General features: G+C 42.5%; 1 protein-coding gene across 1 annotated transcript; it reads left to right on the top strand.

Moving 5' to 3' along the window:
• The first annotated feature begins 12,483 nt into the window (after positions 1 to 12,483).
• LOC143774811 (extracellular calcium-sensing receptor-like) lies at positions 12,484 to 70,179 on the top strand. The gene is made up of 6 exons (XM_077262580.1): positions 12,484 to 12,641; positions 21,505 to 21,796; positions 35,390 to 36,214; positions 38,346 to 38,573; positions 38,709 to 38,832; positions 69,275 to 70,179. Exons 1-6 carry the CDS (start codon positions 12,484 to 12,486, stop codon positions 70,177 to 70,179), a joined length of 2,532 nt encoding a protein of 843 aa, XP_077118695.1.
• The last annotated feature ends 1,910 nt before the right edge of the window (positions 70,180 to 72,089 follow it).

The raw sequence follows: 72,089 nt of genomic DNA, 5'->3' as shown, positions 1-72,089 counted from the left end.
CCGACCTCGAAATATCATTCATTTTGCTATAAGCATAATAAACTCTTCCCGATTGTATTTGTGCTGTTCACACTACAACACAACTGCAACAGTGTGCAATTTTTTCTGCAAGCAATCCAGTTTGGCTGTTCATCAATACTGTCTGTGGTTGACCATTCATTCTTCACATTTCTGCCATTGTCCTAATTCTGGTACCAGTGTTGCCTCCCTTTCTATGAGCTGGACATTACATTGATACATCTTCCCATTTTCTGGGTATCCATATTTGGGTCCTGTCCTGCTCGGTCCTTATTCATATTGATGTCACTTTGACATATGGTAAAGTTATAATATTAGCGTTTTGTACCATCCCGGAGTTAGGTGCACCTTGGGTGTGGCCTCCCTTTCTTTGATCTGGACATTACATTGATACATCTTCCCATTTTCTGGGTATCCATATTTGGGTCCTGTCCTGCTTGGCCCTTATTCATATTGATGTCACTTTGACACATGGTAAAGTTATAATATTAGTGATTAGGACCATCTCAGAGTTAGGAATACCTTGATGCAGTGGGATGCTTTTATGTTTTTTTTAGATCAAAAACGGTGTTTACTGAGTACCCCATGTTATCTATATGCACTGTTACTTTTACTTATTTGTTACAGTAGTGTATTTGTTCATTTTGTTTTTGTGTTAGGTTTTGTCTGTCTACTGGCTGGTGTGAACATGCTCCTATTTTGCATGAATACCAAACTACAGTGTACTCCAATTAATTTGTTGAGTTTTGTCTCATGTCATGTAGTCCTCTTCCTCTGTGTAACCCCACTCATAAACAGTTTTCTAGCAATGTACAGTTTAAACAAACAGCTGGCAATGTGTGCTATGGAAGAAGTTACAGAGCTCCAAGGCCAATTTCCATTTTTTTGTTTTTTTCCTACCTTTTTTCCAAGAGCCATAACTGTTTTATTTTTCAGTTATTATAGCCATATGAGAACTTGAGTTTTGCAGGAAAAATTGTAATTTTGATTGACATCATCATTTTATTATGTGATACACTGGAAAGCAGGAAAATAATTCCAAATGCATTGAAAATGCAAATAAAACCCTCTAATTCCACAATTTGTTTTTTTTTATTTTTTTTAATTTACTATGTTTACTATAAAGTAAAACTGATCTGACAATATGATTCCCCAGGTCAGTGCGATTATGCAGATAAAAAACACGTTTAGTTTTTATTTTTTTAATTTACAAGTATCGTTTATACTCAAGTATAAGCCGAGATTTTTAGCCCATTTTTGGGGCTGAAAGTCCCCCTCTCGGCTTATATTCGAGTCATACCCAGAGGTTGGCAGGGGAGGGGGAGCGGGGGCTATCTAATTATAGTCACCTGCTCCTGGCGCGGTCCCTGCAGGTCCCTGGTTCTTCCCAGTGCGTCAGCTTCTTCCTGTACTGAGCGGTCACATGGTAACGCTCATTACAGTAATGAATATGTTGCTCCACCTCCCTTAGGGGTGGAGCCGCATATTTATTACTGTAATGAGAGGTAACGGTTACCGCTCAGTACAGGAAGAAGCTGCGGCGCCGGGGAAGCAGGGACTGCACAGTGCCAGCAGTAGGTGAGTATAACGGGGAGGGGAGCGCTGCACTGCGCGATATTCACCTGCTCCTCATTCCGGCACCGCTCCATCTTCAGCATCTTCTGCACTGATGCTCAGGTCAGAGGGCGCGATGACGTGCGCGCCCTCTGCCTGAACATCAGTGCAGAAGACGTTGAAGATGGAGCGGCGCCGGAATGAAGTCAGGTGAATATTGAAAGTGACAGGGGCCTGAGCAATGGAGAGGTGAGTATGTGATTTTTTTTTATCGCAGCAACAGCAAATGGGGCAGTTGTCTGTATGGAGGATCTTATGGGGCCATAACGTTTGTGCAGCACTATATGGGGCAGTTGCCTGTATGGAGGATCTTATGGGGCCATAACGTTTGTGCAGCACTATATGGGGCAAATATCTTTATGGAGCATCTTATGGGGCCATAATTAACATTTGTGGAGCATTATATGGGGCGAGTGTCTGTATGGAGCATCTTATGGGGCCATAATCAAGGTTTGTGCAGCATTATATTGGGCAAATGTGTCTATGGAGCATCTTATGGGGCCATTATTAACCTTTATGCAGGATTATATGGGGCATATTTTAATATGGAGCTTCTTATGGGGCCCATCATAAACTTTATGGAGCATTATATGGGGTTCCTGATTCAATATGGATATTCAAAAACACTTAACCTACTGATGTCTCAATTAATTTTAGTTTTATTGGTATCTATTTTTACTTTTGACATTTGCCGGTAGCTGCTGCATTTCCCACCCTAGGCTTATACTTGAGTCATTAAGTTTTCCAGGTTTTTTGTGGCAAAATTAGGGGGGTCGGCTTATACTCTGGTCGGCTTATACTCGAGTATATATGGTAAGTGGTAAGTGGTGAAAAACAATTAGTAAATTAAAAAAAATATATATATATTTGCCTATCTTCCAAGACCAATAATATTTAAAATTTTTCGGGATCTAGGGCTTTGTGTGAGCTTATTTTTAGCTCCCTGAGTGGACAAATTTACTAATACCATTTTTGAGGTATATACGATATTTTAATTTTATTGCAACTTTGGGGTGGCATAAAAAAGCGTATTTCTGGAGTTTTGATTAGTTTTATTCTTACACCGTTTACCAATCAGAATAATTTATTTTATATTTTGAAATACATGTCTTTTTACAAACGCAGCAATATCAAATATGTGTAGTTTCTATTTTTTTTAAATTGCTGTCATGGCACTCCATTGGTGCCTCATGATTATGTTTCAAGCATGTCACTGGGCTCATGGAATGACACGCTACCAACCAAGATTGACAGTAGAAATTATCAGGTTAACCCTGTGGGCTCTGCTCTGATCCACTCGCGGCTGTTGTAGGCAGATGATGGCTGAATAATTTAGCCATCATCTGCTGGGAAAGAAGTGGCTCAGCTTGCGAATCCACGTCAAAGCCAAGGACATGGCATATGAACTGTATGTCATATTTCAGGAAGGGGTTCATAGATGGTTCAGATGAAGACATATGTGAGCTAAAGTTCCTGCGGTAAAAAAGTGCTCATTGAATGATTCACTGGTAATTCAATTATTAATCTGCTGTGTACTGTGATACGCAAAGGCGGTAGAAGCTAGATGGCCCAACATGTTTAACAAAACCATAAACTCTAAAGAAAAAGCAGATGAACTTCTATGTTTGAAACAGACAACCTATTAATGATAGGAGCAGGTTATTCAACCTATTATGGAAGCAGTCAACACTGTTATGATGGAAGTTAATAGCATTTTTATGCTTGAATCAATAACCCCTTCCAAGAAAAACAAACAACCCGGTAAAGGATGAAACTGGTGACTCCTCTAAGGTGGAAGCAGTTAACCCCTTTGAGATGGAAATAGTCAGCCCATAAAGCTAAAAGCTCACAACCCCTCTGTGCTGGAAGTGGACTACTCCTTTAACTTGTAAGCTGTCAAATTCTATGATAGGACCATACAACCCATTTAACCCCTTTCTGACATCAGACATAATAATTTGAACAAGGATGGATTATTACATCATTTTAATCTCCTGCGCACACTGGTGGTGAGGGGGCGATCACTGCTGGGTGTCAACTAGTTCTGACAGCTGACACCCGGCACTAAGTGCCAGGAGTAGGCCTGGCACTTTAACCCCCAAAATGCTGTGATAGAATGTGATTGCAGCATTTCGGGAGCTGGCAGAGGGCTGAAAGCCCCTCTGCCTTTGGATCGGCTACCCTGCTGCATGATTTGGGGTCCCGATCGTTTCCATGGTGATCTGATGTCATCATGACGATATCTGGGTCACCAGAGCAAGGAAACTTGCTGACCATGCTCAGTGCAGAGCTGACAGTTTATACAGCATGGGGATGGTTATGTGAATGTTGTTGTAAAAATGAGAAATCGCTGGTCAACTTCTAACCCTTATAACTTCCTGTGCTGATGTAAAGTAGACATGTTGGAAATGTAATTTATTAACTATTTTGTGTGACATATCTCTATGATTTATGAACATGAAAATTCAATATTGGAAAACTGTGAAATTTTCAAAATTTTTGCCAAATTTCCATTTTTTTCACAAAGAAATGTAAGTCATAGCAAATAAATTTTACCACTATCATAAAGTACAATATGTCACAAAAAACATTCTCAGAATCACCAGGATCCCTTAAAGCGTTCCTGAGTTATTACCTCATAAATTGACAGTGGTCAGAATTGTAAAAATTGGCCTGGTAATTTACCACCTTCAGGGGTAAAGTGGTTAAGCAACTGTAGTCTATCATCAATATTTTAGATGCACATGTTGACAGCAGACTCCAACCAATTCTGATGTCATAATAATCCAATGGAAAGTCAATAGAAAGAAAATTATTTCAATTTATCTCACCGCACGAACACTGACAGAAAAAGCCAAAGACTGCCAAGTGCAGTGAATACTGCTGGCAGTTAATGAGCGGCCCAGGAAGCAGATGCGGCTGGGACACTGCAGGACGGGAGGACGTGTCGCTGGACAGGTAAGTATAATTCTAATGTTTATTATTAATTTTCAGCTTTTTTTTTTACAGCTCCCCCTCCCCGCCCCATATATGTAAAGTCCGAGTTCGGGGTTTGGACGCAAGTTTGTGTCATCTCCGGCCCCGAACTCGAACTTTACTAAAAACTTGGGCGAACCCGTCGATCCCGATCATTGGGGGGTTAGCCCATCACTAAAATTAAGATCTCAAAATTAACATACCATCTGTAAAACATTAGAATATTTTACTTTGTTATGATTAAGTAATAACATTTTGCCCTAGTTTGCTTTCCTTTATGTAAAAACCCTTCCCAGTGTACCAGTCAATAAACATTGTATTAGGCCTGGGGAAGACTTTTTTAAGGCTCTTTGCCTATTATTTTTTATTTTATACTGTCTTATGGATAACCTTAGACATTTCTTGGGGATATCAAAATGAGCTGTTCCAAATGCTCCAACACAATTCTACACTATCAAACTTCCCTGCTCCAAATTCTTACAATACATTACTATCGTACATTACATTCGTCATACATTACGTAACCTTTGCGTTACCCTAGTAACTTCACAGAGCTGAGTTCATGCGTGACTATACAACTGGGAGGTCACATCTGCAGAACCTTCTGAGTAATTTCTTTCTAAGAAGCCGAGCTCCGTGATCTCAGGTCTATAGAGAACCTGCCTTAAATACCCATAGGGGAGAAATCTCAATATGCAAAGGCTTGTACATATATAATGGCATAATGCATTCTTCTTCCAAGATGTTTTAGATTCTGGTACCGAGACACTTGCGAACAGCTATACGTGAGAAGGTGGAAATTAGAGTTAGGTCAAGGAAAAGTAAGAATTTCAAGTGAGTATTAAAAATATTATTGTAGTTTCTTAAATGTCATACCCCTATAATGCTAGTCAAAGGTGGGACAATTTAACACACTTGCCAGGTTTGCCAGATTCTAGATAGCACATACCAGTCATTGACTACCTATGCATCAACTTAAAGGCTGTACACATATGGTGGCCATCATCTCTTGAAGGAAAACAGAGAGAGGTGGAATCAGCTGCCGTCTTTGGGCATTTCCTTGACTGAAATAGCTTAGATTTATTATGTCTCATATTATGGACTAAAACTTTTAGCTCCCTGAAAAGATTATTGGGAGGTCCACCTACTACCTTCTCTCACTTTTAGCTCTAACAATTTCCAAACATCCTTATCATTCTTGACTCTTTTTCTTAACTCGCCATTTCTACTAACACAATCACTCTACAACATTGGAGACAAATCCCAGGGAAACCAAATAACGGGGTAGTATGTTCTGACAGTATGATAGAACATGAAAGAGCAAGGAATAAACTCATAATTTGAGCAAATCTGAGGCTCTTGGGTAGAGATCAGTTATGTCAGTCAGATATTACACCTACATAATATATATATACATACATATATATATATATATATATATATATATATATATATATATATATATATATATATATATATATAGTGGATAATATACAGTGCATACCAATCATAGGAAGCACATATTATATTTACATAGTGGATGTACAGCAAATATTACACATTTTTTATACTTTATTATGCACATATGTGCATTCTGTGCTGTATATACACTATATACCGGATGGGACATACAGAATACAGAGGCAGGGGATATAGAAATAGAGAATTAAGCCGGCATTTTAGGATGAACCTGGATAGTGAGGTGACATTGCAGGTCATAACTTACTAATAGATAACTAGAGAAAAATCCATAAAATACTGAATAAACATTACAAATAGGCGTACACCAGCTCAGCAGTAAAGAAAAGCCCATTAAGCCGTGTATGTTGAGGTCATCTTGACATTACTATGGCTGTTTTGTGCTAGAGTAGTTGAAAAGCGATACGTTCCTACTCCTAGGAGACCTCAGAGTGTTATACAAACTTTGTCAGGGCAGGTGAAGATATTGTGATCCGCAGTGAATTTATCAAATTTTTGGAAACATTCTGAAAAGCTTGAAAATCTAATTTGTAAAAGATTCCCTCATCTCTACCATGTACTAATGTCTTGATGGAGATGATGATTGCTTTTTTTCTAGTTCCTAGAAAATATGATAATTTTTTCACTATTGATACTTTGGTTTTAGTGGTTTTCATCTATAGGGGTGACGAATTAGCTACTACTACAGTTTATACAGTAAGAATAATAACTTAAAGATAACGAAGATTCTTATTGAAGTTCCAAACAGGAAGATTTGTCTTTCAAAACTAATTAAAATGGTGGTCGTTCTACTTTGAGTTCAAGAAAATCAAATGGGTAGACTTTTTCTGCTTAACAGTGATAACTCGATAGTAGAGATGTAAGCTTCGATCGGCTGAAGAACAAGTTTGAGTCAAATTTTGCTTTTAGTTCCAAGCAAATTCGAACAATCTTTGTGTGATTAAAAAGAAAAATAGCCAACATTATTTTACACTGTTGAAGACTCAGTGAACATGTTAATTGAGGCAAGTGCAACCATGAGGGTTTCCTCATATTGCTCTGCAACAATCAGACCACAGGGTATAGAGCGGCATATTGGGGTGATAAGACATAGGGGCAGGCCAAGGAACAACATTTTAGGGCTATTCTGTGTAGGGATTGAAGTGCCCAGAGCACAATCCATTTGTAGTGTATGACTTCAGTGCTGATGTACCTTTCCGAAAAGTGATGTGATAAATTGAAGTGTCATTCAGTGAAAATTAATCAAAGAGTCAAGTGTTACGGATCGAATTTCTTTAGCTGTACAGTATAGTCACTCAATGTGAGAATGAATTGATTGAGCTTTTTTTTTGCACAGAGCAAGCAAATATGATCAGTATAGTGATGAGCAAGCACTAAATTTCTCGGGTAAACAATTCCCTATAATGAGGTAGATGGAGGCACTCTGGACGCCATCTGACCTGTGATCCGGCGGTGTCCATCTTTTTAGGATCACATAAAAGTGCCGTCGGCCACAGTTTTGTGCACTTATGAAAAGAAGGACACCACCAAACAGAGATTAAACGGAGTCCAGAGCAACTCTGCTGCCTCATTATAGTGAATGGATCCTTCAGGGGTTTCATCGAAATCACGTCACTCAGAAATTTAAATGGAAATCCCAAAGTAAGTGGTCAGCGTAGAGCGCCGGATAATTGTGATCCCAAACATTATGTAAAATGTTCCCAATAAAAGCTTTTATTATTATTATTAGACATTTTTATAGCACCATTTATTCCATGGCGCTTTACATGTGAAAAGGGACAAATATAGACAAGTACAATAAGCATGAGCAAAACAAGGCACAAACAAGTGCAGAAGGAGAGAGGACCCTGCCCACGAGGGCTCTCAGTCTACAGAGGATGAGTGGGGAAACACTAGGAAAGGGTAGAGCTGGTTGTGTGGCAGTTCAGCAGACTGAGGATCACTGCAGGCTGTAGGCTTGTCGGAAGAAGTGGGTCTTCAGGTTCTTTTTGCAGATTTCCGTGGTAGGCGAGAGTCTGATATGTTGTGGTTGAGAGTTCCAGAGTATGGGGGATGTCTGGGAGAAATCTTGTATGCGGTTGTGGGAAGAAGAGATGAGAGAAGGAGATCTTGAGCGGATCGAAGGTTGCGTGTTGGTAAGTACTGGGAGACGAGGTCACAGATGTATGGAGGAGACAGGTTGTGGATGGCTTTGTATGTCATAGTTAGGGTTTTGAACTGGAGCCTCTGGACAATAGGAAGCCAGCTTCAACTCAATCCACAAAAAAAGCATGTCTCCACTCAGGTCTGTCATTTGTTTATGAAAAATAGGGGGCTTCCATGTTACCGGTAGTACAAAAGCTCTGGAAAAGCAAAATGGCTTCTCTCCAACCAAACGAAATTCAGTAAATTCTCCTCTCTCATATTCAAATGCTCCTCTCCTTTCTGAGCCCCCCAGTGTACCTAAACCACATATAGAGTCCACATGTTTGGCATTTCTGAAGCGATGAGAGCCTGCCTAACTTACGGGTGCATGTCTCCAGAAGCATGGGCTGAGCTTACCATACTGGTGACTGCAACATACTAGTCACTACAGTGTACTGGACAGTACAACGGCAGTCTGCAATTTTCACTCGACAAGATTCATTGCTGCTTGTTTCTAGAAAATACCCATGAAGTCAAAATCATCACTACAACTGTAGATAAATTCCCAAAGGAGTATAAATTCCAAAATGGGGTCACTTGGGGGGGATTCTGCTCTTCTAGCAGTTAGGGGCTCTGTAAAGGTAAATAGCACTCCATTCATCCCAAGTCTCTCCGTATGGCTAGGAAGTACTGTACAGCCACATATGGGATATTTCCACGTTGAGTAGAAATTGTGAGACAAATTTTGGTGACATTTTTACCCACTCCTTGTGTGAAAATGTAAAATCTGGGGCATGTCAAAGTTCAATTTTTTGCCATTTGTTTTAAAGACCTGAAGTCAGAAAAAAAGAAAAGAAGATTTTCTTGTGAAAGAATTAGAAATGTTTATCCATTGTGATTACTGCTATTTAACTTTTAAAATTTTATGAAAAATAAATACCTAAAAAAAAATATATATATATAATGATGATTAAAAGAATAGTTATGTCCTTAAAAGCAGATTTGATCTTGTGTGGTGTTTGCCTAGTGACAGGCATTGAAGGGTCAATTTATCGCATAAAGGGGGTGATCACCGCAGGAAATGGCTGAACAGAAAATCCTGGTGGATTTACTTCCGCAATACAAGAGTGATGTCGGGTATGAACATGAGACATGTTCTTATTTGCCATTATGTATTAATTTATAAGTTTACTATTACTATTATTGTCATCACATTCATGTGTTTCCATTTGTTTTTGTGTTTATATGAGTTTTATTCATTCTTATTTTTGTTTGGACATGATTGATCTTATAGACCAACAGGATATGACATATAATGCCATCCTACCAATAGTTTTGACTATAATTAAAGGCACACAGTGTGAAATACGTTTGCCATGCTAACATTTGGTTGTGATTTAAAGTAACATTTTTTAACTTTGTTCAATAGGCTTTAAGTTTTTAAGAAGAATTGTCACTCTGGGTAAGGGAGAAGCTAGGTGCACAACAATGGGAAGTAGGTGGAGGAGTCCAAACACTAGGAAAGGGCAGAGTGGAGACCACTAGGCAGATCTGACAATACCCTGAATTAGAGGCTGGGACTTCCCTGCTGAGTGGGATATACTGCAGTTACTGTTTTTTGATTTAGTTTCCCATTCGGGTCCGGCCGCTGGATCTGCTGCTTAGCACATACATTGGTCCTGGCATCTTGCTCAGGCTCCTGTTATATGTGTGGTTACTGCCAGCTCTCCATCTAAAATCTATGGTAACCAGTGGTATTCAGAAGCAGTCCCATTCTCTGAAATCTAAGTCCAGAATTCACCTTACTGAGCACGTCCGTGATTTGGCGCCGTGTCACTGGTGCTCGTATGCTTTCTGCACAAGTGATGTGGCAGCTCCAGATTGGCCCATGGGGAATGCTCTGTCCAACTGGGTGTGAGTGCTTGGGGTGGAGCCTGGTGCATAAAGGGCTTTCAGCGAAGCACGCCACAAAATATATTTGGCTTAAAGGCAACACAGCTCATCACCCTGAAAACACCATCCCCACTGTCAAACATGGTGGTGGCAGCATAATAGTTTGGGCCTGCTTTTCTTTAGCAGGGACAGGGAAGATGGTTAAAATTGATGGGAAGATGGATGGAGCCAAATACAGGACCATTCTTGAAGAAAACCTGTTGGAGTCTGCAAAAGACCTGAGACTGGGACGGAGATTTGTCTTCCAAAAAAACAATGATCCCAAACATAAAGCAAAATCTACAATGTAATGGTTCACAAATAAACATATCCAGGTGTTAGAATGGCCAAGTCAAAGTCCAGACCTCAATCCAATTGAGAATCTGTGGAAAGAGCTGAAAACTGCTGTTCATAAACGATCTCCATCAAACCTCACTGAGCTCGAGCTGTTTGCCAAAGAAGAATGGGCAAGAATTTCAGTTTCTCAATGTACAAAACAGATAGAGACATACCCCAAGCGACTTGCAGCTGTAATCGCAGCAAAAGGTGGCGCAACAAAGTATTAAGTTAAAGGAGCTGAATAATATTGCACGCCCCACTTTACAGTTTTTGAATTTCCACAAAAAATTAAAATAAATAACCATTAAATTTTGTTCAACTTTACAATTGTGTTCCACTTGTTGTTGATTCTTCACCAATAATGTATGTTTGTAGCATGATATGTGGGAAAAGGTTGAAATGTTCCAGGGAGCTGAATACTTTCACAAGGCACTGTAAATAGAGCTATCACCAGTGTCTTGCTGAAGCGGCTAAAGGTATTTAAACATCTAGCAAGGGTGTGTTAATCAGCAGCAGACAATGGAGGTCACCACTAGGTCCTAGAAGGAGAAGAATATAACTTAACAACAGAAATGCAAGATCTAGAAGGTGCCTGCAGAGCCAGGCGCAGTGACCTTCTACACCTGGAGCCAGAATGACTGTTTGTCACACCTGACATACCCTTGACAGTACCCTCCTTCTACGAGTGTCCTCTAGAAACTCAGGACCCAGTTTCTCAGGGTGAGAGGCATGGAACAAATGAACCAGCCTAGGGGCATTCTCCTCTGATGCAGAAAGCCACATCCTCTCTTCAGGACCATAACCCCTCCAGTGCACCAAGTGCTGCAGGGAACGATGTTGAAGATGAGAATCAACAATTAACTAAATCTGGAACTCTAATGATATCTTCCTACGGTCAGTAAATGCTGTGGGTTGGATAATGCGTACATCCGCAGCATCAAACTCACAGCTGCCAGATGTTACAGCATAGTGGATGGGATTTCAAGAAACCCCATCTCCACTATGTGTGCAGGGATGCCTCTGGTTTCCCTGCAGAGACGGACATGCGGCGCGTCTTTCCAGACTGAAGCATGCCAATTTATGTAGAGGAGACGCAGTGATGGTAAAACCGCATTATCTTTCTAGTCACGTGTATTGTAGTGCCACAGGGAAGCGAGTGGTACGAGTGGACCCTCTGGACCATGGAAAGACCAAACTCTGGGCGAGCTGACCTAATGGAGAACCGACGCCTTTATAGGGACCATCTGGGGCAAGCCCAGAGATCTCTAGACCACAGTAGCCGATACCGAGAGGGTCAGCTCGGATAGTGAAGGAGGAGTGGGACCAAGTGGGTCCATGGGAGGACATTGGACCCAATCGTACAGGAGCCAGGGAAACAAACCCAGGGGAACAGACGAGTCCAAGTGGGACACTGGACGAGGATGCGGGGACAGGACTTCAGGAGGGCTGAAGCGAGGAGGTAGCTGCAGAGAGAGAAAGGGTTAGTGGGGAGAGGTATGCACTGCCAAGGCAGCACACAGGAGTGCAGATGTACAGGGTGAAAACAGAGCAGTGCACGGAAGTAAGGGTACGCAAGTGCACAAAGCCTAAGGCCTAAGTCAGTTAGCCCATAGCTAAACAATAACCAGGCACCTCCGCCTAGAGGAGGTGTCCTGAAATACCCCCATGTCTTACCTGGATTGGTTGCTGGTGATTTCTGGGCTGGGACACCCAGAGGCATAAAATGCATAAGAGGTGTGCAGATGCCTTTTAAGGAACCCAGCGCACAATCGCAAATGCCAGGGAGCCATCGAGGAGGAGCATGGTGGGGCCGAGCAGGGACAGGTAAGGGACCGACGGGCAGCGGCAGGCACAGCAGCTGTAACACATATTAAGTACAGGAACACAGCTTACTACGCATGTGTACTAATTTAAATAATGTCTTACCTTGTTTCAGCCTGAAATACACCTACACTGCAGTTATCGCGATGAGCTGAGCTGATCATGAGAACTGCAGTGCACATGACCGCCGGGGACATCTCTGGTGATCATCTTCAAGCTCTGCTGCGTCTGGATGTCAGGCTGAATGGTGGCATAATTCCACTGTTCAGCCAAGGACATCCAGATGTAGCAGAGCAGGACTTGTTGTGGGACTCTATGTATATTTTCTCGGCGGACAGGTAAGGATATTGTTGCTTTTTTATTTTAATTCTCTTAAAGTAGATAAGGGCATTAGTGGAATAGGTGATGCAGTAAGTATGGTTTAATTAAGATCTATTAAAGAAGTCTGTATCAATATTTCACTTAAAGGAATTCTTGCTGTGTGTTTATTTGCCATATAACTATAAGATTAGTAATGGATAGGTGTCTTATAGACGCTTTTCCATTGCTAACCAAGCCAGGGGCTTGATGTCACCTGACAATACAAAGGTGACATCAACCCCACAAATATTACACCACTTGCCACCGCTACAGGACATGTGGGAAGAGCCGGACAAAGTGTCACAATTGACGCATCTTTGGATGCGCCAATTATGGGGCCGCTGCGGGCTACTATTTTTAGGCTGGTGAGGGCCAAAATCCATGGGCCTCACCAGCCTGAGAATAACAGGCTGCAGCTGTCTGCTTTTTCTTAGGCTGATTAACAAAAATAGGGGGACCCCACGCTATTTTCTTTTGGAGGTGTTCCCACTATTTTTGCTAACGATCCAAGGTAAGAAAACTGCTGCGGCCTGATATTATGAGGCTGGTAAAGTTCATGGATATTGGATCCTTACCAGCCTGAAATACCAGTCCCAGTAGTCTGCTTTACTCTGGCTGGTTAACATATATAGTGGGACCCCACGCTACTTTTTTATTATTATTTATTTATTAAAAAGGAGGGGACATCTCTCTGTGCTTTCCTTCAGTTCCTATGTCATGTTCTTCTGACTGTGTCACAAGATTCACCATTACTTAGTACACATGCGTAGTAAGCTGCGCACTTAATATGGGCAGCACGGTGGCTCAGTGAATAGCATTGCAGTGCTGGAGTCCTGGGTTCTAATCCCACCTTGGACAACATCTGCAAAGAGTTTGTATGTTCTCCCCATGTTTGCGTGGGTTTCCTCCGGTTTCCTCCCACATTCCAAAGACATACTGATAGGGAATCTAGATTGTGAGCCCCATTTGTGACAGAGATAATAATGTGTGCAAAACTGTAAAGCGCTGCAGAATATGCTAGCGCTATATAAAAATAAAGATTATTATTAATATGCATGTGACTAGGAAGATAATGCAGTTTTACCGCATCTAATGAAAGTGTATGAGTAATTTACACAGAGGAGACTGAGCGTCTCTGCTACATAAATTGAAATCCCATCCACTGTGGTGTAACAGCTGGACACAGCAGGTTGGACGCTGCGGAAGTATACCTGAAGCATTTACTGACTGTGTGCACCTACCCCAATATCTCTGCAAACAGGAAATCATTTTTTTCCTTCCCAGAAGCCAACATTCAATTAGCTTTATTTCAAGAAACAAAAAAACACAAGCAATGAAAAAACGCATCAAAAGTGGATGTAAAAAATGCATCAAAAATGCAGGTGACCTCAAATTCAGATTTGGTGCAGATTTCACATGCATCAAATCCTGAGTAGTGTTGAGCATTCCGATACCGCAAGTATCGGGTATCGGCCGATACTTGCGGGTATCGGAATTCCGATACCGAGATCCGATACTTTTGTGGTATCGGGTATCGGTATCGAAACAACATTAATGTGTAAAAGAAAGAATTAAAATAAAAAATATTGCTATACTCACCTCTCCGACGCAGCCTGGACCTCACCGAGGGAACCGGCAGCGTTGTTTGCTTAAAATGCGCGCTTTTCCTTCCTTCCGTGACGTCACAGCTTCTGATTGGTCGCGTGCCGCCCATGTGGCCGCGACGCGACCAATCACAGCAAGCCGTGACGTAATTTTCAGGTCCTTCTAGGCATTCAGTATTTTAAAATTACGTCCCGGCTTTGTGATTGGTCGCGTCGCGGTCACATGGGCGACGCGACCAATCACAGGCCGTGACGTCACGGGAGGCAGGAGACGCGCGCATTTTAAAATGCACGCGTGTCCAGCCTCCCGTGACGTCACGGCTTGTGATTGGTCGCGTCGCCCATGTGACCGCGACGCGACCAATCACAAGCCAGAACGTAATTTTAAAATCCTGAAGGACCTGAAATTACGTCACGGCTTGCTGTGATTGGTTGCGTCGCGGCCACATGGGCGACGCGACCAATCACAAGCCGTGACGTCACGGGAGGCTGGACATGCGCGCATTTTAAATTTCGCGCGTCTCCTGCCTCCCGTGACGTCACGGCTTGTGATTGGTCGCGTCGCCCATGTGACTGCGACGCGACCAATCACAAAGCCGGAACGTAATTTTAAAATACTGAATGCCTAGAAGGACCTGAAAATTATGTCACGGCTTGCTGTGATTGGTCGCGTCGCGGCCACATGGGCGGCACGCGACCAATCAGAAGCCGTGACGTCACGGAAGGAAGGAAAAGCGCGCATTTTAAGCAAACAACGCTGCCGGTTCCCTCGGTGAGGTGAGTATAGCAATATTTTTTATTTTAATTCTTTATTTTACACATTAATATGGTTCCCAGGGCCTCAAGGAGAGTTTCCTCTCCTTCAGACCCTGGGAACCATCAGGGATACCGTCCGATACTTGAGTCCCATTGACTTGTATTGGTATCGGGTATCGGTATCGGATTAGATCCGATACTTTGCCGGTATCGGGCGATACTTTCCGATACCGATACTTTCAAGTATCGGACGGTATCGCTCAACACTAATCCTGAGCCATTTCTGATCGTGTGCACATACCCTAAGAAGAGACTAGTCGACTTCCGTCTGTCACACCTTACACACCAGTGACAAGATTCTGACACTGGAATATTTCCTTTTTTCATCCCTGATCCTACTTCACTGCTGGTTCGAATCCTCGGATCTCTTTGTGTCTCAGCTGACTATTCCTTTTGCTTGAACTCTTGCAAAACGTCTGTATATAAAAAACAGCAAGGCATGAATCTGATTCAAACAAACAGGGGAAAAAGGAAGAGAGTACAAAACGTCCGAAAAACGTCAAAAGCCACCCTTACCCATGCAGCCCCAACGTGCGCCCCCCGAGGATGCCCACACAAAACGCGAGTTGGGGCTGCGGCACAAGGACTCCAGGTGGTCTCAAGCATGGGTAAGGGCGGCTTTCGACACTATTGTGCTCTCTTAAAGGGATATTGATTTTTGTTACTAGTTGGCCATAACGGACCGTTTGGGACAGATTTTCAGTTCCATCTCTTTGATTGCTCTGTGTGAGCTTAAACTGTGATTACTATATCAAAATAACAATTTATACTTGGGCGTTGTTGACTCCCTTTTTATTGATTGTTTTTCAGGGAATAGCCCTATATTGGATGCACGTGCACTTTATTTTGATAGTGGTCATTTCCTCCCCCCCTTCCACCTGTACTTGGGACCTTTGTGCTTTACATCTGCCATTCATTAAATTGCTCTATCATCTATTGTATTGACTATGAATTGTCTAGTATGTCATATGTGTTTTTTGAATAAACTGTGAATTTGTCTTTGGGATGTTTTTTACTCTCTTCCTTTATTCCTTGTTTGTTTGAATCATGTCTTTGAGAGTGTCCCTGGCTACTTTAGCCCCCCAATAGAATACTGAGGGTATAATTGTATTATATTACTATGGTTTCTGATCTGAGGCTTGTGTTTATATGGCATGAATCTGACCTCCAAAAAGGATAATTTTAGACAAAAAATATAAGAAGTTTACAAAGTCTGAAATTGCAGTGTGTGGTTACCTTTGCTACTGGCTATCATCTATCATTACCATTTATTCTCCCTTTTGTCACATAAGTTGATGTAACGTGGAAATTAAAAAGGCCTCGTTTGCACGACAGATCTCCAAATCAGATTAGTAGGTACAAAGCGGAATTCAGAGTGTTATACAAACATCTTTCAGGCAATTAGCGTCTTTTGTAAAATATTTAATTTGCAGTACATTTATCAACTATCAATCAAATTTCTTGGTCAAATTTGCTGCAGCTGCCAAATTAGATTCTCAAAAGATTAGCTAATTATCATGATTCAGACCGGGTTTTGGGCCCTGTCTTCCCCTTTTTCCGGTCTGGTCTTGCCAGGGGTTAACTTCCTCAGCCTCAGTCTGGTCACAGGTTTGCTATTTATCCCCGCTGTGTCCTGCAGACCATGTCAGTTATATCTTCTGCCTATGGCATGAGTAGCTGACCCCATTTGCCTTGATTTGTCCTGCTGCTTGCTTACAGAACCCATGTCTGTTTATCCACTCTTCCCTTTCCAACTCTGTGTTCCCCTTTCATGTATTGACTCTCTGGCTTTTTAACTTGGCTTGGACCCTGACCTGTTGTTTTTTCTCTTGTCTTTGGCATATCCGATCCTGACTGGTACTGGCCCATTTGGCTTGTTATTGACTCTGTGTTTGCTTATTCCCTTTGTACAGAGCTACAGTCTAATATTTGACCCGGCTTGTTTTGACTATTCTGCTGCCACTCTGCACTACAGGTCTGGTCCTGTTATGTGCCATCCTCTCCCCACTCTATTGCCACCTAGTGGAGCTTGCAATTACCTGTACTGCAGCATCCTGACACTAATTGAGCGGGGGCGCTATATCACTTCTACACTAGGAGGCCTACCTCCGCTGACAGGGTAGGTAAGAATAGGAGAAGGTCTAGGGTTTTCTAGAAAATGTTCTATCCCCCTCTATTCTACCTCCATTTTAAATTTATGTCTATTGGTAATTGCATGTGAATCGAGTATACTTCTCGGACAGTTTAATTATGAGCAACCTGAAGACATTGCCCTTACAATTTGCATGTAAAGGTCTGGTACAGTGGCTGGCATTATAATGAACATTTAATATATTATGTTATGTGTGTTTTAGATTTAGTAAACAGGATTGTATATGGACCAATAGGGTCAGTCTATGCTGGGTAGGGCCGCCACATAGATCATCTATGAAGCAGGAGTGAGAATAGGGTTCATACACACACATCAGAACATATTGATTATCCCTATACTCCAGGTGGTATATGTATTTGTTACTTGTGTTGTCTATATGCTGTGAATTTTAATATTAAAATAAAGAATATTTTTAAGGGTTTTCTTGGGGGTTTCGTTTACATGCTAAGGGCCCCTAAACTTATCTACTTTGGTTTTCTTAATAACCTCTCTAAATAAATTAAACTTGCCTTATTTATAGCAAACAATTAATCTAAAAATTAGGTATACCCACTTTGTAATCTTCTAAGTACTGTCTGAGGAGGAATTATTACAGAACTACATGATTTGCATATGCGGCATGATAGCTACAGACACTTTTATAACAGATTAGTGATATCAGCTATCTTCTTATAACAGGTAAACTACTGACAAACCGCTAATATGAAGACTACAATCAAGGTTCTGCTCCTGTTCCATTTCATTACAGAGACACATCCTCTAGGCGCGAGATGCACACTCTCATTGATTTCAGAACCAGAAGGGTTAATTATCCCAGGAGACGTTATGTTAGGAGCAGTGGTGCCAATGCACAAAGAAAGAATTTTCCATAAAGTTACATTCAATGAGACACCACAATCGACTGCTTGCACATCGTAAGTGAACAACATAGTAATGAAATGTGCAGCCCCACCCAAAGAAAAGATAACGAATAAAAATATTTTAGTAATGTCTCCTATGTGCAAAACTATAACTACTGTAGGACTGCTCTTAAAAAATAATAGCAGTAAAATGTTGTCCCCAATGTACAGTATATAACTACTATAATACTGCCCCTATGTGCAAGAATATAGCTACTATAATACTGCCCCTATGTACAAGAATATAACTACTATAATACTGCTCCTATGTACAAGAATATAACTACTATAATACTGCCCCTATGTACAGAATATAACTATTATAATACTGCTCCTATGTACAGAATACAACTACTATAATACTGCTCCTATGTACAAGAATATAACTACTATAATACTGCTCCTATGTACAGAATACAACTACTATAATACTGCTCCTATGTACAAGAATATAACTACTATAATACTGCTCCCTATGTACAGGAATATAACTACTATAATACTGCCCCTATGTACAAGAATATAACTACTATAATACTGCTCCTATGTACAAGAATATAACTACTATAATACTGCCCCTATGTACAGAATATAACTATTATAATACTGCTCCTATGTACAGAATACAACTACTATAATACTGCTCCTATGTACAAGAATATAACTACTATAATACTGCTCCTATGTACAAGAATATAACTACTATAATACTGCCCCTATGTACAAGAATATAACTACTATAATACTGCTCCTAAGTACAAGAATATAACTACTATAATACTGCCCCTATGTACAAGAATATAATTACTATAATACTGCCCCTATGTACAAGAATATAGCTACTATAATACTGCCCCTATGTACAAGAATATAATTACTATAATACTGCCCCTATGTACAAGAATATAATTACTATAATACTGCCCCTATGTACAAGAATATAGCTACTATAATACTGCCCCTATGTACAAGAATATAGCTACTATAATACTGCTCCTATGTACAAGAATATAATTACTATAATACTGCCCCTATGTACAAGAATATAATTACTATAATACTGCCCCTATGTACAAGAATATAGCTACTATAATACTGCCCCTATGTACAAGAATATAACTACTATAATACTGCCCCTATGTATAAGAATATAATTACTATAATACTGCCCCTACATACAAGAATATAACTACTATAATACTGCCCCTATGTACAAGAATATAATTACTATAATACTGCCCCTGTGTACAAGAATATAATTACTATAATACTGCCCCTATGTACAAGAATATAGCTACTATAATACTGCCCCTATGTACAAGAATATAATTACTATAATACTGCCCCTATGTACAAGAATATAATTACTATAATACTGCCCCTATGTACAAGAATATAGCTACTATAATACTGCCCCTATGTACAAGAATATAGCTACTATAATACTGCTCCTATGTACAAGAATATAATTACTATAATACTGCCCCTATGTACAAGAATATAATTACTATAATACTGCCCCTATGTACAAGAATATAGCTACTATAATACTGCTCCTATGTACAAGAATATAATTACTATAATACTGCCCCTATGTACAAGAATATAATTACTATAATACTGCCCCTATGTACAAGAATATAACTACTATAATACTGCTCCTATGTACAAGAATATAACTACTATAATACTGCCTCCTATGTACAAGAATATAACTACTATAATACTGCCCCTATGTACAAGAATATAGCTACTATAATACTGCCCCTATGTACAAGAATATAGCCACTATAATACTGCCCCTACATACAAGAATATAACTACTATAATACTGCCCCTATGTACAAGAATATAATTACTATAATACTGCCCCTATGTACAAGAATATAGCTACTATAATACTGCTCCCTATGTACAAGAATATAACTACTATAATACTGCCCCTATGTACAAAAATATAATTACTATAATACTGCCCCTATGTACAAGAATATAACTACTATAATACTGCCCCCTATGTACAAGAATATAATTATTATAATACTGCCCTTATGTACAAGAACATAGCTACTATAATACTGCCCCTATGTACATGAATATAACTTCTATAACACTGCCCCTATGTACAAGAATATAACTACTATAATACTGCCCCCCAAGTACAAGAATATACCAACTATAATACTGCCCCTATGTACAAGAATATAACTACTATAATGCTGCCCCTATGTACAAGAATATAATTACTATAATACTGCTCCTATGTACGTACAAGAATATAAATACTATAATACTGCCCCTATGTACAAGAATATAACTACTATAATACTGCCCCTATGTACAAGAATATAATTACTATAATACTGCCCCTATGTACAAGAATATAACTACTATAATACTGCCCCCTATGTACAAGAATACAATTATTATAATACTGCCCTTATGTACAAGAACATAGCTACTATAATACTGCCCCTATGTACATGAATATAACTTCTATAACACTGCCCCTATGTACAAGAATATAACTACTATAATACTGCCCCCCAAGTACAAGAATATACCAACTATAATACTGCCCCTATGTACAAGAATATAACTACTATAATGCTGCCCCTATGTACAAGAATATAATTACTATAATACTGCTCCTATGTACGTACAAGAATATAAATACTATAATACTGCCCCTATGTACAAGAATATAACTACTATAATACTGCCCCTATGTACAAGAATATAATTACTATAATACTGCCCCTATGTACAAGAATATAACTACTATAATACTGCCCCCTATGTACAAGAATACAATTATTATAATACTGCCCTTATGTACAAGAACATAGCTACTATAATACTGCCCCTATGTACATGAATATAACTTCTATAACACTGCCCCTATGTACAAGAATATAACTACTATAATACTGCCCCCCAAGTACAAGAATATACCAACTATAATACTGCCCCTATGTACAAGAATATAACTACTATAATGCTGCCCCTATGTACAAGAATATAACTACTATAAATCTGCCCCTATGTACAAGAATATAACTACTGTAATACTGCCCCTATGTACAAGAATATAACTACTGTAATACTGCCCCTATGTACAAGAATATAACTACTATAATACTGCCCCTAAGTACAAGAATATAACTACTGTAATACTGCTCCTATCTACAAAAATATAACTACTAAAACACTGCTTCACAGAAGAGTAATATAAGAACTATTGTACTACCTTATAGTATGTATGAGAATATAAACTTTCTTACCAGAATATATATATTTTCTTTACCAGTATTTCATTTCTCTTTAGTATATTGTTATATCACTTTGTTATCCTCATTCTGTTTCCCAGGTTTAGTTTTGAGAATTATCAGGATTTCCAGGCTTTGTCTTTTGCTGTAGAAGAGATCAATAACAATCCTAATGTCCTTCCTAATGTAACGCTGGGCTTACAGGCCTACGACTCCTGTGATGCTCTCCATCTGGACCTAGCGGGATCATTGCAAATTCTAAGTGGATCCCACACAGCCGTCCCCAACTACAGATGTCTGTCTGATGTTCCTCTTACAGCTGTGATTGGAGCCGCAGTCTCCACTCACTCAATTCTTCTGGCTCATATTCTGGGTCTCTACAGGTATCCTCAGGTATGGTGATGTCATTGATATTGACTCTTATATTGATATTGACTCTTCATATATAAATGGAAGATATCAGTAAGATCCACTGCCTTAACCCGTTTCTGACATTAGACGTACTGTCCCGTCGAGGTGGGGTGGGCCCGTATGCCCACCGACGGGATAGTACGTCATAGCGATCGGTCACGCTCACGGGGGAAGAGCGGCCAATCGCGGCCGGGTGTCAGCTGACTATCGCAGCTGACATCCGTCACTATGTGCTAGGAGCGGTCACGGACCGCCCCCAGCACATTAACCCCAGGCATACTGCGATCAAACATGATCGCAGCATTCCGAGGGCATAGGGAAGCATCACGCAGGGAGGGGGCTCCCTGCGGGCTTCCCTGAGACCCTCGGAGCAACGCGATGTGATCGCGTTGCTCCGAGGGTCTCCTACCTTCTTCTCCCTGCAGGCCCCGAATCCAAAATGGCTGCGGGGCTGCATCCGGGTCCTGCAGGGAGGTGGCTTACCAGCGCCTGCTCAGAGCAGGCGCCGGGAAGCCTCCAGGAGTGTACGTCAGATCGCTGATCTGAAACAGTGCACAAAGTGTCAGATCAGCGACCTTACACTATAACATGATGCCCTCCCAGGGCAATGTTATAGTGTATAAAAAAAATATTCAGATGTGTAAAAAAAGTTAAAAAAAAATCCTAAAAAAAAAAATATATTGTTCCTATAAATACATTTCTTTATCTAAAAAAACAACAAAACAATAACACTACACATATTTAGTATCGCCGCGTCCATAACGACCCGACCTATAAAACTGTCCCACTAGTTAACCCCTTCAGTGGACACCGTAAAAAAACAAAAAAACAACGCTATATTATCATAACGCCGAACAAAAAGAGGAATAACACACGATCAAAAAGACAGATATAAATAACATGGTCCCGCAAAAAACAAGCCACCATACAGCATCATCAGTGAAAAAATAAAAAAGTTATAGTCCTCAGAATAAAGCAATGGAAAAATAATTATTTTTTCTATAAAATAGTTTTTATCTTATAAAAGCGCCAAAACATAAAAAAATGATATAAATGAGGTATCGCTGTAATCATACTGACCTGAAGAATAAAACTGCTTAATCCATTTTACCAAACTCGGAACGGTATAAACGCCCCCCCCCCAAAAGAAATTCATGAATAGCTGTTTTTTGGTCACTCTGCCTCACAAAAATCGGAATAAAAAGCGATCAAAAAATGTCACGTGCCCGAAAATGTTACCAATAAAAATATCAACTCGTCCTGCAAAAAACAAGACCTCACATGACTCTGTGGACCAAAATATGGAAAAATTATAGCTCTCAAAATATGGTAATGCAAAAAAATATTTTTTGCAATAAAAAGCGTCTTTTAGTGTGTGATGGCTGCCAATCATAAAAATCTGCTAGAAAACCCGTGATAAAAGTAAATTAAACCCCCTTCATCACCCCCTTAGTTAGGTAAAAATAATTAAAAAAAATGTATTTATTTCCATTTTCCCATTACGGTTAGGGCTAGGGTTAGGGTTAGGGTTAGGGATAGGGCTAGGGTTAGGGCTAGGGTTAGGGTTAGTACTAGGGTTAGGGTTAGGGTTAGGGCTAGGGTTAGGGTTAGGATTAGGGTTAGGGTTAGGGCTAAAGTTAGGGTTGTGGATAGGGTTAGGTTTGGTGCTAGGGTTTGGATTACATTTACGGTTGGGATTAGGGTTAGGGGTGTGTCAGGGTTAGGGGTGTGGTTAGGGTTATGGTTGGATTAGGGTTATGGGTGTGGTTAGGGTTGGGATTAGGGTTAGGGGTGTGTTGGGGTTAGGGGTGTGGTTGGGGTTAGGGGTGTGTTTGGGATTAGGGTTAGGGGTGTGTTTGGGTTAGAATTGGGGGTTTCCACTGTTTAGGCACATTAGGGGCTCTCCAAATGCAACATGGTGTCCCATCTCAACTCCAGTCAATTTTGCATTGAAAAGTCAAACGGAGCTCCTTCCCTTCCGAGCTCTGCTATGCGCCCAAACAGTAGTTTACCCCCACATATGGGGTGTCAGCGTACTCAGAACAAATTGCACAACAAAGCTTGTTGTCTAATTTCTTCTCTTAGGGTACTGTCACACAGTGGCACTTTGATCGCTACGACGGTACGATCTGTGACGTTCCAGCGATATCCATACGATATCGCTGTGTCTGACACGCAGCAGCGATCAGGGACCCTGCTGAGAATCGTACGTCATAGCAGATCGTTTGGAACTTTCTTTCGTCGCTGGATCTCCCGCTGTCATCGCTGGATCGTTGTGTGTGACAGCGATCCAGCGATGCGTTCGCTTGTAACCAGGGTAAACATCGGGTTACTAAGCGCAGGGCCGCGCTTAGTAACCCGATGTTTACCGTGGTTACCAGCGTAAAAGTAAAAACAAACAAACCGTACATACTCACATTCCGGTGTCCGTCAGGTCCCTTGCCGTCTGCTTCCCGCTCTCACTGACTGCCGGCCGGAGCAGAGCACAGCGGTGACGTCACCGCTTTGATCTGCTTTCACTTTACGGCGGCACTCAGTCAGAGCGGAAGCAGACGGCAAGGGACCTGAAGGACACCAGAATGTGAGTATGTACGGTTTTTTTTTTTTTTACTTTTACGCTGGTAACCAGGGTAAACATCGGGTTACTAAGCGCAGCCCTGTGCTTAGTAACCCGATGTTTACCCTGGTTACCCGGGGCCTTCGGCATCGTTGGTCGCTGGAGAGCGGTCTGTGTGACAGCTCCCCAGCGACCACACAACGACTTTCCAACGATCACGGCCAGGTCGTATCGCTGGTCGTGATTGTTGGAAAGTTGCACTGTGTGACAGTACCCTTACACTTGGGAAAATAAAAAAAGAAAAGATCATTTTTGTGAAAAAACATGATTTTTTATTTTTACGGCTCTACATTATAAACTTCTGTGAAGCATTGGGGGGGGTCAAAGTGCTCACCACACATCTAGATAAGTTCCATAGGGGGTCTAGTTTCCAAAATGGTGTCACTTGTTGGGGGTTTCAATGTTTAGGCACATCAGGGGCTTTCCAAACGCAACATGGCGTCCCATCTCAATTCCAGTCAATTTTGCATTGAGAAGTCAAATGGCGCTCCTTCCCTTTCGAGCTCTGCCATGTGCCCAAACAGTGGTTTACCCCCACATATGGGGTATTGGCGTACTCATGAAAAATTGTACAACAACTTTTGGGGTTCAGTTTCTCCTGTTACCCTTGGTAAAATAAAACAAATTGGAGCTGAAGTAAATTTTTTGTAAAAAAAAGTTAAATGTTCATTATTTTTAAACATTCCAAAAATTACTGTGAAACACCTGAAGGGTTAATAAACTTCTTGAATGTGGTTTTGAGCACCTTGATGGGTGCAGTTTTTAGAATGGTGTCAGACTTGGTTATTTTCTATCATATAGACCCCTCAAAATGACTTCAAATGTGATGTGGTCACTAAAAAAAATGGTGTTGTAAAAATGAGAAATGGCTGGTCAATTTTTAACCATTTTAACTCCCTAACAAAAAAAAAGTGACACATCTTAAATCACTTAAGGGCATAAAAATTCAAATTTGGAAAATTACAAAATCTTCAAAATTTTCGCCAAATTTCAGTTTTTTTCACAAATAAACTCAGGTAATATCAAAGAAATTTTACCACTATCATGAAGTACAATATGTCACGAGAAAAAAATGTCAGAATCACCGGGATCTGTTGAAGCCTTCCAGAGTTATAACCTCATAAAGCGACAGTGGTCAGAATGGTAAAAAATGGCCTGGTCATTAACGTGCAAACCACTCTTGGGGGTAAAGGGATAAACAGCTTACGTGGTTATGATGCTCTCTGAAAGTTAATATTATCTATACCTTTATTTTTCTATTTGTTGTCCTTGGCCAAAACAATAATACAAACAAAACACCGTTTTAATTCAAATGAAAATTAGTCCTATTTGCTTTTCACATGCCAAAGCATTTTCCCTGAGCTTCTACTTCCTTGACATCATTCGTGCCATGCCAGATTTTGCTCTTATTTGGTTCCCTGAATATTATTCTTTTATCTGTTTTCATTAATTAAGTATTATATCAGTTGAACAATTCTAGAGGTATGGACCTTTTTAGTCCTCAGTTTCACGGTATTTATAAGGAGTCGTTGCTTGCAACTTCAAAATGAAGCATCGTCTAAAGACATGCTTTAGAGCAGTTTTCCCCAAGTCCGGTCCTCAAGAACCACCAACAGGTCATGTTTTCAGGATTTCCTTAGTATTGCACAGGTGATAATTAGGGTTGAGCGAAACGGGTTGGCCATTTTCAGAAGTCGCCGACTTTTGGCAAAGTCGGGTTTCATGAAACCCGACCCGACCCCTGTGTGGGGTTGGCCATGAGGTCGGCGATCTTCTGAATCTGGTATCGGAATTCCGATACCGAGTTCCGATATGTTTGCAATATCGGAAATTGGTATCGGAATCCATATTTAAGTGTAAAATAAAGAATCAAAATAAAAAATATTGATATACTCACCCTCAGACGCGCCCTGGTACTAACCGGCAGGCTTCCTTCCTAAGAATGAGCGCGTGAATGACCTGCGGTGACGTCGTGGCTTGTGATTGGTCGCGAGCGGTCACATGGACAAGCCGCAACGTCATCTAAGGTCCTTCATGCGCTCATTCTTAGGAAGGAAGGCTGCCGGAAAGAAGCTGTGTGCGTCCGAGGGTGAGTATATACCTGATAGGAATATACTCGCCCTCGGACGCGCCCTGCTTCTGTCCGGCAGCCTTCCTTCCTAAGAATGAGCGCGTGAAGGACCTTAGATGACGTCGCGGCTTGTCCATGTGACCGCTCGCGACCAATCACAAGCCGCGACGTCACCGCAGGTCATTCACGCGCTCATTCTTAGGAAGGAAGCCTGCCGGTTAGTACCAGGGCACGTCCGAGGGTGAGTATATCAATATTTTTTATTTTGATTCTTTATTTTACACTTAAATATGGATCCCAGGGCCTGAAGGAGAGTTTCCTCCCCTTCAGACCCTGGGAACCATAGTATCCCATTGCACTGCATTGGGTTTCGTGTTTCGGCCGACCCCGACTTTTTTATAGGATCGGCCGATTTCACTCGACCCGACTTTTGAGAAAGTCGGGTTTCGTGAAACCCAACCCGATCCTATAAAAATAAAAGTCGCTCAACCCTAGTGATAATTGCTTCACCTGGACAGGCAAGCATTCAAAGACCTGTGCAATACTAAGGAAATCCTGAAAACATGACCTGTTGGTGGCTCTTGAGGACCGGACTTGGTGAACACTGCTTTAGAGGAATCATAGAATGTTATAGATGGAAGGGACCTCAAGGGTCATCGCCTCCAACCCCCTGCTCAATGCAGGATTCACTGTCAAGCCTCTGTTTGAAGGACACCTCACCACATTGTGGCAGCCTGTTTCACTCATTGATCACCCTGTCAAAAAGTTTTTTCTAATATCTAATCTGTATCATCTCTAGTGTTGAGCATTCCGATACCGCAAGTATCGGGTATCGGCCAATATTTGCAGTATCGGAATTCCGATACCGAGATCCGATACTTTTGTGATATCGGGAATCGGTATCGGGATCGATATTAATGTGTAAAATAAAGAATAAAAATAAAAAATATTGATATACTCACCTCTCTGACGCAGCTCACGCGACCAATCACAAGCCGCGACGTCATCTAAGGTCTTTCAAGCGCTCATTCTTAGGAACGGAAGCTGCCGGTTACATCGGAAAGGTCCAGGCTGCGTCGGAGAGGTGAGTATATCAATATTTTGTATTTTTATTCTTTATTTTACACATTAATATGGATCCCAGGGCCTGTAGGAGAGTTTCCTCTCCTTCAGACCCTGGGAACCATACAGGATACCTTCAGATACTTGGTGTCCCATTGACTTGTATTGGTATCGGGTATTGGTATCGGCGAGATCCGATACTTTTTGGGTATCGGCCGATACTATCCGATACCGATACTTTCAAGTATCGGACGGTATCGCTCAACACTAATCATCTCCCTTTCGGTTTCATTCCATTGCTTCTCGTGTTTCCATGTACAAATTAGAATATTGATGATCCCTCTACACTGTGACAGCCCTTCAGATATTTGTAGACAGCTATTAGGTCTCCTCTTAGCCTTCTTTTTTGCAAGCTAAATGTTCCGAGATCCTTTATCTGTTCTTTGTAGTCCGCTTACCATTTTGGGAGCTCTTCTCTGAACTTGCTCCAGTTTTTCATTGTCTTTTTTTAAAATGTGGTGCCCAGAACTGGACACAGTATTTCAGATGAGGTCTGACCAAAGAGGAGTATGAGGGGATAATTGCTTCACGGGATCTAGACACTATGCTTCTCTTAATACATCCTAGGATTGTGTTTGCTTTTTTTGCTGCATCACACTGTTGACTCACGTGCAATCTGTGATCTATTAGCATATCCATGTCTATTTCACATGTGCTGTTGCTTAGTTCTATTCCTCCCATTCTGTAGATATAATTTTTCTTTTTCTTGACAAGATGTACAATGTTGAATTTCTCCCTGTAAAAAAAAACATTCTATTAGTCGCTGATCATTGTTCAAGCTTATCTAGATCCTTCTGAATCCTTTCTCTGTCTTTTTTAGTATTAGATTTAATACTAGCTTTGCCTGGTCTGCAAATTTGATCAGTTTACCTTCAGTTCTCTTATCTAGATCATTTATAAAAAATTTTAACAACACTGGGGTCAGAACAGAACTTTGTGGTCCCCACTTGAAAGACTTTTCAAATGGATCTGCAGCCATTTATTACCACTCTTTGAGTTTGATCACTGAGCCAGTTATGAATCCACCTAACCGTAGCCTTGTCAATCCCATACTTGGTCATTTTTTTTTTAAAAAAGGATAGTATGAGATACTTTCTCAAGTGATTTGCAGAAGTCGAGAGAGAGAGAAAAAAAGAGATATCATTTTCCTTCTCTAAATTTCGGGTCCAAATTATTTTCAATGGGGTTCAGGTTCTGGTTAAAGTTCAAGTACAATTCTCTTACCCGAAACAAACTATGGTATAAAGATTGGGTCGTGTACCAGGATCCAAACTTCCACAAGTCGGCTCATCTCTACTCAAGAATGGAAGTGATGCTGATAGTGCACATAGGTGGTGAGGATGTGTGTCACGTGTGACTGCATCTGTTGCTGGAGCAGAAGCAAAACACCCATACAGAACACATAGCTTCTTGTCCCACTTCGCAGGAAGGAACAGGACACCACTTCAGAAGCCATACTAGTGTGAACAGGTGGTTGGATGGATAGAAGATATTGCTTCCTGCATGCTTGCCAGCACCAGCCAGTCTTTCACACAGGCCAGTCGCACCAGCCAATAGTCTGGATCACGAAATCCTCAACCTGATCCTCCTTCCTCACATCATGTTGAGTCCCAGGAGACTAGTGATCTCATACTAGTTCACTCTGATGATCTCTTTACATCATTATTTCTTGATTATGGCTTCTCACTTGGCATGTTCCAAGAGGGACAGGAGGGCATTTTGTTTAGTGAAGCACAAAACGTAGAGAAGCCAAGGTCACAAGAATATTATGGTGGCGAATGACAATTTTTGTCTAAGTAGGTGGATGATGATGAGACAGAGTTGCTGATAAGTCAGGTGGTTGTAAAGTAACTGAGTCAGGTTAACCATTGTGCAATGGTGGAAGATGGGGTGGTGTATGACAAAGTCACTGATCCAACCTGTGAAGCTAGCATGCCAAGCAAGTCTTGCCGTTACAAGGTACTCCTTGTAACATTGGTCTAGCACAGTGAACAATCAGTACTCTTTTTTGGCCAAGATGGATACAATGAGAGTGTCACAGGAAAGGCAGCGGTAGATAAATTTGAACATATGTTCCAAGTTTCCTACAGCCGACACTTCGCTTTCTCCACCATTATGATGACTCTCCATCTTCTCCTCCCTCTCTTCCGCCTCATTGCCCTCCTCAGCCCATCCCCCTAGGAGAGGCGAGACAAAATCTGTGTAGGTACCAGCCTCTGTTGGGCTAGTAACCAGCTCCTGTTCCTTCTCCTTAGCCTCCACCTCCACATTATTACCCAATCCACTCTGAACAGATGAGATGAGTCTGGGCTGAGTAGTATCTCCCTATCTTCTTCCATCTCCAACTGGTCCTCATGCAAAGCTTCATGCTTGTTTGTCAGCAGCTACTGTTTAAGTTGGCATAGAAGCGGGATCAATGCACTGACTACGGTGTAATTGTCGCTCATCATCTTTGTGGAATCATCAATGTCTTGAAGAACCAACCAAATATCAAACATCCATGCACACTCTAAAGTTAGGTGCGTAGGTGACCAGAATACTGATGGGTGTGTTAGAGCTGGTATTCCACAACTCACCTCTGCTGCTCACAAAGCCTTGCCAACATTTATGTAGAGTTCCAGAGCATGGTCACATCGCACATGAGTCAATGAGCTGACATTTGTATACATTGCTGCAGCACTGCTAGAGTGGCAGCAATTGTAGCTGACTTGTGTAAATGGTTGCTGATGTGGCATACCTTAACCAGAAACTCTGGCAAATCTGGATAGGTTTTCAGAAACCGCTGAACTATAAAGTTGAGCAGAGGCTTGGTACATTTGTGAGCTTGCAGAGCTTCACAGCCATCACCAGGTTATGGCCATTATCACACATGACAATGCCTGGTTGGAGGTTCAGTTGCAGGAGCCACAGATCTGTCTGGTATGTTATTCCTTTCAATAACTCTATTGTGGTATGTGGTTTGTCTAGTAGACAACTTCGCTTCAACAGAGCATGTTGCCCCTTTGGCTACTTTCACACTAGTCTGTCGGTACGGGCTGTCGCAAACCGTCGGCCCGACATACCGACGGACAGTGTGTTAATTAAGCACAACGGGGCAGCGGATGCAGTTTTTCAAAGCATCCGCTGCCCCATTGTAATGTCCGGGGAGGAGGGGGCGGAGTTCCGGCCGCGCATGCGCGGTCAGAAATGGTGGACACGACGCACAAAAAAACGTTACATGTAACTTTTTTGTGCCGACGGTCCACCAAAACATGACGCAGTCATCGCACCCCTCGCACGAAGCAGCCGTCGCACGACGGTTGCGACGTGTGGCACTCCATCGCAATGCATCGCTATGTATAAGTCTATGGAGAATTATGCAAGGCCCTGAATACTGGGCATTTTTGACAAAGAGTTTGTTAGGCATCAGGATTTTCCCGCTACGCGAGATAGATCACAAGCATTATCTGGTACTGTGGTCTTCCATTCAGGTCCGGCAGCTGCGATTGCTACTCAGCACAAACGTCGGTCCCAGCGTCTTGCTCAGGCTTGTGGTATATGTTTGGTTGCTGCTGGCTCTTCAGCCAAGTCTATGGTAATCAGTGATATGCAGGTGCAGCCTGCCTGGAATCTAAGTCCAGAAATCACCTTACTGAGCATGTCTCTGATGTAGCGTCTTCTTATTGGTGGTCGGACGTTAGCTGCGCTGGTGATGTGGCAGCTCCAGATTGGCCCACGTGTGATGGTTCAACCGACTGGGCATGAGTGTTTAGGGAGGAGCCTAGTGTATTAAAGGCTCTCAGCGGCGCACGCCGGCACGCTAGTGTCATTTATGTTTGGAGTGAGTGGGTGGTTACAACTCTGCCTGCATGTTTGTGTGAGCCTGTTTATGTTCAAAGACTGTACACGTAGGCATTTGCTATATAAATGGCCTAGTAATATCTGCATTTTATACTATTTGTGTATGTAATATGTATTTTGAGATTATGATAGTATCAATTGATTTTGGCAGCTACCTGATTTAGGGTGTTTCTTTTGTCCCCATCATATGTACTGTGAATTTTTCTGTTTTTGTGTATTTTATCATATATTTATTAAAGATGATTTTAAATTTAAAATTTAACCTAGTCCACACCTTTTTCTTCTGGATTATAGTCCGGGGATTGAGGGTTTTGTAACACGTAGGCAGGCAGGTAGTCACTTATGCAGTTTTGAACTCTTGGCTCAATGCCTGTGTCTCAAGTTTGCTACATACTCATGGTGTCAGTCAGGTACAAGTTTGGTAGTGTCACGACTGGGGTAATTAGCCGCTTGGCTTAGCATCTGTTTCGTTCATGTATGCGATTAGCACAGTTCAGTTACAGAGCAAGCTCAACCCTTATGCTTCTTCTCAGTAAAGTTGCTAGGGTATTGTACTTAGCATCATAAAAGTTCCTTCTCTTGGCACAGCATCTGCTTCATTTGTATGTGAGGTTTGCACAGTTTAGTTTCAGAGCAAGCTCAATCCACGTGCTAACATCTCTGTGACGTTAACAGGGTATAGTACTTAGCATTCTCAGTACAGTACCTCCATGTGAAGTAACTGAGCTTGGTACACAGTGTTCTGATTACTCTGTGTGGTGGTAACACAGTGTGTTTAAGGTAATGCTCGCTGTTTTGTTCCATCATTGTCCACACTAGCAGCAGGTTCATCTCTGCACGGTGAACCTCAGGTTGCAATTGCACTTTATTTTATATTTTATTTAGTGCAATCCGCCAACCCTAACAGAGTTAAAGTTTGTAAAGATGATCAAGCAATAACTGGTTGACAAAACAATGGTTCTCCTGTATTTCCTCTGTCACCTTAAAACTAGTGTTGAGCATTCCGATACCGCAAGTATCGGGTATCGGCCGATACTTGCGGTATCGGAATTCCGATACCGAGTTCCGATATTTTTGTGGTATCGGAAATCGGAATCGGAAGTTCCCAGTGTATGGTTCCCAGGGTCTGGAGGAGAGGAGACTCTCCTTCAGGCCCTGGGATCCATATTCATGTAAAAAATAAAGAATTAAAATAAAAAATATGGATATACTCACCCGTCCGGCGGCCCCTGGACCTTACCGATTGTAACCGGCAGCCTCCGTTCCTAAGAATGAGGAGTTTAGGACCCTCGATGACGTCGTGGCTTGTGATTGGTCGCGTGCCGGAACGGAGGCTGCCGGTTACAATCGGTAAGGTCCAGGGGCCGCCGGACGGGTGAGTATATCCATATTTTTTATTTTAATTCTTTATTTTTTACATGAATATAGATCCCAGGGCCTGAAGGAGAGTTTTCTCTCCTTCAGACCCTGGGAACCATCCAGGATAGCTTTTGATACTTGTGTCTCATTGACTTGTATTGGTATCGGGTATCGGTATCGGCGATATCCGATATTTTTCGGGTATCGGCCGATACTATCCGATACCGATACTCTCAAGAATCGGAAGGTATCGCTCAACACTACTTAAAACTATTGAGACTCAAAGCTGTACACATGGCATGAGCTTTCCCTCTATGCCTTGGAAGTGCTGTGTTGCCCTGCTGTTAGTTTTTTGTCTGAGCGAGTTTTTCAGTGCCATTTGGGATGGAGTCAAAACAGTCAAGCAGTTTCGCCTATACACATAAAATGCTAACAGGCTCACTCTGATAAAAATGAACACCTTGTAGATTATCCCAAACTTTTCCATATCACCAGATGACAACAGCACATAAAGTGTTTTTAGTCTTCAATATTTGAATGAGGACCTCCAGTTGTGGCCGTAAATGGTTTATGGATGACCCGCCTTATAATTCTTTTCTGGCTTTCCACTGTGTGAGAAGCCTTTGTAAGTACCACAACTACACTTTTTTAAAGAAATGTTAAGAAGCACTTCAATTGGTTCTTTCAAGATGTATTGATGACCCTCCTTATATTTGTTTCGTGCTTTGCACTGTGTTCAGAGCCTTTATGAGTGTAGAAGTACCACAACTACTCTTTCTTAACTTTTTGTCATGACACTGTCATGCTGTGACAGTCCACAGTAAGGAAGAGGAGCCTCAAACTGTCCCTGGAGCTTGGACTCTATTCCTGTCCTGGGAGTACTCTTAGAGGTAGAGAGTCCGAGTCCCATTCCATGAGGTATGGAACAGGAATAAAGAGTAAATTATACACAAAGACAAAACAGGGATATCAGAAAACCTCTATAAAAAAAGTACTAGCGAACAATAGGGAGGAGCATAGAGACTGGGAGGAATAAAAAAAATGGGAAAAGGGACCAGGAGATAAATACACACGTAAAACAGCAACATACGAAACACTACAACTCCAACTCCAAATTTAAACTACTTAGCATTAGCGCACAGGAAGACAAATCTCCAATAGCAACAACAAACTCCTATTCATCACATCGTCTCCAAAGTGCAAGGTAGTAGAGCTTTCATTAACAGGACAGAGAAGGTCTGGCCACATTTTATAAGAAGAGTTAATGACTAGATCGGAAGCAGCTGAAATTAAGCTGTATGTTTCTGACCAACATAGAAAGGGTTGTTAACCTCTTCAGCACCAATGGAAACCAAATTCATTTAATATTGGATCCAAATACACAGGCTAAATAGAAGATCTGCAATTCACAATACGCAGTGATCCCTACCCCCAATTCTCCCAGGTTGGCGTGACACACTTGTTACAGAGACACTCCAGTTGGTGCCTTCAATGGTGTATAGATAGGCCTCTGTTTTATTTTTTTTCTGGCTTCCCGCTCTCTGCAGAGCCTTATCCGGGTAGAAGTACCACAACTACACTTCCTTAAAATGTTTGAGGCACTCCAGTTGGTACCTTCAAGGGTGTATGTATGACCCTGCCTGTAATTTTGGGAGACTTTGCTCGTTGTACAGAGCTTTCATGAGTGTAGGAGTACCACAATTTCTCTTTTTTCACAAAATTTGAATGATGTACTACAGTTGGTGCCTTCAAGGTTATATGGATGAACCTGCTTTTAATTTAGACAGGCTTTGCACTTAGTTCATAGCCTTTATGAGTCTAAGAGTACCACAACTTCACTTAGTGCATAATATTTGAATGAGGCACTACAGTTGGTACCTTCAAGGGTGTATAGATGACCATGCTTGTAAATTTTCCAAGCTTTGCATTTAGTGCATAGCCTTTATGAATCTTGGAGTACCACTACATGAAAATTTGAACAATATGTATGAGGAACTCCTATATGTTTAATACAGGATGCATCTGAGTCCCTCTTCCATAAAATGTTTGGAAGTTCATGCTTCCTTCCTAAATTGAACTGAAATTTCCAATTTTTTAATAAAAATTGTATTTTTTATTTATTTAAATTGTTTTTTTTAATCTTTTTTAAATGTTGTCTTATATGCACGCCATTATACAGGAAAGAGGTTTTTTTGTAAACTCCAATTTCTTTCTGGTTTTGAATGTTTCATTGTCAGTCCTTAAAAAGGAGTGAAAGTGTGACACTATTGTTCTCAGCAGCAATCCGGGAGCTAGAGATGCTTCCAGGGGTCTTCCCTATGCTGATCTCCTTCCATTCAGCCCTTTTCCCATCCATTTCATTATTTTCACTGCCCCTTAGCCCTCCTTATTAGATTCTATCAGAAAAATGCTCAAATATCTCACTGACTCCCATCAAACTCGTTACTGGAAACAAGCATCTGAGCATTAGGAATTGCTTGGTTTGAGTGACAAGCATCCAAGTATTTTAGTGCTTGCTCATCCCAAACTCTTAAAGAATATTAATTTTTGCTTTTTTTTTTACTAGATAAGTCACTTATCAACTAGTCGAGTTCTCAGTGACCACAAGACGTTTCCATCCTTTTTCAGGACTGTTCCAAGTGATGCCTTTCAGTCTCTAGGACTAGCTAAACTGGTACTTCATTTTGGTTGGACCTGGATTGGACTTCTAGCTATGGATAATGATTATGGTCAGCAAGGAATCCAATCGGTCAGACAAGAGATAATAAAAGGTGGAGCATGTGTGGCTTTTAGTGAGAATATCATCTTGAACCAACCAGATCGTAATGCTCCACACATTGTCAAGGTGATTAGAGAGTCAACAGCAAAAGTTGTGGTTGTCTTCTCCATAGATATTCATGTTATTCCCATTCTGGATGAGATGTTGAGGCAAAAGGTCACAAAGAAAATATTCGTTGCCAGTGAAGGCTGGTCTATGACTCAAATATACCTCATGAGTCAATTTGGAAACATTATTTCGGGCACTATTGGTTTGGCTTTGTATAGTGAAATTATTCCTGGATTTAGTCAATTCCTTAACAAAGTCAATCCATTCATGGAGATCGGAGTTACTTGGGCTAAAATATTCTGGCAGGAAGCTTTTAACTGTGTATTTTCAAATTACACCAATGTCACCAGAATTTCAGACACTCCATTAAAAGAATGCACTGGGCAAGAAGATTTACAAAGCATTCATAACAGTTTTACAGATGTCTCCAACCTAAGAACAACATATAATATGTATATGGCAGTTCATTTTGTGGCCAAATCACTAGAAGATCTGAGCAATTGTTCTGTTGCAGATGGTCCTTATCCTCACTGTGGAGACCTCCATTTTTTCAAGCCTTCGCAGGTAATTTAACATCTCTAAAAATAGTATTCATTATTCTAAATTAATCACTGTTATAAATCATGGGATTAAAGAGATGCTCCGCATCAAGCATGGAAAGATGGTTTTGCACATGTATATTCTCACGATTCAATTCCATACAATTCCATAAAAGTAAATAAAATCAAAGCAAGAATCATTAAGCAGCTACTAGCCTACTTTAGACAAATCATACAAAGAGAGAATCACTGGAGAAGGACATTATGGTGCGAAGAACAGAAGAAACAAGGTGATGAGGAAGACCAGCAGCCAGATGGCTTGATGCTATCAAGATAATGGTGGAGTAGGCCATGGTGGACCTATCTAGACTTGCACAAGATCGATCTTCCTAAAAAGAATTTATCTGTCAAGTTACCAAACCTCGAGATCAAGGGTGCTAAATAATAATAATAATAAAAAATTGCCAAGTATACAGTAGTTGTAGATATGGAAATGTCTTAAATGTCCAAGATGAGAATTCCCCTTCAAAAGCATTCACATTATACAAAACTTCCTAGAACCCAATAAGTCATAAAAGCTCTGTTTGGTTTTGTTTTGAATATATGAAGGTAAGTGGTAGGTCACGACAGTTGTCTACAAATGGTAGGAAACTTACAGTATAGCTCTGTTCTCCATATGTTGTACTGTATAATCCCTCATTTTGGCACCAGAACACTGAGATAGTTTCTTCTCAAAGCAACTCATCCACAATAATGGAACTTGAAATTGTATGTGCCATATGCATTGATGGACGATGTTAAAAAAAAAATTTCATGTAATTTTAATATAGATCTGTTGGGTTCAGTGTGGATTCATAGATCTTAAAGATAAGTGAATCTTTTAGATTCAAATTGAATTCATCTCCAATTTTTCCCAAAAATTGAATTCTCCTAAATCAAAATGTTTTGTGATTTGCTTCACAAGAATTAAGTAGAATTGTGGCCAGCTGATATTTTTCAGAATTGTAGAGGAAAAAACTCTCACCTTGCCGCTCATCTGTCCTATAACCTTAGCCCATCGTCTGTTTCTCCACGTGTCCTCTACCATCATATTCACTGGATTCCCCAAGGCTTTCAGAGTCAAGTAGGCGCCAGACATTCACAGTCACATGTCAACCAAATAGCTAACTAGGTTTTTGACGATGTATCATGACCTAATGATGTCATAATGTGAGACTTGATGTATTTGGCCTGATTGATGCTGAAAGCCCCAGCACTAAGCCAAAATGATGGTGTAGCTGAAAAGGACGCCTAGAGGACTGGATGCACGGAGGACAAGAACCATAGGTTTGCAGTGGTGGAATAGATGGACTGCGAAAATAAAATATTTTTTTACAAAATTGGCAGATTTGCTCAGTTCTAATAGAGCTCTTTGATTCTTGTAGTAAAGCTTCTTAAAGATGGGTGGTTGTGTAGATCTGCAATATAGTCCACATACAGTTTGGTATAGAATATTGATGAGGGAATCTGCTGAAATGCAGACTATTAAGTTCGCTCAAAATTTTCATCTCACAGTCTCCTTCCTCATCTATACTTTAAGGTACAATGTCATTTTTCAAAAAGCCTCTGATGTCACAATGCACATTGTGACATTACAATGTTCACCATTCAAAGACTAGTCAAAATCTTGGGCAATGTACATTACGACATTTTGATATCATGACTTGCACTGTCATGTCAGAGACCTATTCGGCCACAGAAGTCTTTTCACAAAGCAGGAATGGAGCAAGAGGACATTGAGTGCAGTGGAGACGTAAAGAAGAGGCCAGAGGGAGTAGTCCAAAGGCTCAGATGGGGTGCTGATGTGGCAAGGCTGGGGAACAGTTAGACAATTTTTATTTTTTATTTATACAACTCTTTCCCAGGCCTCTACAAATCAGCAAAATGGCTTCACACAAAGAAAATCACACAAGAAAAATCAAACCTGAGAGAATCCAGATTTTCATTAAATTGGAGATGAATGGAACTGATTTGCTCATCTCTACTGTAGTTTATAAAGTTGTTTTTATTTTCCTCCTTCAAAAGACTTTTATAGTCCAGGATATATAAAAATATTCAATAGTTTCTGTAGTTATTATGAAGGTATCCTTACATTTTTGTCAATTATGACTTTCTAGCTCCTGCACTATATGAAGAAGGTAAGAATAAAGATGAATGGGGGAAGAGAAATTTACTTTGATGAAAACGGAGATCCACCCGCTGTATATGACATAGTAAACTGGCAGCTGAGCCCAGAAGGTATCATTAAGCAGGTCAAGGTTGGCAGTTATGACACGTCAGCTTCTCCAGGTGAAGTCTACACCATTAATTCAAGTATATTGCAATGGAAAAATGATGACACTCAGGTAAAAAATATGAGAAATTAGATGAACTTTAATATTGGTGGAGTGGTACTCCTTTTGGGTGCTAAATACCTATGAAAAAGTTGGTACGTTAAAGTTTATCCTAAATTATAAATCAATTCTCATCTTTTTGTATAGGTTCCTTTATCAGTTTGTAGCCAAAGATGTCCTCCAGGTTTCTGGAGAGCAGCTAAAGAAGGGAAACCTTCCTGCTGCTTTGAGTGCATTCCATGTTCGCTTGGAGAAATCACCAATGACACATGTAAGTGAGGTATCCCAAAGACTGAGCTATGAATCTGAAGATTTCTCACCTTAGACATTTATGACATTTCCAGAGGATTAAGTTTAAGATATATACTGGGGTCAGACATGGCTGGATATCAGTGGGGTGCAGAACAGGGAAGAGATGACTGAAAAGGAGATGCCATTTTGTCAGCTTTTCCAGAAACACAGAGATTCATTAACCAGTACCAATCCTATTTCAAAAACGTAACATTTGTCTGTAAAATAGATAATTTCTTCCTGATTGCTAGCTTTTTTTCGATCCTGAGAACAGGGACCTTGTTTGAATGGAGTGATGAGAACGTAAAAACAGCAATATATAATAGTTTGAATGTATCACATGATCCTACAAAAATCTTGAGAACATAGCATAAGCAGGAATTAAAATTAAAACATAACTTTTAATGTATAACCAAATAAAGGAGTATATTAAATAAACTGTCACCCAAAAAGTGTATCGATAAAAAAGTACTACTGGGTATACCCCGTCAGGGGACGTGCCATAAAAAATTTAGTACTTATACAAGATTTTATTGCAGACGCTGGCAGTGGTCCAGTGTCCTATCACTCAATCCAAGGTACCTGATTAAATGGTGATAATGCCTGTAGAAGAAGCATTTATCAAGTGCCAACACAAATAAACAGATAGCCTTGGTTGCATTAATATTATCAGTTATCACAAAGCAAAGGGAGGGGTAAGATCAATTGGAAAAGACATGTACACAAAAGTAATATTGGAAAAATCTCACCAATTGCTGAGGATAGGTAAGGTGGAGCCCCAATTCGCTTAGGTGGAGAGATTCTTCAAGCCACAGCAGCAGGAGACAATTCCCTGTCAGTCCCTGGAGGGCTATCAATACTATACTGCAGTATAGTATAGAGGGTGGCAGCTCTATCTGTAGCACTGAAGCACCTTATCTCCCATGCAAGCTAGTCCCCTGATGATCCTGCTTGCAAAGAAACGCGTTGGGACCTGGAAATAGGGAGAGTGCAGGGCATGTTATACCTTAGTGGTAGATGTGGACTGTCCTTGTAAGGGCAGGAGCTCGGGGATTGAGATTTATTGATAGCCCTCCAGGGACTGACAGGGAATTGTCTCCTGCTGCTGTGGCTTGAAGAATCTCTCCACCTAAGCGAATTGGGGCTCCACCTTACCTATCCTCAGCAATTGGTGAGATTTTTCCAATATTACTTTTGTGTACATGTCTTTTCCAATTGATCTTACCCCTCCCTTTGCTTTGTGATAACTGCTAATATTAATTCAACCAAGGCTATCTGTTTATTTGTATTGGCACTTGATAAATGCTTCTTCTACAGGCATTATCACCATTTAATCAGGCACCTTGGATTGAGTGATAGGACACTGGACCACTGCCAGCGTCTGCAATAAAATCTTGTATAAGTACTAAATTTTTTATGGCACGTCCCCTGACGGGGTATACCCAGTAGTACTTTTTTATCGATACACTTTTTGGGTGACAATTTATTTAATATATTCCTTTATTTGGTTATACATTAAAAGTTATGTTTTAATTTTAATTCCTGCTTATGCTATGTTCTCTAGTGATGAGAACGTACAAGCTCCGTGGCTACACTTACTGTCAAAGGGATTGTCGATTATACCCAATTGATGTAGTTGGCCATCTCTGTCAATCATCGTTTCATTCAAATGGGACATTTGAGAGTCCCTTTTGTGGGATCGTTGTGAGTTCAAATGGTGGAATTGGCAGGAATAGGCAAGGTATTAATTATCCACATGATTAACTTTGACCAGTGATGAGGCAAAGGCATCATCTAGTTTTAACCAGTGAAGTCTCTCGCTAGTCAAAAAATATTGAGAACTTCAAGACAGGAGACAAGTGAATTCCTTTAATTCCTTTCATCTTTGAATCATCTAATTGGTCCATAAAATTTTATTTCGATCAAATGGATTAGACATGAATTTAAAGTGCTCTACAGCCCATATTTGCTTTGATAATACAAGTGTAACACTCTAAGGTCTTCGAGTACTGTAGATGAACACTTTCAAGTTTTTCTAAGCAAGCACAACCTTAAACTATCAAAATGACTGCAACATATCTGGCTATTACTATTTTGATGTTAACTAGTCATGAGCGAGCATGCTCGTCACTGCTCGTCACTCGCTTGAGCATCATTAAGCGCCAGATGCTCATTACTCGGCGAGTATTTTTTTAATGCTCGAGCACAAGCTGGAGTCCCTGCCCCACATGATTGATGCTTTCTTGACAGCCAATAAACATGCAGTAACTGGAATGCTGTAGCCATCTATATAAGACCCATGGAGCTAAGCACACTGTACCTCAGACACAGGCAGCGTAGCGAGAGGTGCTGGTGAGAGAGGGACATAATTGTAGCTACGTATAGGCATTCAACCACATTTATATTTCTTTCAACAACAACAACCCTTACTAGGGCTAATAATAATCAATATTAATACTTCGGTTAGCAGTACTTAGGGACAGATTGTGCTGGAGGGGTCATTTTGAACAGGATAGGGTAAAATGCACATCCTTTATGCTGCTGCCTGCAGCTCATACCAAAAACCCTTCTCAGGGCTAATAATTTTCTTTTTGCATTAATCCTGCAAAGCATTTTTAGTAGGGAAATATTACATGGCATTTATAGTGCTTCAGTTGTGCAGCAAAAGCATGCAGCCAGACTTGGTTGGTTTGCAATAGCAGTGCTATATAGTGCAAGCAGTGAACCAAGTCCTGAGGTGTGCAAATTTTTCTGCTATACTAATCCTGCAAAGTGTTTTTAGCAGGAAAATATTATACAGCATTTATACTGCGCCAGACTTGTTTAGTTAGCAATAGCATCACTATTTTGCTACTGCAGTGTATGTCAATTTGAGGTGTGCAAATTTTTCTGTGATCCTAATCATGCAGGTTAGGGTTGAGTGACTTTCATTTTTTAAAGATCGAGTCGGGTTTTATGAAACCCGACTTTGTCCAGAGTCAAGTCGAGTGCAGTCGGCCGATTATCGCTAAAAGTCGGGGATCGACCGAAACACAAAACCCAATGCAAGTCAATGGGGAAGCATAGTCGGCAGTGAGTGGAGGCCAGGAAAACACCTACAGTGCCCATTTTAATGCCAAAGACATCCATTCTTGTTTCTGAAGCTTGTCAATCTTAATTAACTTTATAATAATAGTTGTTCATTGGAACTTGGGGGTCATTTGGCAAAAGTTGTGGGGGGTAGGGCTGGTTCAAGGTTTTAGTGGGCCCAGGAATCATGGACTATGTCACGGCGGTGGAGCAGGGAGAGGTAAGTATTTCAACGTTGCAAGTGCTGTGATCCTGAGCAAGCAGGGGGGGCCCACTCGTTCGCATTGGCACTGGCACCGGGCCCCTCAAAGTACAGCGGTGTGTTTGCATGGCGGGGGCGCCTCCCACCAGCAGCGATACTTTTGCATACTCTGAGGGGCCCTGTGCCAGTGACATCGCCAACGAGTATGCCCCCCCCACCTGATGAAGGAACCTGCACTTTCATCAGCACCTTCCTCTTTGTCCCTGTGTAAGGTGGTATAACATGCGGGAAGGGGAACCTTACTTTCAGCAGGGTCAGATTCTGGCTGTCTAGAGTGCAAGGGGAATGTAGTGGTCTAGGTCAATGTACCAGCAGACTCATCTAGCAGTAGCTGGGCAATGGGCAGGATGAGGAGGAAACAGATATAGGGCCAAAGAATAAAGTAGGCTAAATGCGGTTCAAAATTGGTAACAGGACTAAACAGGCGGCATTGCTTTGTTCAGTGGAGTAGCAAACCCAGGAGCAGCAGACACTGTTTTAAGGGCCCAACCACACTAGTAGGCCAAATGCAGTTTAATATCTGCTACTGTAGGCCAAAAGCCTAAAGACTGAAGCTCAGCTTTATACAGTGGAGGACAACACCAGGGAGGGGCAGACACCGTTAGTAGGCCCTAACCACCAAGTTTTTAAAAAACAGCACTTAATGAGAGCCAGAAGGTTAAAGCTCAGCTTTATTCAGTTGGGGGCAAACACCAGGGAGGGGCAGACACCGCTAGTAGGCTGTAACCACCAAGTTTTTTAAAAAAACAGCACTTAATGAGAGCCAGAAGGTTGAAGCTCAGCTTTATACAGTGGAGGTCAACACCAGGGAGGGGCAGACACCGTTAGTAGGCCGTAACCAAAGTTGAAGGCCAAGGTACTCGGAGTCCCAGGCAGATTACTATTTCACCATGGGTAAGCGAATGTGTATCAGTCTTGCACTGCAATCGATTTAAGTATGGCAGATACATGGCCACATGGACATTAGCCTTATACTAAATATCTATGCCATGCTTTTCTTGTGCTGATACTGGCGCTCATTTACATGGATATACCATGGTGTTTTTTACTGGTTTTTTTCTTGCCTGAGACTCGGATGTTTTTGTACTAAGGTCTCCCTTATTCTATTACTATATTGTTAAAATTCCTTTTGAACTATGTTATGTTCTTTTAATGATTGTTGTAATAAAAATTAATTTTTTATATATTCGTATAGAACTCCTTTTTTCGTGTAATATTCAAGTATTCGGAGTATACGTTATCACTCTTTAATACACATATGGGTAGAGGTAACTTTTTTCTTATACCTGCACACAGAGTATGTGGGGCCCATATTATTTCTGTTGGTTTGTTAATATCTGATACTATAGGCCGAAAGCCAGAAGGTTGAAGCTCAGCTTCATACAGTGGAGAACAACACCAGGGAGCGGCAGACACCGTTAGTAGGCCCTAACCACCCAGTTTTTAAAAAAACAGCACTTAATGAGAGCCAGAAGGTTGAAGCTCAGCTTTATACAGTGGAGGTCAACACCAGGGAGGGGCAGACACCGTTAGTAGGCCGTAACCAAAGTTGAAGGCCAAATGCAGTTTAATATCTGATACTATAGGCCGAAAGCCAGAAGGTTGAAGCTCAGCTTTATACAGTGGAGAACAACACCAGGGAGCGGCAGACACCGTTAGTAGGCCGTAACCAAAGTTGAAGGCCAAATGCAGTTTAATATCTGATACTATAGGCCGAAAGCCAGAAGGTTGAAGCTCAGCTTTATTCAGTTGAGGACAAACACCAGGGAGCGGCAGACACCGTTAGTAGGCCCTAACCACCAAGTTTTTAAAAAACAGCACTTAATGAGAGCCAGAAGGTTGAAGCTCAGCTTTATTCAGTTGAGGTCAACACCAGGGATCAGCAAACAGAGGTATTATGCCCCAACCAGCACTTAAAAAAAAAAAAAAATTAGAGCCAGAAGGTTGAAGCTCAGCTTTATACAGTGGAGGTCAACACCAGGGAGGGGCAGACACCGTTAGTAGGCTGTAACCACCAAGTTTTTTAAAAAACAGCACTTAATGAGAGCCAGAAGGTTGAAGCTCAGCTTTATACAGTGGAGGTCAACACCAGGGAGGGGCAGACACCGTTAGTAGGCCGTAACCAAAGTTGAAGGCCAAATGCAGTTTAATATCTGATACTATAGGCCGAAAGCCAGAAGGTTGAAGCTCAGCTTTATTCAGTTGAGGATAAACACCAGGGAGCAGCAGACACCGTTAGTAGGCCCTAACCACCAAGTTTTTAAAAAACAGCACTTAATGAGAGCCAGAAGGTTGAAGCTCAGCTTTATACAGTGGAGAACAACACCAGGGAGCGGCAGACACCGTTAGTAGGCCGTAACCAAAGTTGAAGGCCAAATGCAGTTTAATATCTGATACTATAGGCCGAAAGCCAGAAGGTTGAAGCTCAGCTTTATACAGTGGAGAACAACACCAGGGAGCAGCAGACACCGTTAGTAGGCCGTAACCAAAGTTGAAGGCCAAATGCAGTTTAATATCTGATACTATAGGCCGAAAGCCAGAAGGTTGAAGGTCAGCTTTATACAGTGGAGAACAACACCAGGGAGCGGCAGACACCGTTAGTAGGCCGTAACCAAAGTTGAAGGCCAAATGCAGTTTAATATCTGATACTATAGGCCGAAAGCCAGAAGGTTGAAGCTCAGCTTTATTCAGTTGAGGATAAACACCAGGGAGCAGCAGACACCGTTAGTAGGCCCTAACCACCAAGTTTTTTAAAAAATAGCACTTAATGAGAGCCAGAAGGTTGAAGCTCAGCTTTATACAGTGGAGAACAACACCAGGGAGCGGCAGACACCGTTAGTAGGCCGTAACCAAAGTTGAAGGCCAAATGCAGTTTAATATCTGATACTATAGGCCGAAAGCCAGAAGGTTGAAGCTCAGCTTTATACAGTGGAGAACAACACCAGGGAGCGGCAGACACCGTTAGTAGGCCGTAACAAAAGTTGAAGGCCAAATGCAGTTTAATATCTGATACTATAGGCCGAAAGCCAGAAGGTTGAAGCTCAGCTTTATTCAGTTGAGGATAAACACCAGGGAGCGGCAGACACCGTTAGTAGGCCCTAACCACCAAGTTTTTAAAAAACAGCACTTAATGAGAGCCAGAAGGTTGAAGCTCAGCTTTATACAGTGGAGAACAACACCAGGGAGCGGCAGACACCGTTAGTAGGCCGTAACCAAAGTTGAAGGCCAAATGCAGTTTAATATCTGATACTATAGGCCGAAAGCCAGAAGGTTGAAGCTCAGCTTTATACAGTGGAGAAGAACACCAGGGAGTGGCAGACACCGTTAGTAGGCCGTAACCAAAGTTGAAGGCCAAATGAAGTTTAATATCTGATACTATATGCCGAAAGCCAGAAGGTTGAAGCTCAGCTTTATTCAGTTGAGGATAAACACCAGGGAGCGGCAGACACCGTTAGTAGGCCCTAACCACCAAGTTTTTAAAAAACAGCACTTAATGAGAGCCAGAAGGTTGAAGCTCAGCTTTATACAGTGGAGAACAACACCAGGGAGCGGCAGACACCGTTAGTAGGCCGTAACCAAAGTTGAAGGCCAAATGCAGTTTAATATCTGATACTATAGGCCGAAAGCCAGAAGGTTGAAGCTCAGCTTTATTCAGTTGAGGACAAACACCAGGGAGCGGCAGACACCGTTAGTAGGCCCTAACCACCAAGTTTTTAAAAAACAGCACTTAATGAGAGCCAGAAGGTTGAAGCTCAGCTTTATACAGTGGAGAACAACACCAGGGAGCGGCAGACACCGTTAGTAGGCCGTAACCAAAGTTGAAGGCCAAATGCAGTTTAATATCTGATACTATAGGCCGAAAGCCAGAAGGTTGAAGCTCCGATTTAGACAGTGGAGGACAATTTGAATTAGGGACTGCAAACAGACTTAGTAGGCTGTCCCCTGTGGACCATGCATCCACCACATTAACCCATTGCGCCGTAATGGACACGTAATCTTCCGTGGCCATGCCTACAGGTCCATGCGTCTGTTGTCAGGTGCACCTTTGTACTCACAGATTGCCAGAGTGCATGGACAATGCGGTCTTTTACATGCTGGTGGAGGGTTGGGATGGCTTTTCTCGCAAAAGAAGTGTCGACTGGTTAGCTTGTAGCGTGGTACAGCGTAGTCCATCATGGCCTTATTAATAGTAAATAAAATATATAACTAGGCTCTATGAACTTTTAAATAGGTTCCAGGGGTACACGGGCAGCATTGGTGTGGTCAGTGGAGGAGTATGGCAAGAAGGGACCGCAGACAGGCTAACGAAGGCCTAACATAACAAACAATAGGCTCATGGCAGTTTTAAATCGGTTACATGGATACACAGGCAGCTTTGTGGTCAGCGGAGGAGGAGCATTGCAAGAAGGGACCGCAGACAGGCTAACGAAGGCCTAACATAACAAACAATAGGCTCATGGCAGTTTTAAATCAGTTACATGGATACACAGGCAGGCACTCCAGGCAGCATTGTGGTCAGTGGAGGAGTATTGCAAGTAGGGACCGCAGACAGGCTAACAAAGGCCTAAAATAACAAACAATAGGCTCAAGGCAGTTTTAAATCGGTTACATGGATACACAGGCAGCTTTGTGGTCAGCGGAGGAGGAGTATTGCAAGAAGGGACCGCAGACAGGCTAACGAAGGCCTAACATAACAAACAATAGGCTCATGGCAGTTTTAAATCGGTTACATGGATACTCAGGCAGCATTGTGGTCAGTGGAGGAGTATTGCAAGGAGTGTCTGACACAGTTAGTATTCCCAAAAAATAAATAGATGTTAATGTCTCGCAAAACAACAATAAATTAAAAAAGGGTGGCATGCTTAGGTACAGGGGTGGGCTCATCTGCAGAGTTTATGAAAAAGTAATTTGGCAGTAAATTACTATTTACTGGTGTCAATATAGGACACTGACCCAGACTACTTTAACTAGCATCATCGATGTCAACAAATTGGTATTGTCAGTGCCAGGCATTGAATGATGTCAGCGCATAGACTAAACATTGGTGGAGCTGTGCGAGATAATTTTGAACGTGGTAGAGCACAGTTTGAGCTGGGGGGGGAACTCTCTTGTGGCCGGCGGTACCGCCCCAGGGCCCCTCATGTTACAACGGTGTGTCTGACGTTGGGTGCGCACCACCACCGCCAGAGACACTACATTGTACTATGAGGGACCCAGTGGCAGTGCCGTCGACCAAAAGCGGGCACACCCACCTCTTCAGACAAACAGCACTGTAACGGGTGCTTGCGCCAAGTGGCGAGACCACAGCCCCGTGGGGGGAGTTTTCCCAATGGGGGAGGTGTAAACATGTCGTATGCTGGACAAACAGCTGCTGCAAATTAAGAGTTTGGAACACTCAGTAAGACCAGTCCACAAGCAAGCAATTTTTATAGGAAAGCTAGGTGTCAGCCGGGAAAGGTGGGGCAAAATAATTTGAAATCCAGGAGTGGTTCATTTTAATGAAGGTGAGATCATCCACATTTTCGGTAGCCAGACGAGTCCTTTTTTCGGTTAATATTGAACCAGCAGCACTGAATACTCTTTCTGATAGCACACTAGCTGCTGGGCAAGCAAGCTCCTGCAATGCATATTCTGCCAATTCAGGCCAGGTGTCTAATTTGGATGCCCAGTAATCAAATGGGAATGACAGTTGAGGGAGAACATCGATAAGGGATGAAAAATAGTTAGTAACCATACTGGACAAATGTTGTCTCCTGTCACTTTGAATAGATGCTGCAGTACCTGTCCTGTCTGCGGTCATTGCGAAATCACTCAACAACCTGGTCAGAAAACCCCTCTGTCCAATGCCAATTCTGATCTGTGCACCTCTAACACCTCTGCCATGTAGCCCCCTGCAGCTTGTGTGAGAACCATCACCGGCGCTGTGTGCTGGGAATGCCTGAATCAAACTGTCTACAAGAGTAGCTTGTTTGGTTGCTAATATTTGTTCGAGGTTCTCATGTGGCATAATATTTTGCAATTTGCCTTTATAGCGAGGGTCAAGGATGCAGGCCAACCAGTAATCATCATCGCTCATCATTTTTATAATGCGTGTGTCCCTTTTGAGGATACGTAAGGCATAATCCGCCATGTGAGCCAAAGTTCCAGTTGTCAAATCTGCGGTTGTGCTGGTTGGAGGGGCAGTTGCAGGCAAATCTACGTCACTTGTCTCCCTTAAAAAAACAGAACCCGGCCTTGCAATGCCACTCATTTCTGTTGGCCCAGGAGAAGCTTCCTCATTCAAAAAGTACTCATCCCCATCATCCTCCTCGTCCTCCTCCTCCTCTTCGCCCGCTACCGCGTCCTCTACACGGCCCTGACCAGACAATGGCTGACTGTCATCAAGGCTTTCCTCTTCCTCGGCTGCAGACGCCTGCTCCTTTATGTGCGTCAAACTTTGCATCAGCAGACGCATTAGGGGGATGCTCATGCTTATTATGGCGTTGTCTGCACTAACCAGCCGTGTGCATTCCTCAAAACACTGAAGGACTTGACACAGGTCTTGTAGCTTCGACCACTGCACACCTGACAACTCCATGTCTGCCATCCAACTGCCTGCCCGTGTATCCTCCCACAAAAACATAACAGCACGCCTCTGTTCGCACAGTCTCTGAAGCATGTGCAGTGTGGAGTTCCACCTTGTTGCAACGTCGATGATTAGGTGATGCTGGGGAAGGTTCAAAGACCGCTGATAGTTCTGCATACGGCTGGAGTGTACGGGCGAACGGCGGATATGCGAGCAAAGTCTGAGCACTTTGAGGAGCAGGTCGGGTAACCCCGGGTAACTTTTCAGGAAGCACTGCACCACCAGGTTTAAGGTGTGAGCCAGGCAAGGAATGTGTTTCAGTTGGGAAAGGGCTATGGCAGCCATGAAATTCCTTCCGTTATCACTCACTACCTTGCCTGCCTCAAGATGTACAGTGCCCAGCCATGACTGAGTTTCATTCTGCAAGAACTCGGACAGAACTTCCGCGGTGTGTCTGTTGTCGCCCAAACACTTCATTGCCAATATAGCCTGCTGACGCTTGCCACTAGCTGTCCCATAATGGTACACCTGGTGTGCAACAGTGGCAGCTGCGGATGGAGTGGATGTGCGACTGCGGTCTGTGGACGAGCTCTCCCTTCTGCATGAGGAGGAGGAAGAGGAGGAGGGGGGGCGAACGCCTACAGCCAACTCTTTCCTTGACCGTGGGCTAGGCAGAACTGTCCCAATATTGCTGTCCCCTGTGGAGCCTGCATCCACCATATTCACCCAGTGTGCCGTGATGGACACGTAACGTCCCTGGCCATGCCTACTGGTCCATGCATCTGTTGTCAGGTGCACCTTTGTAGTCACAGACTGCCTGAGTGCATGGACGATGCGGTCTTTAACATGCTGTTGGAGGGCTGGGATGGCTTTTCTAGAAAAGAAGTGCCGACTGGGTAGCTCGTAGCGTGGTACAGCGTAGTCCATCAGCGCTTTGAAAGCTTCGCTTTCAACTAACCAGTAGGGCATCATCTCTAATGAGATTAGTCTAGCAATGTGGGCGTTCAAACCCTGTGTACGCGGATGCGAGGATGAGTACTTCCTTTTCCTAACAAGAGTCTCATGTAGGGTGAGCTGGACTGGAGAGCTGGAGATCGTGGAACTAGCGGTGGTGCCGGTGGACATGGGTGACTGAGAGAGGGTTGGAGATGGTATTCTTGCCGGTGCCCTACATGCAGTGTTTCCTACTGCAAACCTGGTGATTCCCTGACTGCTTTGGCCTGGCGACGAAAGCTGCACAAATACTGCAGGTGGTGTGGGAAATGGTCGGCTTACAGGGAGGGAAGGGATGTAGCGTTGCTGACTAGCTTCATTGGCCGAGGGTGCTGCAACCTTTAGGGACGTTTGGTAGTTAGTCCAGGCTTGCAAATGCATGGTGGATAAATGTCTATGCATGCAACTTGTATTTAGACTTTTAAGATTCTGACCTCTGCTTAAGGTAGTTGAACATTTTTGACACATGACTTTGCGCTGATCATTTGGATGTTGTTTAAAAAAATGCCAGACTGCACTCTTTCTACTATCGGATAACTTTTCAGGCATTGCAGACCGAGCTTCTTTAACCGGATGGCCACGCTGTCCTCCAACTGGTTTTGGTTTTGCAACGCGTTTTTGGCCAGATACGGGCCCGGTAGATGGAACCTGTTGTGATATTGATGCCTGCTGCGGCTCCTCCGCTTCAGAACTACTGCCGCCTGCACCCTGTTCCCCCAATGGCTGCCAATCGGGGTCCATAACTGGGTCATCTATGATCTCCTCTTCTATGTCGTGTGCAACTTCGTCTGTGTCACCGTGTAAGCCAGTGGTATAGCGTTCGTGACGGGGCACCATAGTCTCCGCTGGTTTTGATTCTGCCTCAGTACACTGCGAGGGCAATGTTCTGGTCTGAGTCAAAGGAACAGCATAGTAATCTGGCTGTGGCTGTGCATCTGTGCACTCCATGTCCGATTCAACTTCTAATGGGCATGGCCTGTTAACTGTTTCACTGTCTAACCAGGAACGGTATGTGTAAAGAGCTCCATGGAGTAACCTGTTGTGTCGACTGACGCATCCTTCACTGTTGTTTTTAGTGAAGGACACAAGGAAGCGACTTGTTCCTGACCGGGAGCATCCACTGATGATGCACTGCTCTGACATTTGGAACTTTCCGAGGAGGAGGCGAAAGAGCTAGAGGCAGAGTCAGCAATGAAAGCCAATACTTGTTCCTCCTGCGCCGGCTTCAAAAGTGGTTTTCCTACTCCCAGAAAAGAGAGCGTTCGAGGCCTTGTGTAGCCAGACAACGAACCTGGTTCAACAACTCGAGACTTAGGTGCTGTACTGCTTTTACCACGACCACCTGATGCTCCACCACCACTACCATCATTACCAGCTGACAATGACCGCCCACGGCCACGACCTCTTCCACTAGACTTCCTCATTGTTTGCAAAACGTAACCAAAGCAACGCTATTTGTTACTGTAAAACAACTTATAAGGTGAACTCAAACTTCTGTAGGATTTATATATACCTTTATAGGTGCCTGACACTGAAAGGAAAATCAGGCCCAATGTTACACACTAGGTTTTCTGTGCCCCAATAATTTGAGACAGATGGCACACACAGGACCAGCACTCAAGCAGAAATGCCAATCTTAATCTCCCACTATTATTTTTTTTTTAAAAGGGAGAATGTACCCCAAAAAAAAAAAAATGGCCAAGTATTACACAGTCGTTTTCGGTGGCACACAATGAGAGACAGATGCCACACACAGCAATGGCACGGAGGCAGACTTGCCAATATTTATCTCCCACTAATTTTTTTTTTTGAAAAGGGAGAATGTACCCCCCCCCAAAAAAAATGGGCAAGTATTACACAGTGGTTTTCGGTGCCACACAATGAGAGAACGATGCCACACACAGGACTGGCACAGAGGCAGAGTTGCCAATATTTATCTCCCACTAATTATTTTTTTTTTAAAAGGGAGAATGTACCCAAAAATAAAAAAATGGCCAAGTATTACACAGTGGTTTTCGGTGCCACACAATGAGAGACAGATGCCACCCACAGCAATGGCACGGAGGCAGACTTGCCAATATTTATCTCCCACTAATTTTTTTTTTTGAAAAGGGAGAATGTACCCAAAAATAAAAAAATGGCCAAGTATTACACAGTGGTTTTCGGTGCCACACAATGAGAGACAGATGCCACCCACAGCAATGGCACGGAGGCAGACTTGCCAATATTTATCTCCCACTAATTTTTTTTTTTAAAAGGGAGAATGTACCCCCCCAAAAAAATGGCCAAGTATTACACAGTGGTTTTCGGTGCCACACAATGAGAGACAGATGCCACACACAGCAATGGCACGGAGGCAGCCTTGCCAATATTTATCTCCCTCTAATTTTTTTTTTGAAAAGGGAGAATGTACCCCAAAAAAAAAAAAATGGCCAAGTATTACACACTGGTTTTCGGAGCCACACAATGAGAGACAGATGCCACCCACAGCAATGGCACGGAGGCAGACTTGCCAATATTTATATCCCACAAATTTTTTTTTTGAAAAGGGAGAATGTACCCCCCCCAAAAAAAAATGGCCAAGTATTACACAGTGGTTTTTGGTGCCACACAATGAGAGACAGATGCCACACACAGGACTGGCACAGAGGCAGAGTTGCCAATATTTATCTCCCACTAATTATTTTTTTTTGAAAAGGGAGAATGTACCCAAAAATAAAAAAATGGCCAAGTATTACACAGTGGTTTTCGGTGCCACACAATGAGAGACAGATGCCACCCACAGCAATGGCACGGAGGCAGACTTGCCAATATTTATCTCCCACTAATTTTTTTTTTTGAAAAGGGAGAGTGTACCCAAAAAAAAAAAATGGCCAAGTATTACACAGTGGTTTTCGGTGCCACACAATGAGATACAGATGCCACCCACAGCAATGGCACGGAGGCAGACTTGCCAATATTTATCTCCCACTAATTTTTTTTTTTTGAAAAGGGAGAATGTACCCAAAAATAAAAAAGGCCAAGTATTACACAGTGGTTTTCGGTGCCACACAATGAGATACAGATGCCACCCACAGCAATGGCACGGAGGCAGACTTGCCAATATTTATCTCCCACTAATTTTTTTTTTTGAAAAGGGAGAATGTACCCCCCCCCAAAAAAAATGGCCAAGTATTACACAGTGGTTTTCGGTGCCACACAATGAGAGACAGATGCCACACACAGGACTGGCACAGAGGCAGAGTTGCCAATATTTATCTCCCACTAATTATTTTTTTTTGAAAAGGGAGAATGTACCCAAAAATAAAAAAAGGCCAAGTATTACACAGTGGTTTTCGGTGCCACACAATGAGAGACAGATGCCACCCACAGCAATGGCACGGAGGCAGACTTGCCAATATTTATCTCCCACTAATTTACTAATTTTTTTTTTTGAAAAGGGAGAATGTACCCCCCCCAAAAAAAATGGCCAAGTATTACACAGTGGTTTTCGGTGGCACACAATGAGAGACAGATGCCACACACAGCAATGGCACGGAGGCAGACTTGCCAATATTTATCTCCCACTAATTTTTTTTTTTTGAAAAGGGAGAATGTACCCAAAAAAAAAATGGCCAAGTATTACACAGTGGTTTTCGGTGCCACACAATGAGAGACAGATGCCACACACAGGACTGGCACAGAGGCAGAGTTGCCAATATTTATCTCCCACTAATTATTTTTTTTTGAAAAGGGAGAATGTACCCAAAAATAAAAAAATGGCCAAGTATTACACAGTGGTTTTCGGTGCCACACAATGAGAGACAGATGCCACACACAGCAATGGCATGGAGGCAGACTTGCCAATATTTATCTCCCTGCAGTTATCTCAGAAAAGTATGGCAGGCAGCTATAAAAAGGACTGCTGCACACAAAAGTGTGGACAAACACAAGATAGCTGTGCAGAAAGGAAGGAAAAACAGGATTTGTGCTTTGAAAAAAGCAGTTGGTTTGCACAGCGGCGTACACACAGGCACAGCAACGCAGCTATCAGGGTCAGGGAGCCTTCTAGTGCAGCCCAATGAGCTACAGCGCTGAGGAAAAAAAATGTAGCTTCCACTGTCCCTGCAAAGGTGGTGTTGGACAGTGGAAATCACTACAGCACAAGCGGTTTGTAGCTTTATGTACCCTGCCTATCACTATCCCTGCTTCCGAAGAAGCTGCAGCAACCTCTCCCTACGCTCAGATCAGCAGCAGTAAGATGGCGGTCGGCGAGAACGCCCCTTTATAGCCCCTGTGACGCCGCAGAAAGCAAGCCAATCACTGCAATGCACTTCTCTAAGATGGTGGGGACTGAGATCTATGTCATCACGCTGCCCACACTCTGCATCCACCTTTATTGGCTGAGAAATGGCGCTTTTAGCATCATTGAAACGCGACTTTGGCGCGAACGTCGCGTACCGCATGGCAGACCCCACACAGGGATCGGCTCGGTTTCATGAGACGCCGACTTGCCAAAAGTCGGCGACTTATGAAAATGAACGATCCGTTTCGCTCAACCCTAATGCAGGTATTTATCAAATAAAATTTAAAATGGGCAAAGCGCGGGGTAAGGGATAAGGTAGTGGATAAGATGCTAGTGGTGAGCAAAGAAACTCAGGGCGTGGACGAGGAGAAACTGTGCCTGCTGTGGGAGCAAAACAAACACACACATCATGTCTAGCTAGCTTCCTGTCCCACTTTGTAAAGAGACATGGAACACCACTATTGAATCCAGACCAATGTGAAAAGATTGTTGGATGGATAGCAGATAATGGTTCCAGTCAATTTGCCAGCTCCCACACTGTCCAGCCTCAGTAGCCGTGATTCTAGACCACATAATTCTCACCCTGATCCTCCTTCCTCCCACCATGCTGAGTTCCTGGAGATTAGTGATCACACACTTGGACACGCTGAAGAGCAGTTCACATTTCCATTTGTAGATTGTGGCCTCTCGTCCTGTCTGTTTCAAGTGGGACATGAGGAGATCACATGTGGTGATGCCTAAATATTTGAGCAGCCCCGCTCATAAGAAGGTGACAGTGGGAAAATGCAATTACTGTCAAAAGAGGTGGGTGATGATGAGACACAATTGCCAAAAAAAGATGTTGTTAAGTCAGCAAGTCAAGAGGAGGACCAGGGTGCGGAAGTGGAAGACACAGTTATGGATGACGAAGTCACTGACCCAACCTGGGAAGGTAACATGCAGAGCGAGTAACACAGCAAACAGGGGAGGGATCCAAAGCACAACAGTTAGGAAGAGGCAGAGGGTTGTCCAGATAGACATGGAGGCCAAGTGTTCCCAAAGCACCAAAACAGGGTCTCAATTCCACCCGCGGCTGTTGCTGGCACATGTCAGCTGTATATATCAGCTATTTTTTCCCTTGAAAGGTGCGTGCTCAGTGCCAGAACCCCCACCAAACATTTGGAGTCCGGCATCTGCGTACTATTAAGTCCAATGTCAGAAGGGGTTAATAATGAAAAAAAATGTTTTTTGAGGCCCTCCACTATGTCTCTTCAAAGGGGTATTGCAGTGCCTCCTTCTAATTTTTGTCATCCCTTGCACTTAGTGCTTATATTTTACCAGTGTAGGAGACCTACTCTTTAGTAATGGGAAAAATGCTTTTCTGAGGCTCCATCTTGTAGTTGAGGGAACATTTTTGGAAACCAAAAGAGCCAGTGGATTCTATTAGTATAACATTCAGTGCTTTGTTGTGGTCTGTCATACAGGATTTCACATGTGGAACAGGAGCCTTTGTACAGTAAGTACAGAAGATCTTGATCTCCTATATATCAGGCTACATATACGCGAGACACCACTATATTCCCCAGCAAGGTGGATGAAATAACAGTCCTTGATGCTGCTATGTTAAACTAATAGCTTTTTTAGGGCTAATTCAAATAGATTATATTCTCTTATTATTATATAAGATTATATTACAGGAATCTAGTCAGGGATTCTACCATGAAATGTTAGAGCACTTCATGCTTCCCTCTGCCGACAAGCTTTTTGGAGATGGAGATTTCATTCTCCAGCAAGACTTGGCGCCTGTCCACACTGCAAAAAATACCATTACCTGGTTTACAAACAACAGTATCACTGGGCTTTTTTGGCAGCAAAATTGCCTGACTTTAACCCCATAGAGAATATAAGGGGTATGGTCAAGAGGAAGACGAGAGACACCAGACCCAACAATGCAGAGGAGCTGGAGGCTGCTATCAAAGCAACCTGGGCTTCCATAACCCCTCAGCAGTGCCACAGGCTGGTCGCCTCCATGGGACATCACATTGATGCAGTAATTGATGCAAAAGGAGCTCGACCAAGTATTGAGTGCATTTACTGAACATACTTTTCAGTAGGCCAACATTTCGGATTTCAACCCCTCTCTGACATCTGACATCATCCATGTGACCTGGGCCAATCTGACCATGGACCAAATAGTACATTTCAGCGATCGGCCGCGATCACTGGGGGATCGCAGCCGATCACCATTGGGTGTCAGCTGATTCTGACAGCTGGCACCCGGCACTAGGTGCAAGGAGCAGTCACAGACCGCTCCCAGAAATTTAACACAGAAAATACTGTGATCAAACATGATTGCAGCATTTCAGAAGCTGGCACAGAGGCTGACAGCCCCTCTGCCTTTGCATCGGAGACCCCTGCGGTGTGACACGGGGTCCCGATTGCTGCCATGGTTACCAGAGCTAAGAAACTTCCTGGTCATGTGCAGTGAATAATCGAGAAGTCTTCTAGTGTCCATGCACTGAGTGCAGCACTGACAGCTTCTATATCATGCAGATGCTGCTTCATCTGTATGCTATAGAAGCGATCAGCCTGCAAAAAATGATTGTGTCATAGTGGGACAAAGTATAAAAGTCAGAATAAAGTAAAAAAATTCTTAAATAATTGTAAATGTATATATATTACAGTGCCTACAAGTAGTATTCAACCCCCTGCAGATTTAGCAGGTTTAATAAGATGCAAATAAGTTAGAGCCTTCAAACTTCAAACAAGAGCAGGATTTATTAACAGATGCATAAATCTTACAAACCAAAAAGTTTTGTTGGTCAGTTAAATTTTTATAAATTTTAAACATAAAAGTGTGGGTAAATTATTATTCAACCCCTAGGTTTAATATTTTGTGGAATAACCTTTGTTTGCAATTACAGCTAATAATCGTCTTTTATAAGACCTGATCAGGCCGGCACAGGTCTCTGGAGTTATCTTGGCCCACTCCTCCATGCAGATCATCTCCCAGTTATCTAGGTTCTTTGGGTGTCTCATGTGGACTTTAATCTTGAGCTCCTTCCACAAGTTTTCAATTGGGTTAAGGTCAGGAGACTGACTAGGCCACTGCAACACCTTGATTTTTTGCCTCTTGAACCAGGCCTTGGTTTTCTTGGCTGTGTGCTTTGGGTCATTGTCTTGTTGGAAGATGATATGACGACCCATCTTAAGATCCTTGATGGAGGAGTGGAGGTTCTTGGCCAAAATCTCCAGGTAGGCCGTGCTATCCATCTTCCCATGGATGCGGACCAGATGGCCAGGCCCCTTGGCTGAGAAACAACCCCACAGCATGATGCTGCCACCACCATGCTTGACTGTAGGGATGGTATTCTTGGGGTCGTATGCAGTGCCATCCAGTCTCCAAACGTCACGTGTCTGGTTGGCACCAAAGATCTCGATCTTGGTCTCATCAGACCAGAGAACCTTGAACCAGTCAGTCTCAGAGTCCTCCAAGTGATCATGAGCAAACTGTAGACGAGCCTTGACATGACGCTTTGAAAGTAAAGGTACCTTACGGGCTCATCTGGAACGGAGACCATTGTGGTGGAGTACATTACTTATGGTATTGACTGAAACCAATGTCCCCACTGCCATGAGATCTTCCCGGAGCTCCTTCCTTGTTGTCCTTGGGTTAGCCTTGACTCTTCGGACAAGCCTGGCCTCGGCATGGGAGGAAACTTTCAAAGGCTGTCCAGGCCGTGGAAGGCTAACAGTAGTTCCATAAGCCTTCCACTTCCGGATGATGCTCCCAACAGTGGAGACAGGTAGGCCCAACTCCTTGGAAAGGGTTTTGTACCCCTTGCCAGCCTTGTGACCCTCCACGATCTTGTCTCTGATGGCCTTGGAATGCTCCTTTGTCTTTCCCATGTTGACCATGTATGAGTGCTGTTCACAAGTTTGGGGAGGGTCTTAAATAGTCACAAAAGGCTGGAAAAAGAGATAATTAATCCAAACATGTGAAGCTCATTGTTCTTTGTGCCTGAACTACTTCTTAATACTTTAGGGGAACCAAACAGAATTCTGGTGGGTTGAGGGGTTGAATAATAAATGACCCTCTGAAAGAACTTTTCACAATTTAAAAAAAAACAAAAACAAAGAAATAACATTCTTTTTTGCTGCAGTGCATTTCACACTTCCAGGCTGATCTACAGTCCAAATGTCACAATGCCAAGTTAATTCCAAATGTGTAAACCTGCTAAATCTGCAGGGGGTTGAATACTACTTGTAGGCACTGTATATATATATATATATATATACTGTATATACTGTATATATATATAAAATAATAATACAAAATCAATAATTATTCTATCACTAAATAAATATTTGAATGCAAAAAAATCTACACAATAAAAGTACGCTTATTTAGTATCGCCATCTCCGTAATGACCCGACCTATAAAACTTCCCCATTAGTTAACCCCTTTAATGAACACCATAGAAAAAAGCAAGTCAAAAACCTATGCTTTATCATCAACCGCCAAACAAAAAGTGGAATAACACGCGATCAAAAAGACGGATATAAATAAACATTGTACCGCTGAAAACATCATCTTATCCCGCAAAAACAAGCTCTCAGAATAAAGGGATGCAAAATAATTATTTTTTTTTAATATAAAATCGTTTTTATTGTATAAAAGCACAAAAACATAAAAAAGATATAAATGAGGTATTGCTGTAATTGTACTGACCCGAACAATAAAACTGCTTAACAATTTTCCCACACACGGAACGGTATAAACGCCCCCCCAAAAAAAATAAAATAAAAAAAGAAATTCATGAATTGCTGGCTTTTTTTTCATTCTGTCCCCCAAAAATCAGAATAGAGAGCAATCAAAAAAATGTCATGTGCCCGAAAATGGTATCAATGAAAACGTCAATTCTTCCCGCAAAAATAACAAGACCTCCCATGACTGTCGGTCGAAATATGAAAAAATTATAGCTCTCAAAATATGGCGATGCAAAAAACAATTTTTTGCAATAAAAACATCTTTTAGTGTGTGACAGCTGCCAAACATAAAAACCCGCTATAAAGCCTCTTTCACATGTCTTGGTATTTCCGGTACTGGAGATGTCAGTGTCCGTGTGTGTAAGACTTGCAGCACACGTGTGGCATGTGTGTGCCGCATCAGTACCACACGGATGGGTGCCAGGGAAGAAGTGTTACAGTAACTGCTGTTCCCCGGCGCCTGGTGCTGAACACGGCTCTGATCATTCTCCCCTGCTCTGTCAGCGATCAGCACGAGCAGGGGAGAATGATGAGAGTTATATTTAAACAGCAACATGATTGATGTTGCAATGAAGAAGCAATGGATTATTTGAACTGTCAAAAAGGATTCCTGTTTTCAAAACAGTTTCAGGTTTAATTTACTTAACAGCCAGTCCCCACTATGAGTCATTACTAGAGATGAGCCACCTCCCTAGTGTTCGGGTTCAGTTCGTCGAACAGGGAGATGTTACAAACACATGGAAAACACATAGAAAGCACCTTAAAAGGTGTCCAAAAGCTGACAAACTGCTCAGAGGACACAACAAACACATGGAAAAGTCACAACTACACATAGTCATGCGAAAAGAAAAGAGGTGGAGGAGTAAAAGGAGGAGACACAGATATAGGCATGTCATGCCCTTCTAAAGTTAAGAAAGGCTGGAGTAAAAATCTAAACTCACTCTACCAACACCCAGACGTCTTGACAAAAAAAAAAAATATATATATCTTTAGGTAGAATGGCGGCGGGTCCATTCAGAACACTTTCCTTAGAAAACGTAGTGGTACCCCCGTTGGGAGTTGTGCCAAAAAATGAACCCAATACATTCAGACTAATCCACCATTTGTCATATCCAAGGGGCAGGTCAGTAAACGACAACATCGATGCGGAACTAAGTACAGTACTATGTACTGTACCTCCTTTGACGAGGCAATCAGGTGGGTCAAGAAGTTGGAAAGGGGCACCCTGATGGCCAAAACAGACATTGAGGGGGCGTTCCGGTTACTACCTGTGCTTCCGAATAGTGTCCTCCTATTGGGCTGCTTCTGTGAAGGAGCATACTACATAGATCGCTGTTTGCCCATGGGGTGCTCCATATCCTGCTCACTATTTGAGGCGTTTAGTTGCTTCCTCGAATGTGTCGTCATGGACGTTTGTAAGGCGGCACATATTATCCATTACCTCGACGACTTCTTATGCCTGGGCCCAAAAGATTTGCCACAGTGTGAAAACACGTGGTAGTCCACCTGTGAGAAGTAGAGAGCTGGAGGGAGAGTGGACACCCCAGAGCCGAGGGGTTACATTGAGAAAGAAAGAAGGCGGTGTAGCTTGCTTCATGGGTTGGGTACTTTGCTGAGTAGCAGAAATTGCTACTAGGCCCAAAAGGATTTCCTTGGCCAAATGCCATTAAAAAATAGTAGTTAGGTAAACAGGCGGTGTAGCTTGCTTCATTGGTGGGGTACGCTGCTGAGTTGCACCAAATTCTACTGGGCCCAAAAGGATTTCCTGGGCTAGATGCCGTTACAAAATAGTAGTTAGGTAAACAGGCGGTGTAGCTTGCTTCATGGGTGGGGTACGCTGCTGAGTAGCACTAAATTCTACTAGGCCCAAAAGGATTTCCTGGGCTAGATGCCGTTACAAAATAGTAGTTTGGTAAACAGGCGGTGTAGCTTGCTTCATGGGTGGGGTGCGCTGCTGAGTAGCACTAAATTCTACTAGGCCCAAAAGGATTTCCTGGGCCAGATGCTGTTAAAAATAATACTTAGGTAAACAGGCGGTGGGTGGCTGGGCTACTCTGCTGACTAGCAGACACTGGAGCTTTGGAGCAGACCTCTGAATCCCAGGCCATAGTATGAGTAAACAACTCTGCAGACAATGCCACCCACCTGGAACTGACGATGGCAACGTCATGTAAAACTCAGCAAGGAGATTAAATCAAAGAGTCTCCATTTATTCCAAAAATTCAGCCACAGACACCACTTAAGTGGCATCAATTTTGCCAGAGTTTTTTTAAAACGGTTGGTGAGGTGATTTTCAAAAATCATCAAGCTTTTAGTCTCCCCAACATGACACAGGGGTAGAAAAGTCCTTGCGGATCCAGGATTTGTTCATCTTGATGAACGTCAGTGTGTCTACATTGTCACTGGACAGCCGCGTGCGCTTATCTGTCAGCACACCACCAGCAGCGCTGAACACACATTCAGAGAGAATGCTGGCTGTGAGGCACGACAAGATCTCCAAGGCGTGAGTGGTGAGCTCAGGCCATTTTTCAAGATTGGAAGCGCAAAATGAGCAAGGTTCCAGTTCCACAGTCATGGCATCAATGTTAACTTGGAGATACTCTTGTACCAACCTCTCTAGGCATTGGCTGTGCAATAGACTTCTTGTCTCCTGTGGCCTTGCAAAGGATGGTCTAATAAAATCTTGAAACGATTGGAAAAAATTGCTGTTGCCACCAGATACGATGTTACTGTTACGGTTTGAGTGATGACTCGATAGTCCCACGGTTGGCAAGTTAGAACTCAGAGATTCACTACGTGCACCACTGGTGTTTTGTGGAAAAGCAGATGTTAGATTCTGTAACAGTCTCTGCTGATACTCCTGCATGCGTGAATCCCTTTCTATGGCAGGAATTATTTCGCCAAATTTGCTTTTGTACCGGGGATCTAAGAGTGTGGCAACCCAGATGTCGGCATTACTTTGGATTCTGACAATCCGAGGGTCATGTTGCAGGTAGTGCAGCAAGAAGGCACTCATGTGTCTTGCGCATCCAGGAGGACCAAGTCCTTGTTGTCTTGGTGGTGGCAAGGTGAGAATCATGCTTCCATTGTATTCCCTCTCCCCCCAACCTCACACAACAGAAATTTGATCAAGGTCTCCCTCATCTGATGAGTCTTACATGCCCACCGCCAATTCGTCCTCCACTTCTTCCTCGCCTCCTGCACCTTCCTCAACAGTTTGGCTGCTACCATGCGCCCTCGGTAATCCCTCTCCCCCAGCCACCAATGCCAGCCGCCTTGGTGCTGCCAAACTTCTTGACCTTGGAGATATGATCCTTTCCGCATATGACTCCTCCTGTTCCTCCTCCTCTTGTTCCACCACCTGACTCCGAACACTGTGTAAGGTGTGCTCCAGCATGTAAATCACCGGAATGGTCATGCTGATAATGGCATCGTCAGCACTAAACATCTTCGTTGCTATTTCAAAACTGTGCAGAAGGGTGCATAGGTCCCTGATCTGAGACCACTACTGAAGCATGATTTGCCCCACCTCTTGATCTCATTGGCCCAGGCTATTCATCATAACGTATTGCACCAGGGCTCGTCGGTGCTGCCACAGTCGCTGCAACATGTGCAGAGTTAAATTCCACCGTGTTGGCACATCGCATTTCAGCCAGTGAACTGGCAGGCCCAACGACTTCTGTAGAGATGCAAGCCGTCGAGCTGCAGGATGAGAATGGCGGAAGTGAGCACACAGCGACCGTGCCTTCTGCAGAAGCCCATCTAGTCCGGGATAGTGGGATAAAAATTTCTGGACAACCAGGTTCAAAACATGAGCCATACAAGGCACATGTGTGACTTTGCCCCGGCGAAGGACCGCACCCAGGTTTGCAGCATTGTCGCACAAGGTCTTCCCTGGCTGCAGGTTGAGTGGAGACAACCATTGATGGAACTCGGTCTCCAGAGCTGACCACAACTCCTCAGCTGTGTGATTCACATTTCCCAGACATTTCAATGTAAACACTGCCTGATGCCGTTGAGCCCTGGTGACAGCATAGTGAGGAGGTGTGCAGGATTCCTTCTGCGCAGTTACAACGCGGGTGGCATTACCAGACAGGCTTTGGGTGCAGGTGGAGGACCGAGAGGAGGTTGAGGAGGCAGAAGCAGTGGAGGAACTTCTAGATACAGAGTATCGACGAGCAACTCGTGGGGACGGCAAGACTTGGACAGCAGCCCCTTCTCCTGATGTCGCCATAGTTACCCAGTGCCCAGTCAATGACATGTAACGCCCTGTCCATGTCTACTCATCCAAGTGTCTGTGGTGAAATGCACCCTGTCACACACAGAGTTTCTCAAGGAAGCGGTGATGTTGTGTGCGACATGCCGGTGTAGCGCAGGCACAGCTTTCTTTGAGAAGTAGTGGCGACTGGGCATCTGGTACTGGGGCACTGCGACGGACATAAGGTCTCGAAAATCCTCTGTGTCCACCAGGCGGAAAGGCAGCATTTCTGTAGCCAACAGCTTGCAGATGGAGAAATTCAACCTCTTAGCTTTGTCATGGCTAGGAGGAAATGGTCTTTTACTTGTCCACATCTGAGGGACTGAGGGCTGGCTGCCATGCTTAGACGGAGTTGAGTAGGGTGTCCCCGGCAAACTGCTGGTCTGTGAGGAAGGTGCAGGCGAAGATGTTATGTTGCCTTGATCAAAATGTGGTGTCGATGTCGGAGCAGGTGTTTCCACTTGCAAATGTCCTGACGACCTGCCAATCACACTGGCTGTTGCGGGTAAATAAGTGGAAGGTCTGCTTCCAAAACCATGTGCGACTTCTGTCCCACAGTCACAGAGGATGAAGAGGACGTGGATGCACTTGATGGGGCAGACGGTGGTTGACCCAGCCCACTAGGCCGCATTGTAACACAGTGAGCTTCCCACTGCAACTTATGCCTCATATCCATGTGACGGTTCATGCATGAAGTAATCAAGCTATTGATTTTTTGGCCTCTACTGAGATTTTGTTGACAAATCTTACAGACAACATGAGTTGGGTCATCCTTTGCGATGTCAAAAAATTCCCAGGCTATGCAAGGCTTAGAGCCTGTGCGACCTGAAGAGCCACCATGACTTCTAGTCTGAGGCACAATTGCGGTTGAGGATGCAGTTGTTGACGTGCTTCCAGTACTCCGTCTCTGTCCAGGAAGGCGCACCGTTACCTCGTCATCAGACTTGTCACTAGCATCCTCCTCCACCTCCTCTGCTGACCTCATGGACTGGCGGACTGGGGGTTGACAGTAAGTTGGGTCTACAACCTCGTCATCATCATCCTGTGTGTTCTCACACCCGTCGTCCTCAGAGCCAACCTCTTCCTGCCCTGACCGAAAAGTCAACTTTTCGTTCCAATCAGGTATCTCAGTCTCATCATCATCTTCCTTATTGTCTCCACCAACAGGAGTTACAGTTTGGGAATGAGGGTCTACATTATGCTCAGAACCTTCTTAATCTGGGCCTGGATCCAATTCACAAAGATTCTGGGCATCAGTGCAGATCATTTCCTCATCTGGATTTACAGAAGCTCTGGAGCAGACCTCTGATTCCCAGGCTATAGTATGCGTAAACAGCTCTACAGACTCAACCATGTGTGCTACCCCATGCTCAGATGGGCAGCTGGAGACTTGGGAGCTGTGAGGAAGCAAGTGCAATTGGGGTGACAACTCTGAGGACTGGAGTAGTTGTGATGTTGAAGTTGACATGGAGGAGAGCCCACTTGAACGAGCACTTGATATCCGTTCAAGCACCTGTTGTTTTTGTGCCTCATCTGGGATTTTTGGCGATGCTTGTAGCGATGGTCGTAAGAAAGGGATCATATCAGATTGTCCACGAAAAGAAGTAGACATCTTACTTTGGCTGGAAGATGGTCTTTCTTCTGCAGATGTTACTGTTGCTTTACCACCTACCTCACGGACACAACCTTTTTTTCCCTTTCCAACACGCCTATTCCCCTTTCCACCAGCAGCAGGCCTTTTGCCACTCATTTTAGTGCTTAATTGGCAACTCTGTATCTGAAGTTGTTGGCACCACAAACGATAGATAAAAACCGAGCAGAACTGAGTGGCCAAACTGTGGTACTAGGCCCAAAACTATCAACTGGATTAGATGCAGTGAAAATAGAGATACACAGGTGGTATAGTTTGTTTCACAGGCAGGCTACTCTGCTGACGTGCAGACACAGCTGCTAAGTTAAAAACACCAAAACGATTTACTGGGTTAGACGCCGAAAAAATTGAGATACACAGGCGGTGTAGCTAGCTTCACAGGCGGGCTACTCTGCTGACGTGCAGACAATGCTACTAGGCCCAAAGCTATCAACTGGATTAGATGCAGTGAAAATAGAGATACGCAGGCGGTATAGTTTGTTTCACAGGCGGGCTACTCTGCTGACGTGCAGACAATGCTACTAGGCCCAAAACCCCAAAATGATTTACTGGGTTAGATGCCGTAAAAATTGAGATACACAGGGGGTGTAGCTAGCTTCACAGGCGGGCTACTCTGCTGACGTGCAGACAATGCTACTAGGCCCAAAACTATCAACTGGATTAGATGCAGTGAAAATAGAGATTCACAGGCGGTGTAGCTAGCTTCACAGGCGGGCTACTCTGCTGACGTGCAGACAATGCTACTAGGCCCAAAACTATCAACTGGATTAGATGCAGTGAAAATAGAGATACACAGGCGGTATAGTTTGTTTCACAGGCGGACTACTCTGCTGACGTGCCGACAATGCTACTAGGCCCAAATCTATCAACTGGATTAGATGCAGTGAAAATAGAGATACACAGGCGGTGTAGCTAGCTTCACAGGCGGGCTACTCTGCTGACGTGCAGACAATGCTACTAGGCCCAAAACTATCAACTGGATTGGATGCAGTGAAAATAGAGATACACAGGCGGTATAGTTTGTTTCACAGGCGGGCTACTCTGCTGACATGCAGACAATGCTACAAGGCCCAAAAACCCAAAACGATATACTGGGTTAGATGCCGTAAAAATTGAGATACACAGGCGGTGTAGCTAGCTTCACAGGCGGGCTACTCTGCTGACGTGCAGACAATGCTACTAGGCCCAAAACTATCAACTGGATTAGATGCAGTGAAAATAGAGATACACAGGCGGTATAGTTTGTTTCACAGGCGGACTACTCTGCTGACGTGCCGACAATGCTACTAGGCCCAAATCTATCAACTGGATTAGATGCAGTGAAAATAGAGATACACAGGCGGTGTAGCTAGCTTCACAGGCGGGCTACTCTGCTGACGTGCAGACAATGCTACTAGGCCCAAAACTATCAACTGGATTAGATGCAGTGAAAATAGAGATACACAGGCGGTATAGTTTGTTTCACAGGCGGGCTACTCTGCTGACATGCAGACAATGCTACAAGGCCCAAAAACCCAAAACGATATACTGGGTTAGATGCCGTAAAAATTGAGATACACAGGCGGTGTAGCTAGCTTCACAGGCGGGCTACTCTGCTGACGTGCAGACAATGCTACTAGGCCCAAAACTATCAACTGGATTAGATGCAGTGAAAATAGAGATACACAGGCGGTGTAGCTAGCTTCACAGGCGGGCTACTCTGCTGACGTGCAGACAATGCTACTAGGCCCAAAACTATCAACTGGATTAGATGCAGGGAAAATAGAGATACACAGGCGGTATAGTTTGTTTCACAGGCGGGCTGTTCTGCTGATGTGCCGACAATGCTACTAGGCCCAAATCTATCAACTGGATTAGATGCAGTGAAAAAAATAGAGATACACAGGCGGTATAGTTTGTTTCACAGGCGGGCTACTCTGCTGACGTGCAGACACTGCTACTGAGCCCAAAACCCCAAAACGATTTACTGGGTTAGATGCCATAAAAATTGAGATACACAGGCGGTATAGCTAGCTTCACAGGCAGGCTACTCGGATGCCTATCAGACAATGCTACTAGCCCAAAAGGATTGGCTGAGCTAGATTACACCAAATGCTGTGACTAACACTAGCACAGCACTGGCTCAGACCTGCCTGGCAAACAGTGCTATGAACTGCTGTAACCTACCCTAAAAAGGGCTGATATTACAACTAGTCCCAACTCCCGACTCCCTAAACCTATCTCTCAGAAAATTTGCTGGCAAAAAAGACTTTTTGACTGTATAGCGCCCACAGCAGCAGCGGTGCTGTCTAACACTAAGCTGCAGCAGTGAGGAAATGGTGATGACGGGGCAAATGGCTGGTTCTCATCAGGCAAGGAGTGACATGTGACATACACAGCCAATGACACATGCCCTTGCTTGTCTGCATCACATGCACACTGCTGTGTGTGTGTGCGCACTGCTGATAGGCTGAGAGACTGCACCGGCCCTCTGTAAATGCGGGAAAGAAAAAAAAAATGGAGATCGGCGTTATTTCAGCACAGATCTATCCCCCGCCCACTATACACTGATACAGTCCATTAATAATGATAAACAGTTTTAATGTGCAAATCAAGTTAGGCTTTTGGTGAACAAACAGTTATCGAACAGAAACTCGAACAGCCAAATTTTAGGCAAATTGTTCGGGTTCGTCGAACGACTCGAACACCGCCCAAAACAGCTCGAATTTGAAATTGGCGAACAGTTCGACTCGAACACCGCTCATCTCTAGTCATTACATAATCATTGGCATCAGAAGGAAGTGTGTGAAAATCCTCATGAATCGATGCCTGATTATTTTTCACACTTCTAATGTTTTTCACAATTGTGGAACAACCTTATCTGTCTTTCAATGATCTGCTATGCAGAATATTCTTCTTACCAACACACTGGATGAATACTCCAATGTCCAGCCACATGAAATGAAAAAATGTTCATTATTGTTTAAATGCAAATTGTCTCTTCAGAGAGGAAAAGGACTAGAACTCTAGTTGTTTAAGCAGCCATTAAAATACTTACAGGAAAAAAATAATAATTGCGTATTCCGGAGGGTAAAGAATAAGCCTATAATAAGGATACATAAAATATATTTTCCAAAAATGAAGTTGTGTCATATTTTGGGTATATCATACAAATAAGAATCATCAATACAATACATATATCATACCAGAAAAACATTAAATCATGCCTGTGATGTCAAAAGTACCTATTAGCTAAATGCAAACTTATTTTATAATTCCCATAGATATTTTTATTATAGTTCATGAGGTATATTTAATTTGTGTTTGCTAATTTTTGTCTCACAAAATGTAATACCTTTAGCTCAAAGGGGTTGTCCATTAGATTTTTACTGATGTCCTATCCTTTATATAGGTCATCAATAACAGATGTTCCCAGTGCCAGTGGAGGCTGGTAGTGATTACTTAGAGTGGAACAGCACAGCTCCGTCAATTAAATAGTGGCCGCAGTGGGAAACTGCAGATCCACCCCTTTTTTTTACAAATTATCACATCCTGTTGCCGTCAGTAGTGAAAACAACTGGTCAGTGGCAGTGTTGGGTGTCCAGACGACAGAGCAAAAATAGTGTAAGATTAAAAAAGTATACTCAACCCAATCACCTGTCTGGTACCTCCGCTGTTCGCTGCCTGTCCTCAGAGCCACCACTTCTTTCTTACTTTCTTATGTTGTGTGCTCCATTTCCCAGCCTAGAGTTCACTCTAGACAGGCACTTCCATCCATGACCAGAATTCAGAGATCACCGGGCATCAAGCGTGACTTCTTTGTGAGCAGGCAGGGAGATGCGGTTCACGATGATGGAAAGAAAAGGCAGCTATGAGGACTGGATGGTGGGCAGTGATAGCGCTGCCTGATGTCCAGTCCTCTTCATTCTACTGTCGCATATCGCATATTTGACCTGTTCATTCAAGGTTGGAACTTCTGGCTTTAACCATGCCTGAGGGATCACTGCAAGTTGCACATCTGTGTTGTCCCGATATGCGATGCCCAGTAATCTTAGAGATTTACTCTGGAAGCTCTGGTTTGACATGAAGAAAAGAATTACTGGTTCTGACAGTTGAGCCTTGAGGAGAGTACATTTTATTTTTTTTTAACTGACAATTTCACTCGAATAAATTCACCCATTTCTAATAGACAAGTGTGATTTTTCTAGCCCATTTAACATTCTTGTTACCCACCCTTAATATCTCACAAGCTCCTTTATGCTTTAGAATATGAAGTTCGAAACTATGACTAATATTTTAAATCTGAATAAAAGGTGTGACATACTGTATGTACAGAGGTTATCTTATTTCAGTGTCAATTTTTATTAATTTTTTATGAACACTAAAATCTTAGTTGCCTGTGTAGTTACTGAAAATTGAGCTCTGGTTCATTATATAAAATATTTTTTTTGCTCTCTTATCCCTAATAAATGTAATGTAAATCCATTTTGTTCTGATCTTTATTCACTAAATCACAGTAGTAGAAAATGTCTGTAGCTTTGAGTTGATCGACTTTCGTCAACATTGCCTGTGTCAGTATTGGCTATTTATTTCTTTATTTCATTTCTTTAGGGTCTTTTAAATGTTTCAAATGCCCATGGGACCAGTGGCCCAATTCAGAGAAATCGCAATGCATTCCCAAAGATTTAGATTATCTCTCCTACCAAGAGCCGCTTGGAACAGCTTTGGCTGTAATCAGCATCATTTCTTCGTTGACTCCAGACATTATTCTGAGATTGTTCATTATGCAAAAATCCACTCCTGTTGTGAAAGCCAATAATTATTCATTGAGTTGTCTTCTTCTGTTATCTCTGTCCTTGTGTTTCCTTTGCTCTTTGGCTTTCATTGGCTACCCACAAGCTGAGAACTGTTTGCTTCGTCAAGCAATCTTTGGTATGGTTTTTGGTCTTTGCATATCCTGCATTTTAGCGAAGACCATCATAGTGGTGATTGCTTTCATGGCTACAAAACCAAATAGCAATCTCCGCAAATGGACCAAACCTTGGGTGTGCTACGTGATAGTAATTTGGGGATTCATGGCACAATTTCTATTGAGTATTATATGGATATCACTTGCACCTCCATTTCCTCAATACAATGCTGAGACAAAACCTGGCCTTATTATTGTAGAGTGTAATGATGGATCCCCAGCGGCTTTCTGGACCATGCTTGGTTATCTTTTTCTTCTGGCCACCATTAGTTTTGTCGTAGCTTTCCTGGCTCGGAAGCTGCCTGATAGCTTCAATGAAGCTCAATTTATTACATTCGGCATGTTGGCCTTCCTTAGTGTCTGGATATCCTATATTGCAGCCTCCTTCAGTGCTCAAGGCAAATATATTGTTGCTATGGAGGTTTTTGCTATCTTGGTGTCAAGCTGGGCTCTTGTCATCTGCATGTTTTTCCCTAAATGTTTTATTATTGTTTTCAGACCTCACCTGAACACTAAAGAGAATATCATGCTCAAAGACAAAGGCTAAAGAATTAAAAATGTACTATTAGAATGCTTCAATTCATTCAACATTACACCTGTTTGAGCACCAATGGATATTCATGATCTAAAAAGGCTCTCTTACATAGACTGATTGAAAGGAAATGTATTTGGAAAATAACCTGTTTTTGAAATCACATTAGACACAATTAATAAAAAGCTAATTAGAGACAATGGCTGATCTTGTCATTCATTTGGTAGAAGAAAAGTCTCCCAAAATTGTAAATCATAGTCGAATACTGCAGTATGTTTCCCCACTTTTGTTAGTTTCTCATTTGTATGTCTATATAGGGTGTCAAAAAATTAGTAAATAAGGGTAGAAAAATGCCCCCTTAAACATCAGAATAATGTCACCAGATCTCATCAAAATCAACAGATCTGGTCAATGGTCTAATATGCATGGCCAACTGATGGTTGGGAGAGATGTCGATTGCACATGTGTGATCTTGGACTGTCATTCTCATTGTTCTCCTTCAGATGAACCACAGGGCGACAAGTCAGTCAGCAGCTTTCTCATGGAGAACAGAAGAAAACATGGCTGAACAAGCACTCCTGTATATAGAGACTGCCAAGGGCCCTTTCATACATCAGTCTTTTGCCATCAGTCACAATCCATCGAATTTTGAAAAAAAAACGGATCCGTGGCAGATTGTGAAAAACTGATGTGACGGATCCATTTTTTCGCCGGATCAGACTAGCTAATTGGATCCTAAACAAATCGGAGCATGCTCAGTTTAAAAAAACGATGGCGATGGACACAAAAAAACGTTACTTTGTCCGTTGTCTACGGCCGCCAGACAAAAATTTTTGACGGATCCGGCGAACGACGGATGAAACGTGGGGCTATCCATCTCAATACATTGCTAATACAAGTATCTGAGAAAAAAACGAATCAGGCGGCATCAGTCGCGGGATCCATTTTTTACAAAATTTGACAGATTGCAACTGATGGCAAAAAACTGTTGTGTGAAAGGCGCCTAAGATGACTGTTGGACCAACAAGCTGAAACACCAGTAGCCATCTAATGTGTATGGCCAGCTTATCACATCCATCACACATCTCAATCTATCAACACAAAATTTATCAAAACAAACACATCCAGCCCATGAACGGCAGGGCTTCCCAGGACTCACAGTATATATCTTTCTTCAGTATCATAAAAACACAATACAATTCCAACACAAAAATTTATAGTCTGTTATTATAGAGACAAATAGGACTGCATCGTCTCTAAAATCTATAAAAACAACTGAGGACATAACTGATAGCCCAAAAAAAGTGATCATAAAGAGCAGGTTAATATAAAGCTGAAGGAGGGTGATAACATGAAGAAAATATCCTGTACTCTTTGGAGACTCAGATTGCTGCCTTAAATATTACAACATAATTATGACTTCCTCTATTCCCTATTTTTTTATACGGTATATAGTACTAAGAAAAGGAGTAAAAAGAAAAGTGCAACACTTGACCATATGATCTGACTATGCAAAATCTGTAATGAGAAAAAGGTTTGCTGGATTTACTGCATGAGTTTAGCTTATTCCCCTCCCGTTTTTGAACTCCACTTTATGTTTTCACCTTTTTTTTGCTTAGTTGGCGACTGCTATATATAGAGAAAATCAAGGCCTCCTATGAATGCCAAACAAATCCAATGAAAACGAAATAATTTGCAGAATTTCACTTACATATCTTGAATTGTAAAATGAATGGTTTCATTCACAACCACTACAATTCATCCTACAAAAACAAGTCCTGATATGACTATATTGATCGAAAAATAATAACGTTATGGCTCTTGGAAAAAGAGGAGAAAAAACAAATGCTGTAAAAAAGCAAGACCAGACCACAATAAAGTAATGGACCTGAAAAACAAACCAAGACGTTACAATACAGAATTCA

Source organism: Ranitomeya variabilis, chromosome 5, assembly GCF_051348905.1.
Source record: "Ranitomeya variabilis isolate aRanVar5 chromosome 5, aRanVar5.hap1, whole genome shotgun sequence".
Lineage (NCBI taxonomy): Eukaryota > Metazoa > Chordata > Amphibia > Anura > Dendrobatidae > Ranitomeya > Ranitomeya variabilis.
The sequence above is the reverse complement of the archived record's forward strand: the minus strand, read 5'-3'. Positions and strand labels throughout refer to the sequence as shown.

Coding starts and splice junctions, on each gene's coding strand:
- LOC143774811 (XM_077262580.1), top strand. CDS start 12,484: ATGACCGCCGGGGACATCTCTGGTGATCATCTTCAAGCTCTGCTGCGT. Junction 12,642..21,504: donor TATATTTTCTCGGCGGACAG/GTAAGGATATTG, acceptor TCTGTTTCCCAG/GTTTAGTTTTGAGAATTATC. Junction 38,833..69,274: donor AGAAATCACCAATGACACAT/GTAAGTGAGGTA, acceptor TCATTTCTTTAG/GGTCTTTTAAATGTTTCAAA.